This window comes from Euleptes europaea, chromosome 15 (assembly GCF_029931775.1).
Source record: "Euleptes europaea isolate rEulEur1 chromosome 15, rEulEur1.hap1, whole genome shotgun sequence".
NCBI lineage: Eukaryota > Metazoa > Chordata > Lepidosauria > Squamata > Sphaerodactylidae > Euleptes > Euleptes europaea.
The window spans coordinates 8,777,730-8,849,818 of NC_079326.1; the positions used below are offsets into that span (position 1 = coordinate 8,777,730).

Below are 72,089 nucleotides of genomic sequence, written 5' to 3' on the forward strand. Positions count from 1 at the left end.
GGGCTGGTATAAAACACTTATGTACTCATATGCACACACATAGAAGCTTTGGGGAAGTTGGCATCCAAAGGCTTTGAGCCAACAAATCATACTCTCTGCCTGGTACTGCCTTTCACCATAATGAGAGAGAGCTGTGTTTGAATTAGCTCACAGTTCCTCTTACCTCTATCCTTAGGAATTTTGTTTCTGTTTCCTAGCTCACAAGAGCTAGCACTTGCTTAGTTATGCCCTCGGGCAATATCTATAGGCTATGCTAATTAACATAAAGTAGAAACCTAACATTTATTGGTGCTTTTATGTATCAATCTGCTTGTATGCAGCTATGGGGCCTGCCCCCATTCTAATGCATAAATGATGCTTACCTTCCTTTGATCTCTGGTGGGTAACCCTGTGCCTTATCTGTGGTTAACTCACCCCAGCTCTGTGTTTAGCTAAATAAAGAACTGTAGCATTTGAACATAATCTCCTCCTTGTTGTCTGTTCATTGGACTGGCTTAAGACAACCAGACACTTCAGCAGGGCATTCCACCGTCGAACTGTCTTCCAAGGAAAGTTTGTATCTCAACTTTTATATGGTTCCCAGCTTTGTATCTATAAAGACTGAAATTCATTGGAAGCAATTCAGACCAAGTTCCTGGGAAAGATACTTGGTTCTGCGTTGTATTCCAAACTGCCTCCTCAGATTAGAAATCGGCCTGATTCCCTTAGAAACCCATATGTGGATCTGCACATCCAGCTACTGGCTTAAAATCATATTTGACCCCACGGGCCTAGCTCCTTTAGTCCTATCTTCAGCTCTTCTGGATGGCAGATTCCACTGCATTCCTCTTTCCCAACGACTTTGCCCATGCAAAACAAAGAAAGTGGTAACTACAGACCATGTCTTGTTGCACTGCCCTTTCTATAATGACATTAGATCCCAGTATATTGTCCCCATCTTGTCAGTCTTTTCAGAAAGATCTGAGGAATTCTATGCCTCCTTTCTTCTTGGAGCCTCTTTCCGGGAGATAACCATCCAGGTAGCCAAAATTTGTCTCCTGGGGAGAGGGATATGCAAATGGCAAACTGAGACTAGCAATCCTACTCCATAGATGGCATCACCCCTTTTTTATAGCCTACTCCTTTGATTTAAATTTATAATCTGTTAATCTTATTTTAATTCCTTTGTCTTTCGTATCGAAATAAAAACTGACTAAATAAAACTATAACTTGCTTAAAAACATGCAATAAGTCTAAAATAATAGTGCCTGAATCATCAACTCCTCAAAAGTAAAACAACACCTAAATTAAACATTCTAAACAGCGTGGTGAGATAAGAACACACATATACAACCTGGCTGAAGTCAGAAAGAGGGGGCTGGAGAAAGTTAGAGGTAAGAGATCAGGAGGGAAATTCAGGATCCAGTCCTGTAAATATGAGGGTCCCAGACAGCTTCGAGCTTTAAAAGTAAGGAACGATACCTTGAACCTGATCCGGAATTCGATGAAAATACACAGGATTTACCCTTCCCTGGGTTCTCTCACACGGGTCCAGCTGGAGTTGTCGTCAGGATTGCTTCCAACAAGGCAAAAGAGTACATCTCTTTCTAGGAAGGTCGAAGCAGCATAATAAGATTCTGTCTTATCGTCTCGCAACCTCTCTCTGTTGTTTCCGACCTTTCCCTATCATCTCTGTCTGGCAACCCCCTTTGGGTAGTCTTATGTCTCTTGCAAACTAGGGAGGAGTGGGCCCTTCCCCCAATCCCCTGCTCCGCATGGATCATTGCCAGGAGATCTTGATCATAAGGTAAGATCTACCTCTGCCTTTCTAAAGTGGATGATGATGGGCGCCGTCCGTTCGCCCATTACCCCCTTTCAATCAGGTGATGTTAATGAAACACCCGTATGGGGTATTCTCCTAGCACCGCGGCCTTGAGGCCTGAAGGGAGCAATAACATTGTTTCCTGCTGTTCTCTTTCAGGGAGGAGTAGATACTCCTTGCATACCAGAGTTTACAACCCTGTTTCAGGCCTGGTAACAAGGCCAAACCTGAAGCAAAATGATTCCCACAAGAAATTGCAAGATGACATTGCAGTTTCCTGACACGTGTCCCGTGATGGAGGAGGACTCACTGGGGACAGGCCAAAGATTCACTGCCCACAACTTGGCCTGGCCACTGCACAACTCAAACTGGCCCAGCCCACTGGCAGACAACTAGGCCTGGTCACTGGCAGCTGTGCAGACCAGCCAGACTTTTCCTGAGAAGAGACTATCGGGTAGGGAAGAAGGGAAGTCTGAAAACATGGATGCAGATAAAGAGATGGCTGGGGGGCAGGAAGGAGAAAAGGAAGCAGGAAAAGGAGAGAGGCTATGGGTGCTGAGGGAAGAGAAAGATGAAATAGTGGGAGAAGAAGAAGAGTTGCTTCTCTCTCTCTCTCTCTCTCTCTCCCCCCCTCTCCCCATAAGGAGTCACAAAGCAGCTTACATTAACCTTCCTTTCCCCCCCCCCACAACAGACACCTTATAAGGAGGGACTGAGAAAGTTCTCCGAGAACTGTGACTATCCAAGGTCACCCAAAAGGCTTCACGTGGAGAAGTGGGAATCAAACCTGGTTCTTCAGATTAGAATCCACCACTCTTAACCTCTACACCACAATAGCTCTCATGGAGGGGGGGGATACAAGGGAAAATGAGATGCCTGCTCAAGTCTTTGTGAGTCTTCCACTTGTAGATCATTGGTTCCCATACAGTTCAGGTTAAAAAAAAAAAGGCAGGTGACAAATTTAAATGCATTAAGGTTACTATGTTGTGAAAATAACAATTTGTTCATTGCAAACCCATGTTTCAGGCAGCCAAACAGATGAGTGTATACATGGACGTCTTTATTTATACTTCATTACAGTCAAAGACCAGCATAACAGTAATAACATCACAGAAGCAAATATAATAAATAAAATCAAAATACAGTATATGATATACAATGAAGTTACTTTAAAGTTAAATTAAATTATCATCTTAAAATCTAAGATTAATCTAAAATCAAAATTAATAGTCATCCTTTGCTTGTTGCTTTCGCCATAGCATGTCTTATCCTTGTTGCCATGAAACAGAATTTTTCAGCAAGTTTGGTGACTTTCAGGTCTTTATCTGAGAGAATACACTTAACATAAAATTCCTCTGTGTGACCAGGTAACTTTCTTAATAGTGGTTGGATCAGCTCTCTTCGGATATCACAATAAAACATGCAGTATAAGAGAACGTGACCAATTGTTTCCATCTCATCTGTACTACATGGACATATTCCCTGATCAACTGGTATCTTATGATATCTGCTGTCTAATAAGGCTGAAGGGAGGGCATTAAAGTGGGCTCTAGAGAATGCCCAGCAATGTTTGGGATAATCTAATAGATTTAAGTAAATTGCTAGATAAAGTCTTTGAGGATCTTGTAACATCTGATAATTTTTGGCTGTTTAGTTAATATCATTGTGGAATTCTATATCCCAGATCCGCACTACTATAATACTTCTGGCCCTCCCAAGTTCTAAGGTTAAGAGATAGTCCAGGATAAAACCATATAAAAGCAGTTTACCTGTGTTTCACTTCCACCATTTTGTTTGATAGTTATCAATCAGCATCAGCGAGAGCAAACCAGTTGGAAATTTGTTAAGTTTTAGCCACAAGTTTAGTGTAGCTAGCCACACTTTGGCTTCAATCTTAAGCAGACCCAACTCCAATCGCAGGGTTGCATTTGAAACACCTTTAGGAGTCAAAAATATGTTGAGTTGATCTCAACAACTCATTTTGAATTTTTTCATAAGAATCAAAACTAGAAAAGGGCACTAGTGGTGCATCATATAATAGCTGTGCTATTGGTTTTGCTGCAAAAAGTTTAATGGCAGCTGGGATGAAATTCCCTCCCGTTGTTAGATAAAAATTTTAAATTGCCACTGTACCTTTTTGGGCCATAGAAGATATGTCTTTAATACAAGCATTGTACTTTCTGGAGGCTTGAAATACAACTCCTAGATATCTAAAACAAGTGACTTGGAACATTAACAATTCAAGATATGCAAATGACAGAATATTACTAGCAAAAAATAGCGCAGATGTGAAACAACTACTGATTAAACCAAAAAGTGCCAAAACAGGATTACAGCTGAACATGAAGAAGACAAAAATAATGACTACTGGGGAATTACTCAGCTTTAAGGTTGACAATGAGGAAATTGAAATTGTTCAAGACTTTCTATTCCTTGGCTCCATCATCAACCAAAAGGGAGACTGCAATCAAGAAATCAGGAGATTGAGACTGGGATGAGCAGCCATGAAGGAGCTAGAAAAGATTCTTAAGTGTAACAGTGTGTCTGTAGCGACCAAGATCGAGTTAATTCATGCCATAGTATTCCCCATTACTATGTATGGGTGTGAAATTGGACAGTGAAGAAAGCTGACAAGAAGAAAGTAGATTCCTTTGAAATGTGGTGTTGGAGGAAATTTTTTATGCAAAAAGACAACTCAGTGGGTTCTAGATCAAATCAAACCTGAACTCTCTGTAGAAGCTAAGGTGACTAAACTGAGGCTGTCTTACTTTGGTCACATTATGAGAAGACAAGAGTCACTGGAAAAGACAATCATGCTAGGGAAAGTTGAAGGCAGCAGGAAAAGGGGAAGACCCAAAATGAGATGAATTGACTCTATAAAGGAAGCCATGTCCCTCAGTCTGCAAGACTTGAGCAACGCTAACAATAGGACTTATTAGAGGTCATTTATTCATAGGATTTCCATAGATCGGAAGCAACTTGACGGCACTTATCTCACCCAAAGTTACTATGGGTAACTGGCATCTGTTTGGGTTACTGCTATTTTATGGCTGCATATAGCGCAGCCACACCACAAGGTTTTTTGGATCCCCACAGCTACCATAATTCCAAACTTTGACGTTACTCTTTATAGTAAGCCACATCCAGTAAGACTAGAAGTTATAGCAGATGTGTGGTGCCACCAAAACAGCATTTCTGTTTTTTCTCTCCAGTAATATCTAATAACATAAAACACATGACATGTCATCATCATGTTGTGATTTTCCTCAAACCCACCTCACTTCATTTGTTGCTGTTTTCAGGAGTGAGAAGACATGGAGCAATGAGAACATTTAATCACATGCTTTGTATTACTAGACATTGAGAGCATTTTCAGCAGCAGCATTCCCGTACTGCCTAAAGTTTGAGTCTGGCCCAATACACACAAATCTTTAGGCACACTCTTGACATTATGTTTTTCCAAGGATTTCTAGAAGGGGCGGGGGCAGGGTGTCGCATGAATATTCAGGTAGAACACAGATTTAGAAAAGGACTAAAGACCTTTGCCCCAAGGCTGGACAAGCTAATTACAAGTATGTGTTGCATGATCAGAGGAGCACCTGTGGGTCCGGACTGTTGGGTCTGATGTTGAGAAGGGAAACTGTGTGACTGCCAAGCATGCAACAATTCACACAATTGCTGTGCTTGTGATGATTACCTTCCATCTGGCTTGTGGGCTATGAGTGAAAAGCTGTGGTGGATTGAACTATAACTTTCTGTTGCTGATAAATCAAATGAAGTGCAGGTTCATTCAGCGTGAACCACCAGAGGTTGAAAAACAAATCGGTAGCTATGATAAATATGGCAACCACTTGAAAGACCATCAAGAATCCTGGGCTAGTGTTGGGGAGGATTGCTGTTATTAAATCAAATGTCTTACCAAGAATGATCTTCCTTTTTCAGATGTTACCAATTTATATAGACGACAAAACGTTAGTGGTTTGGCAAAGGCAAATTGATAAATTTGTGTGGGGAAATAAAAAACCAAGGATCAGTTTTAAAGTAATGCAAGATGAGGAAAAAAGAGGCAGACTAGCTTTACCAAACTTGAAATTATATCATCAGGCAGTAGGATTACTCTGGATTACTGGTTGGATTAAAGATCCAGAGCAGAAATCACTAAAAATAGAGCGAGGAGAATAGAAATATGGCTTACATTATTATCTGTGGAAAGCAAAAGAGAGAGAGAGATTTGAACATTGACATGTGATTACAGAAGGACTGATGAAGACTTGGATGAAAATCAAAGACAGACTGAGTCCACCAACCAAAGCGTATCTTAGTACTGCAGAAAAGAAGTTAGTAGATTTTATAAAACATCAGAACATATTAACGAAACAAGCTAAAATAAAATCATGGGAAGAAATTAAGAAAGAAGATAGGATGGTTAACGTATAACCAAATGGTCGCGAGATTTAAGCAACATTGCTTTCAACAAGGTAAACTTAAAGAAATTACAGAATTTGAGACATTGGTCAACAAAGAATCGGGTCATATTTTGGGCAAAATATATAGGCTTTTGCTTAAATATGAGACTGAGCAGGAACAAATTAAAGTCTGTATGGTCAAATGGATGCAGAATTTTAGGAAAGAGATTGCCATGTCACAATGGGAAAAACTTTGGACTATATCATTAAAATTTATGGCTAGCAATAACTTGAGAGAAAATTGGTACAAACAATTTTTAGGTGGTACATAACTCCAATGCACATAAAAAAGATGGCCAAAGCCGTTGATAAAAATGTAGAGAAACTAGGGGACTTATTTTCATGCGTGGTGGACATGCAAAAAAGTAAAGAAATTTTGGATACAAATCCACCAAGAAATGCAGAAGATACTAAAAACCAACTTCCCATTAGAACCAGAAAGCATGTTATTGGGGGTGGTACCTGACAAGTTAGATAAAAATTATAGAGACATGTTTAGTTATATGACTACAGCAGCAAGAGTGGTCTTGGTATCAATGTGGAAAAAAGAAGATATCCCAGATTTGGAAGGATGGCAAGAAAAAACGGCTGAATACGCAGTGATGGCAAAATTATCAAATCTGTTGAAAAGGAATTCGATGGACGAATTTCAGAAGAAATGGAAACCCTATTATTATGTTAAATTGAAACTGTAATTTAGTAAGGCAGGAAAAATGAAGATACTTCTAAGATTAGAAAAATAGCATATATGCAATAGATTAAATGAGTAAAACAAATAGATTAGATTGGAAATGTTAGAGGAGATATACTATAAAGTATAGATAGTTTGGAAGATTATAGATAATAAATATAGTGATTATTTTTTCTCATTCAAGGATAGGATAAATATAATTTTGGTTCTGTCAGTGCATTGTGGAATATTAGCATGGGACCTTGAATAGATTTTAATTAAACTACGTTTGTGTAATACATAAATAGATTGTATTAGAAGGCAATATATATACTGATACCCTTGGATCCTTGAATACGCTGTATGTATGAGTTAGTATGTGTGTAATTTGATATAAATTTTTAATAAAACAGTATTTTTTTTTTAAAAAAGTCCTGGACTAGTTAGTTGGTGTATTGTGGGGATTAAGAATACAAACAGAAAAATAATTTGCAGAAATTTCAACTTGGCCAAGAGTTTAGTGAGTGTCCTCAGGCAAGATACTCTTGTTCAGTCTCGGGTCCTTTACCCCACTTCCATGGAGGTAAAGATAGTTACTTGCATTACACAGTTACTGTACTGCCATACTTTATTTGAGAAAAATGACTGTATGTTGAAAGTGGTCTTGTTTATTATGGCTTGTATCCAGAGATGCTCTTGCATGAGCAGAAGATTGCTACTTGTGTAAGAACAGATCCTTTATATTTGCCAGTTTCCACCTTCTGGCTACCGCCTCCTTCCCCCACCACATCCTAGGCCTTTTTATTTTTAAATGTATCTTGTACTATTCTAGAGTGTACCCTACTTTATGGGGGGGCATAGAGTTGCCAGAGAAAGGGGGAGGTAGGAAATCCCTGCTTCATGAGTGAAACTTTCGGTTTTTAAAAAACAAACTTTATTTTCATCTTAAATTTACTCAGCTCTAAATATGATCCTCATTTTTCTAGCTCTGGAGCAGTTTCAGTAAGGAAGGCAAAATCAGCCCCAAAGTAAATCATTATTAAAAAAAAACTTTTATAGTTGCAACTAGCATTACAAAGATACAACTTGAAGTTGTTGCATTATATGTCCTGTTACAAAGCAAACACTTTGTTGCCACTTCCCTGCCTGCCTCTGTTTCAAATGAATTATTTGCCTAGATGCCTCTCAGTTGTCTATATAATTTTACATAAATTCTCTGCCTTTTCCAGGTCTGACCTGTTGATGTCATGGCTACAAGCGCTGTCCCAAGTGAAAATCTTCCGACATATAAACTGGTGGTAGTTGGGGACGGAGGTGTGGGGAAGAGTGCCCTCACTATACAGTTCTTCCAGAAGATTTTTGTGCCAGACTATGATCCTACCATTGAAGACTCGTACCTGAAACACACCGAAATAGATGGACAGTGGGCCATTTTGGATGGTGAGTTACCAATTCTAGTCTGATTTGGCTTTACTCTTATGGCATCCTTCGCTGGGTGGACCTTGCTGGCTACTTGTAACGTTGTATCTCAGTAAGTGTATCTTTGTACGTGTAAAATGAAATCAACTGGAGCCACTTGTCCGCTAGCTCAAGAGAGAGAGGAAGGGTCCCTTTTGACCCGATAAAAAGCTGTGCTAGAGAAGTTGAGACTTGGGTGGACAAAAGCCACCTAGCATAGACTGCAATGAAGAGTGGAATTGGGCACAATCACTCCTCATCTTTCTTGTACTAACTGTAAAAAAGCAGGTAGGATCCTACCTATTGTGGTTTGTTGCCATTGTTATATCCAGAACATATGGATTTACATCACTGAAAACTCAGTAGACTTGCCTGATTGGAGATTGTGGCCAGTTTACAGTGGTGGGTTTTTTTGTCTGTAAAGTCATATTTTACACTGGTATACTAAACTGTCTCTCTTGGGGGAGGCAAGATGCAACAGAGAAAATATTAAATCCATTGGGGGAAAGTTAGAGGTATCAAAAATAAAAAGAAACAAAAATACTCAGGTTGATATTACTGGAAATGCATGGCTGTCACCAGTAGCAACACTCCTACCTCCTACATTTTCTTCATTTTTTCTGTTCTGCCCAGTAATGTTTTTTTTTGTAAAACAAAGTGCATCAAACTCCAAGTTCTTGCACCAAACTTTTAAAAAACGTAAACATTTCCATCATGTTGGGATAGGAGAACTTAGAGCAAGGTAATATTACATTCTGTGCTATAGTACAAATGACTTGTGGAGAGAAGACAGATGCAGGGCTGCTTATGGCAGCAGCCATGCAGTTCTCATGAATATCTCATTCTGGTCTTAGACTGAAGTCAGTGTAACATCCGCAGCTGGTCTTATGGATTCAGCTGTGCTGGGTGCAAGTAATGTGAAGCCCAGTAATCCCCACTGGTTAGCAATTCTAGAAAGTGCTCCTTGCAACTGCACAACTTTAGAGGTCCAAAATTGGTAATAAAATACTGTGACAAAGGAACAAAAGTAAATGGGTGGTTTGGTGTAGCAACAAAAATCAGCACTTTTCAATTTTAGCCTCTGGGGGCATTTTCTGTTAATAAGTACAGCCACACAAACCTATCAAAACATCACAATCGACTACCAACACTGATCTGCAGACCACAAAAAGCAAGACGTAAACCTGCAAAAGCTATTCAAAATTAAGACTACTTACACTATTCAGTGGATAGATAGCATTTGTCTCCAGCATCCTGTTGATGTTCCAGTTTTCATCTCTTTCTTTTGTACTATGATTCCATCCCCTTTCTAGCCTGACAAGTTACAGGCTCAAAAGCCCAGCCCTAGCTTGGTTTCACTGTATATGTATGGGGGGAGGGGACAGTAGGATAGTAACACTTCATACTGGTCATGTGGCTTAACAGAGGAATGAGGCATCGGGTGACAGTAGGCATTTATTTATTGACACATTCATAGTGTGGTTTAGTGGACAGAATATTGGAATATGACCAGGGAGACCCAGGTTCAAATCCATGCTTGTCATGTAACTTGGTGGCCTTGGGTCAGATCCTTTCTCTCAGCCTAACCTAACCTAGCTCACAGAGTCATTGTGAGTATATAATGAAGGAGGAGGAATGATGCATGTGTCCTGTTCTTTCTTGGAAGAAGGTTAGGATAAAAATGCAATCCTTTGCCACAAAGCTTAACATAACATGTTACCGTATATACTCACGTATAAGCCAACCCGCGTATAAGCCGAGGTGCCTAATTTCACCCCAAAAATGGGGAAAAATTAGGCACCCGTGTATAAGCCGAGGGTCAGCTTATACAACCCCCAGGTCGCCCTCCCGCCCGGCCTCCCAGGCCCTAAAGACCCACCCCGACCCCAGCGCCACCCTAGGGGGGGAGGGGGAAGAGCCCCTGAACCCCCTACTTACCGGGAGAGGTGGCAATCAGCTGGCGGCGGGCCCTCCCCGGCACGCAGGAGCCTTCTGTGGCTGCTCCTGGCCCGGGGGAAGGCCCGCTGAAGGTGGTGGCGGCAGCCGTGGGGGCCCCCCAGCGCGCAGGAGCCTTCTATGGCCGCTCCTGGCCTGGGGAAGTCGCACTGAAAGTGGCGGCGGCGGCGGGCCCTCCCTGGCATGCAGGAGCCTTCTGTGGCCGCTCCTGGCCCAGGGGAAGGCCCGCTGAAGGCGGCGGCCACAGCCACAGCAGCAGTAAGTTCCCCCCTCCCTCCACCTACCGTATTGACCCGCGTATAGGCCGAGTTGGGATTTTTCAGCCCTTTCTTTGGGCTGAAAAACACGGCCTATACGCGAGTATATACGGTAGGTTAATTACAACTTTGTACACTGGAGTCGGGGGGGAGAGACAGACAGACAGACTGACATGCTCCAGGCTACCCAGTAAGCTCATGGTTGAACAGGGGTTGGAATCCAGAATTCCTTGGTCCTCGGCCATCACACCATATTTACTTATTTATCTGGCAAATTTTATATGCTGCCTTTACAGAGACTTATGCAGGGCAGCCCACAATTAAAATGCTAAATGAAAACAGACAAGCCATTAAAAACAAGCCAGAGCATAAAACAAATACTGAAGAGCATACAGTAATACTCATAAAGTAGTCCTCGGGGTGCAAGCAGACCATAACATAGCTTAAAAAAATGGACTCTGTCAGTTAAAAGCCTGGGTAAGGTTTAGATCTGGGGCTAAAAAAAAAGTAGGGTAGGTATCAGAGTGGATTTGATTTAAATCAAATTGAGTTAAATCACGATTTAAATCACTAGTCAGTAAGACTTGATTTAAATCATATTTTTAAAAAAAGACTCATTCTTGCTGGTATAATCTTAATATTTACAACCAGATGAATGTTTCATTTTTTGAATAATAAATTTTCAGAGTAGTTTTTACAGATATCAAAAACTACTGATTCGGTTATGCTATTAGAAATACATAGACAGATAATGATGAAATTATTGCGTGGAAGAGGAACTTCATTAAAATATTCCCAAACGGGGTCTCTTTTACTGCCTGCTGCCATTATAGGTTTTCTCCTCCAGGAAGAGAATATTATGATAAACCTCAGGCTTTACATACAAATGTAATGGAATTTCAAAGGGGCTATATCTCCTAGTAGCCCTGGCTCTGCGGCTGGCCTTCCTTTTTCCAGAGGAAAGGAGGGAGGAGGAGAGATACAGTTGGTGAGCCTAGGCTGGAGCAGGCTAGCAGAAAGAACAGGACGAGGAGGAGAAACAGGCTGGTGGAAAGCTGGAAAAGGGGAGCCAAGGAGTGGAATGGAGAACTTCAGGGATTCCTGCTGCAGGACTGAAGTTCCAGGTAGAGACTTTGATGTTTGGACAGTGTCAGGTGAGCCCTGGGAAGAAGGGCCTGGAACCAGTGAACTCTTATTAGTTGACTGGCCAGCACTTCAAGGCCTCGCCAAGGACTTATTAATAATAATAAAAATAATAACTCGCCCAGTTATTATTTCCACCACCACCACCCCTTTGGATTTGCTTCTACATTAAAGTGCCTATTCTGTACAGTTAAGTGTTAGTGCAATTGTTGGAACCCATTGGGGTTGGGAAGAGGTTGCCAGCCCTGAAGTGCCTTCAGCACTTGCTTCAAGTCTGAGTTGCACAGGCAAGCAACTGACTTGCACAATTATTACACAAAGATCCCAAGACTTGTGGAGTATTCTGCTCACAAGGTTGCACTTTCATTTTTACTGCTTGCCCCTCCCTCTTCATACTTAGCTACTTGTGAAGATCTATTCCACACCAAACAATCTATTCATTGAACCTCTTGGAACTTAGCACTTAAGAGGTAAGAGGTTGATTCTGTGTATGTAGATTTGCAAAGGAACAATGGGATTAAGGTTTTTTCCTCAACTCTGTATGTTTATTTTATAACATTTTTGCTGTGAAGAAGAGGCTTGTTATCTCTGCAGACACAAATTCACACTTTTGACAACTGCAAAAACAAGCATCTGTGATAATATCTTCTTGTTAGAAAAACTGCCCAAAATAATCTTACAGAAACCTATGGAAGAGCATGACATTGTGAATGGATTAATGGAATTCATTTACCAAAACATTTAAATATTGTATAAATATACAGCCTTATGCCACATAATTAAAAACTAATCCTTATTTTCTGATGAATAGCCTTTGGACTATAATGTATCTTAAATAGAAAACTATCTTTAGATAAATTTTTCCTCAAAGCATTTTATTTTAAAAAATCCGATTTAAATTTAAAAAATCCGATTTAAATTTAAAAAATCCGATTTAAATAAAAACAATTGATTTAAATAAAAAAAATCTGATTTTTTTTTATTTTTAAAAAAATATATCATTGATTTTTATCCACCCTGGTAGGTATCAGGTGAGCCTCAGGTGGAAGGACATTCCCCAAGTAAGGTGCTATCAATGAAAAAGCCCTGTCTCTGGTCACTTCCCAAGTCATATCTGCAGGGAGAGAGGGCTTATGAAGGGAATCTTAAATTGATGACTGGACAGAATGGGAGGAGGCCGTTCTTCAAGCAGAGTGTTTACATTTTCACAATGTTTGCCAAAGGCAACTAACTTGAAGTCAAGCCTGAAATCAACTGGCTGTAGGTTCATATTCTGAACATCCTCTGAAGACCAGGGGACTTAGGAAGCACTCTTTGACCCTGAGAAGAACTGGTACAAAAGTTGGTTCTTTACTGGAGAACAAGAAAGAGCAAGTGCCATCCATAAACGGGATTGCTATTCCAAGTCCACAAGACATTTCATGACAGCTGCTACCAGCTTCTTTGCACACAGCTATATTCATGATTTCCTTTCTTGGGTCAGCGTGTCCAGTCACTAATGAACTAACTTCATTTGTAACACATTCAGTATATATGCACACATCACTGGAGTAAAAGAATTAGTCTTGCTAGACTAATTTGCTTTATTTTAATTGTAAGCATTTTTCAGCTAAGGCAATTTAATTTAATCCTATTTCCCACCACATCTACAGCTTCTGTGTGTGGGCTGAATTTGATGCTATTGGAGGGAGGCAGGGCTTTATTTTTTTGCAGATAGAAACTAATCTGTAGGCAATCTATAGTTGCTATTCTGGACAGGAATGTTTTAATGAGACAAGAGTTACAGGAGGCTTTTGAACTATTTACTCATATGAAGGCAAAAGAAAAATCAGTGCTGGAGGAGGAGATGGGGAGGGAAAAGTAATTATCTGTATTTTTCACAGCATGGATGTAGCAGATGGCAGGCTGCAGCTAGTTTCTGTATCACATATTCTAGGATATTCTTATTTTCAGTGATGTTAACTCCTGATGGGAACGACCTTGAGCCAGTCACCAAAAAGAGTCACCGTTAAAAACAGTGCTGGTTTAGATGGACCTTTTTTCACCTGATCTAGCAGGTCTAGTCTTGTGAAAAATATTTTTGGTTGGGTTAAAATAAGATATGGTTGCAGTACAAAATACGAGTGCCACCCCCCTCCAAAAAAAACCCTCTTCAGTTCAGCAAGCTAAGTCAACCCTGGGCCAGAAGCTCTCCTGGAATTACAGACTTCAGAGATCAGTTCCCAATTCAGCTATGATAGGGTTGCCAGCTCCCTGATGGCAATCTCTAGGAGCTTTTTGTGGGTGGACTCTGGGGAGAGGGCATCACAAACACTGTGATGTCACTTCTAATTCAGCAGCCAAAAGTGACATTGCTATGTCTATGGCACTCTAGGAATTCCCCTAATCTCTGTGATAAGTACCATACAGAGTTGAAATGTCTAAAGCAGTGATCCTCAGTTGTTCAGGAGCCACTTGTGGCTTTCACATGCCACCTGTGACTCCAGGTAACTTTTCCCAATGTGGAATCTCTGAAAGTGGGCAAGGCCATTGCCCAGTATGGCTTGTAGTTGCAGGTGGTTCCCAATTTGCAACAGCTGCTGCCATAGGATGGGTAAACTGCAAGTCTCCCTAAAATAACCCTCAGCCCAGGAATTGAAGTAAAGGACCCACCATCTCCAGTAACCCCCACTCTTCCCTGCAACATCCACATTCTCATCCCAACAGCTGCCCAGAAGTGAGAAAGTTGGCCGTAGAGAAGAGAGAGTAAAAAACCACTTCTATGGCAACTACTCAGGAAAAGAGCGAACTTGTCACAGTGGGGTGTGTGTGGCTTTACTCCCCTTTCCCACAGCAACTTCCAGGTGCCTTGGCCATCTCACTGTCTCACCACAGCTGCTTTGCTTCATGCTGAGGAGAGGCCAAGAAGGTGGTGAGTGAAGCCCTTCCCCTCACTCCAGATACACAAGGGCTGGCTTAAGGTTCAGCTGTGGTGGAAAGAGACAACCCTACATGCAGAGAAGTACTCTGGTAATTTAAAAAGTTATATTTATCTATTTCATATTAATAGTTATATTATTGTCTATGTCTTTTTTAGAATGGTGTACAGTAGTCACGGGCATCACCCATACCCAACATCATGGGGGGGGGGGGAAATCTCACAACTTGCCCAGTTTCACAAAGTGCCCCCAGGGTAACTTGAACCCCCAGAATTTTCTCTCTAATGTCCCCTACTTTCCAGGCCTGGAGGAGAAAGCCATTTTCAGTTGTGAAGAAGCAGGATAAAAATTCTTAAATAAATAAACACTATATATACCATCCTGAGCTCCTTAGACAGAGGTCAGGATTAAAATATAATAGCTAAATAAAAGCAATTCAGTAATGGTATACTTGACAATGGATGTTGTAGGCCCTTACGTTTTAGCCCCCCTTTTAGTTTCTTGGAGGAGACTGATTATGTGGATTCATATCAGCCCAACCTCTGGCCCAGTGGTGGAGTTGAAACTCTCTTGGTCGCCCTGATGACCTGTACTGGGAGAGAGACAGAGGCAGTGGTTCTCTGGAGCTCTTTCAGTACAGTCCTTCGGGAGTGGTGCGTGTGTGTAAAGTGCCTTCAAGTCGCAGCCGACTTATGGCGGCCCCTTTTTTGGGGTGATAACAGAGGTGATTTGCCAGTGCCTTCCTCTGCACAGCAACTTTGGTATTCCTTGGTGGTCTCCCATCCAAATACTAACCAGGGCTGACCCTGCTTAGCTTCTGAGATCTGAAGAAATCAGGCTAGCCTGGGCCATCCAGGTCAGGGCTTCGGGAGTGGTAGGCTATGAGTATCAAGGACACCACTTTCTATTGGTTATGTTCCTGTTGGGCTGACTGATACCAAAAGGTAGCGCTTGAGAACAGCTGCTCAGTTCATCTCTGTGGCATTTAAACTATGGTGTCTCTCAGGGATAAACTGTGTTTCCTAAAGATTTTTTTCAGATAAGTCAAAGACAGAAATGATCAAACAAACAAAAATTGAATAATACAGTTTCTCACAATATAATTTATATATATAAACCAATAAACAAGCATATTAAAAAACTGCTATGCTGCAGTGTGGTCCTAAGCAGAATTACTGCTTCTATAGCCATTTACTTCAGTGGGCTTAAAAGGACGTAACTGTTTAGGATTGCACTATAAACATACAGAATACAGCACTAAGCCTATACCCTTGATCTAAAACAAAACACAATTAACTAATAACAGTATCAGCCCTGTGCTCTTAAACATCTATATGAAACTGCTGGAAGAGTTCATGTAGGGATTTGGAATGAGTTGTCATCAGTATGCAGATAACACTCAACTTCACTTATCCTTTTCATCAATGTCAGGTGAGACACTGGGTGTTCTGAATAAGTGCCTGCAGACAGTAATGTACTGGATGAGGTCCAGTAAATAGAAGGTGAATCCAGATAAGACTGAGGTGGTCGACAATATAGCCAAACAGAGATTGAAGACACCACTATTTCTGTATGGGGTTATGTTCTGAAAGAGCAGGTTTTTGTAGTATGATATGCTATTAGATCCTGGTCTTCAGATGGAGCTGCAGATAGCCTTTGTGCCTTTCGTCAGCTTCATCTGATCCGCCAGCTCTGGCTCTTCCTTGAGAAGCACAATTTAGCCATGCGCTGCTTACCTCCCGCCTGTTGCTATAATGGACTTTACAACATAAGGCTGCCTCTGATTGGCAGTTCAGAAGCTTCAGTTAGTACAAAACACAGCATTATGACTTGCTGGCTTGGGTTACAGGGAGTGCATTTTGCCAGCTTCAAGAGAACTGCATGAGGTGCTCATCAGGACCCAGTTCCGAGTGTTTTGGTTCTTACCTTTAAAAGTGTAAATGGCCTGGGATCCGGATATTTCAAGGCCAGCCTTCTCCCATATGTACCTGCCAGCCAGCTATGCATCTTCACAGCCCTTGCTCAGCCCTTGCTTCACAGCTCTTAAGAACTATGGTGGGTGGTTAAAGGAATGGCTGAAGTGCCTTGACTTTGGACTATCTTCCCCATGGTGTTGAATCTGATATACTTCTAGCACTGGGTTAAAGCTTGCTTTTTTTAACCTAGTGTCAGGAGCAGGCCATGAGGATGGTATGCGGTAGTGCTGGTGTGCTGCTTCCAGGTGCTGTTGTGCTATTCTGTCCAAGGCCAGTCTATGCCCCGTGTTTCATAGATTCCCATAGTGTGGTAATCGCCAAGTGCTCCTTCCTGCCTCTTGGAGGGGGGGGGGTTGCCTGGGTAACCGGTTATCTCCTTTTGCTCTCCCATATATGTGCCTTGCCTTGCCTTTGACCCTTACTAGTATCCTTTTGAATATGGCTTCTGAAACCTGTCGATTCTTCCCAATAAAACTGCTTTCGTGGATTTGCTGTCTGCTGAAGTCTGTTTATGGGTTTCCCACAGGACTAGAGCTTACACCTAGACATTTTCCTGACTGTTTTGGTTGGCACTTGCTTCCATTCGTTTTGTTTTAAGATCTTTTATCATTTATTCTATTTTATTTGTTCTACTGACCCTCGTGAGATTATTATGCTGCCTGTTTCAGTTATACGTGCCGTTCCCTTTTGTTTGTCATTTTCTATGCTGGCTGCTTTTTAAGATAATTCTGCCCATTTATTCCTGCGGCAAATATTGCATTGATGCTATGATAATGTTTATATTGAATTATCTTGACCTAAACTAAACATGAATGTATAGTTTCAGCCCTAAGATTGACAATCACTTTAAACAGGGCCTCTTCCTTGATTGCTGTATTATGAAATACCACCCCTCACCTCCCACCCCCACATTAAAGGAGCCTGTCTATCTCATCACTTTCCACCCCCATTAATGGGTTGATTTTATCTGCTATGTATCTGGTTTTATGTATTTTATTGTAGTTTGATATGTTACAATCTCATGAACTGCTGTGTAACGTTTGCTTATAACCAGCATATAAATGGTATAAATATGTAGAGCAGAGATTCATTTCCAAAAGGAGAGATGGGAATACATTTGCTTATAACCAGCATATAAATGGTATAAATATGTAGAGCAGCGATTCATTTCCAAAAGGAGAGATGGGAATACAGAATCACTGTTCTCTGGTGCTTTCTATGTAGAAATAAGCTGTGGCAAGCTAGTGGTAAGAAAATGGCACTTTGCTCATGCTTTTCTTACCTTCATTAATTCACTCTGAAAGCAAGTTCCAAAAGTAAGCCTAGATGAACCCTTATGTAAATCAGAACCAGTCTGAACATTCAGGAGACATGTAGTAAGTTCCTTCATACCTGTGCACCATCTGAGAATACAGATGTTAGATCTGTTGTCTTTGTTCTTTCCAGACCTGGGGCTCACTGTTAATCCCCAAGTTGCAGTATGGGGCCACTGGACCATAATTACAGCCATACTGCTGCCAAGATCAGACCTATGGGCAGCAGACCAAGAAAGCCAGGAGTAGGGAACAGAAGCTGAGTACCTGGAGGCATACCATAATAAGGAACAAGGCAAAGGTCAGAGCCATCGAGGAGTCCTCTGTACTGCTTAGTGATCTTGTCTTGCCATCCTAGGCTTCTCTCGTGTGTGTAACGGAAGCAGGAGATATGGCAGCTCTGTTGAGGCTCATGATCCAGCAGGTGGAACTCCACATGCCATAGGTTGAAGACCACTGTGGTAGATCATTCATTTGAAAATGCTGCCGTATTATACTCTCCCTGGATGTACAAAGCTTACATGTCAGCAACAAGGCTAAGCTTGATGCCTTCTCCCTCGGGCGTTTGATTTCCATATACATCAGTTCCCACAGAGATGGCATCACCCCATAAGAATACTGTACCCCATGTCTTCCCAGGAAGTTTAAATTCACTTCCATATGCCTTGCTGGTATAGTATGGTATAAAGGCTTGGTATAAAGAAAAGTAATTAGAAGAACTTTTGCTCTCTGACCTTTTGTTTTCTCTCATGGCTGTCGGATAACATATTTGGAAGAGGTAATGCTTTCTAAGTTTGCCAGTGAAAAACCATGGAAGATAATTTCTTTATATGACAAGAGCAGTGCCTTGCACATCGTCTTCAAACACTTGCCTAGAATCAGACTCTTAAGTCTCCCAGTTTTCTATGGCTGCTGTTTCTTATCCCCTGCTGCCAGCCCCATCTCTCTCTCTAATGTTCATGTGCATTCTAGAGTTCTGCCAGGCAGTGCTTAGGGGAACACTTAAATGATGGGTTGAAGATCTTGGTTGAATGTACATCATTAAAGTAAAAGGAAATAAGATGGTATCATGCCGTAATAAAAATTATTTCATTTCATTTCATAAGACGGTATCATGTTTGAGTAAAGTCCTAAGGCTCAAGCCAATTTTAGTCTGGTTCAATTAATTACCCTAACCTGTTCGTCATAATATTAACCACTCTTTATACAGCTGATGATATGTTAGATTAAATGAGTACTTTCAAGTAAATGGGTGAAGGAGCTGGTATGGCATAAAGATGATGTGCCAGGTGGAATGACTCAGTATTTTTGTTTTACTTTCTCCTTGCCATTGCTAGTCCTGGACACTGCAGGCCAGGAAGAATTCAGCGCAATGAGGGAGCAGTACATGAGGACAGGAGATGGGTTTCTTATAGTCTATTCCGTCACAGATAAAGCCAGCTTTGAGCATGTGGACAGGTTTCATCAACTTATCCTCAGAGTCAAAGACAGGTAGGTGCCCTAGAGGCAGGAGTGCTTTCAACTCAAGTGAATATTGGTGGCGAGGTCTTGCCTTGGGGTTCCATCATGAGATACTTTGCTTGTATCTTTGCTTGGGGGAGATATCATTAATGTGCATCTTTTTGTGACATGCAGTCATTTTCATATATTTTCAATAAAGATTTTTTTTGTTTAATTGCTGTTAATTACCATTTGGCTTTTAATCTACTCATTTGTTAAACTGTAATACATTTGTATAGGAGCAAAACCTCAGTATAGTTGACCTTTTGAAAATACTGAAGAAACACCCTTAAGTTTCATAGGTATGAGATGCTATACAATTTGATAAACGTTGTTGCAGAGAGAGTGGTTCCTACCGGCTTTCCTGTTGAATGAACAAGGAAGAAAAAGTTACTTTTGACCCCCAAAAAGTATGCCAGGAATTATCATATTCTTGTGGGTCAAAGCCATGTGCAGAGATGACTACAGTGAGAAAGAGAATCAAGCAAGATTAAGCAGAAAAACTGGTAGTATCCAACTCATTTACAAGGGAAATCACTTATAATAGTTTGTTACAAGCAGACACCCAAAAGGACTTGTGGGAGATAACACATTTCCACCTCCCCCACTATTTCCTTTTCTCTTTCCTGAAAGCCCCCATAGTCTCTCCCCTTATCCAGCTTCCTTCTCTCCTTAGGGTTGCCAGCTCTAGGTTGGGAAATTCCTGGAGATTTGGGGGTGGAGTTTTGAGAGGGAAGATTTGGGCAGGGAAGTGACCTCAGCAGGGCATAGTGCCATAGAGTCCACCTTCCAAACTACCTTTATCTGCCCCTCTGTCTTAAGCTTTCCCTCCTCCCCCCCCCCAGCAGCCTCTACCTAGGAAAACTGTGGCCCAGTTGTGGCCCAGTTGCATGGTAGGGAACCCTCAAGGACTTGTGGGAGGCACCTCACTTTTCCCTCTATCCCCTTGCCCACACTATTTCCTCTTTCCCTTCCCCTGGCACCACCCATATTCTCTCCCTTTTCCCTACTTCCTTCTCACCATTATGCTATTCATGAACCTACCTTTTTTTCTACCTCCCATCTTCAGCTACATTTATTATTTATTTGCTTCATTTCTACTCCACCTTTCTTCACAGTGGGGTCCAAAGCAGTTTACATTATTCTCCTCTCCTTTTTATTCGCACAATAGTCCTGTGAGGTAGGAGAGGCTGAAAGTATGTGACTGGTCCAAAATCGCCCAGTGAGCTTCCACAGCAAGATAGGAATTCTGACCTGGGTCTCCCAGACCCTACTCTGAATCTCTAACCGCTACTCCACACTGGCTTTTATACGGTGGCTGCTGTTGAACAGTAGCAAGCAGCCAGGCCTAGCTGAGTCATGCAAGTCTGGTGGTACCAAGTCACCCAGAGGTAAAGGTAAAGGTCCCCTGTGCAAGCACCGGGTCATTCCTGACCCATGGGGTGACGTCACATCCCGACGTTTACTAGGCAGACTTTGTTTTACGGGGTGGTTTGCCAGTGCGTTCCCCAGTCATCTTCCCTTTACCCCCAGCAAGCCGGGTACTCATTTGACCGACCTCGGAAGGATGGAAGGCTGAGTCAACCTTGAGCCGGCGACCTGAAACCGACTTCCGTTGGGATCGAACTCAGGTCGTGAGCAGAGCTTTTGATTGCAGTACTTCAGCTTAAAATTGGTACCTATAGATCTCCCAGAATTACAGCTGAACAACAGACAACAGAGATCTGTCCCTCTGGGGAAAATGGCTGCTTTGGAGGGTGGACGCTATGGCATTATATCCAGCTGAGGCCTCTCCCCTCCCTAAACCCCGTATCCACCACAATATCTCCAGGAATTTCCCAACCTGGAGCTGGCAACCCTAGACAGGCCTGATCCCAACGAGTCCTCCGTCAAAGGCCAAAATAGGTCTGGAAAGGGCCCTGCCCCTCCCCCTGCCTTTTACTGACAGAACCAAGCCTGGAATCTGGTTGCCTAGCAACAGCCACTGAGGGAACCGTTGCTTAAAGCTACAAGTGCTCCTTTTATCATTTTGTGGGGCTTATTTTTTAGATTTCACATTTTTCTACAAACCTGGGTCCCTTTTCTGCAAACCTGGGGCCCTTTTTAGGTTTGTAGAAAGATCTGCCTTGCTTGTTCACTGCTCCAGTCACTGGATTTAAGTATCCTCACATTTGGCCGACTTCACTATTGGTACATAGATTGATATACTGACCAAAATGTAAATTATTCACAACTATGGTTCTGTTATAAAATGAACCAGTTGAAATCCTGTTAGTGTTTTAGAAGTTCTATATTTAAATCCATTGATTTGAACTGTGTGTGGTCAGCTTCAGTCCTGATTTGGAAAGAAAGAAACTTCACCCTGAAATGGTAGATATGTTCTAAGTTTGCGAACAAACTGGAAGGAAATGCTGTTTATATGTTATATGATTGACAATGTTAATGTTGTTTTTTATTACTAACAATGTTCATGCCTAAACATAATAAATGCCCAACTGGATCGTGATCCATCTACTCCAACATCTGCTCTCTAATAGCAGCCAGCTCGATGCTTCCAGAAATTCGACATGGGGGCATGAATGTAGCATCCTTTTTTAACAGCACATTCCTGAGGCCGCTGCTGGGAGGCCTCCTAAGGGGCTTCGTGGCAGCCTGCATGGCCAAGGAAAATAGAAAAACAAAAAGAGAAGGGAGAGGGTGAGGAGCGGGACGGCGACGGCGCAGGACCGCCACTGCGCAGCCCACGCCCAGCCAGGGCTGTCAAGATTCAGCAGAGCTACTTCCGGGGGAGGAACATTGTTTCGGGGGGGGGCATGGATTAGGGATGGGAGGGACAGGTCCCTCAGTGGGAGGAGTGCAAGGGGAAGGGCAGGGGCTGTGAGGGAGGGCAGGGCAGGAGAAGAAAGGGCAGGAGATCTCCCAAAGGGGCCAGGAGAGTGTCAAGAATAAGGGTCCATGGGCTCAGAAAAGTGTTGCAAAGGGGCAACTCCACGGGTCCCCGCCACCCCCCAAGTTGCATCCAACCATCACCCTCTCCCTTGACACAACCTCCAGGGTGGGGTGGGGGCCAGCAGCAACAGCCCTCCGGCTGCAAGAAGGGGGGGTTCTATTGTCACCCTCACCGTAGCGAGGGACGGCCACGGCTGCGGGTGGTCACGGCCCAGGGGGACCAGGGGTGTCGAGGAGGCGGGGGGGGGGCATGGCTCAGGCTAGGTTTTCTAAGGCCCCTAGTAATCCCATCTGCCGCTTCACGATGGTGCAGGTCAGCTCCAGCATCATCAACAGGTGGCCCCTGGAGAAGTTTACATCACCAGCCAAGGTCTCCATCCACCGATCAGCCCAGTCTCTTGTCGCTCATCTCTCGCCACTCCCACCTGGCCTCCAGATGATCCCTCTCAATGGCTGTCCACATTGAGGAGAAGGTAGGGGGATGGGTTGGGCCGGCCGGGCCCTATGCCACCTCCTTGGCCCCGGGGTTGGCGGCTGCCCTGGGCGGGTCATCTAGAGGCTCATGGAGGTCCGCCAGCCAGGGGTGACGGCTGCCAACCTGCTCCCCTCCTGACAAGGTTCCTGAGGTCTCGGGCAGCTGGTCGTCAGGTGGGCCGCTACACCTCGGAATCTCCATGGACTCCTGAATCGCATTACCAGAGTCATCTTGGCACTCCTGAGGGGGCTGCTGGTGCCGTCGCAGGATGACCAGCAGTGGTCACGGGCAAGGGAGGTGGACCTGCAGCCCATCACTTCCAGGACGTTCCACCGGCTGTCTCCCGTCTTCCCCTGCCGGCTCTCGGCCCACACCTGCGCTCTCCATCCCACCCCAGCTTGTCTCGCACAGACGGCTGATGTCCAAGGTCGTCACCTCCTGGACATCAGGAGGCCTGGATCTGGAGAGGGCCGCACTCAGGGGTCCCAATCATCGGGGGGGGGTCATGTGAGCATCCAGCACTGGGATCCTGGCCACTAGGCGGCCCGTCTTGAGTGCTCGGACCCGGGGTGGCCCAGCTGCCCTGCGAGTTGGTGCTGGGCAGGCTTCCAGGCAAAGGTGGCGTGTCGGGGGTTTCTTGATGGAAGTTGCAAGCTGCAAGGCAGAGGGCAGGCATTCAGAGGGAGGGGGGGCTCCGGAGCTTCCCCTACCCCAGATAGTCACCATGCAGAACTTCATCCCCTCTCTCTTCCTCTGCTGCGGCTAGAGGGTGCAAGATGGTCTCGAGGCCTTTCAGTCCTTTGGCCAGGGCCTCCTAGAAGGGCAACCCCTGCGTTTCTTGGCCCAGCCATAGGAGTTGTTCCAGCATTTCAAACACGAGGCTCCCACCCTGGTCACGTGGCCCAGGGCAGACACCCTTTGGGCTGCATCCTCCCAGAACTCATGGTGGTGCACCTATCTGTGGGGATGGCGACCAACACACTATCCGCCACTATTCCAAACAGAAGCACCTTCTCATGTCTGTCCAGTTGGACTGGCGGGAGGGAGACCAGCTAGCCTCCCTACTCCCCGCCGTGCGCCTGGGAGCGTGGAAGATAAAGGCTGTTCAGCAGGCGGGGTGACCTTGGCACCTCACAGTTGTGGAGTGCGGGGGAGATGGCGGAGGCCCAACTCCATTGTCTGGGAAAGCATTCCAGGGCACCTTGTCGACACACAAGCAAGGCCAGGCCCCAGGGAGCCTCACAATGGTGACCAGGCAGGATGCTGCTGCCGGCCAGTGCCACTCCCACCTGTGTCTCATCTACCCAGCCCCAATTCTAGCCCACGTGAGAGTCATCCACTTGCTGCCGGCTCTGTATGTCTGGGTCGCTCTTTGGCGCCAGCGCCATTGACGAGCCCGCAGGTTCAGAGAGCATATCAGAACCCTCTTCCTCTCTGACACAAACTACCTCGACCGTTTCCACCTGGACAGGGCCACTATCCAGATGCTTCGCGAAGAGGTGGGCCCCGCTCTCCAAGGGATGCTGCCTGGACCACGGCCCATCCCTGTCCTGCAGAAAGTGCTGCTGTCCCTGTGATTTCTGGCCAGCGGCAGCTTCCAGGGGGTCATTACCAACGTCCTTGAGGTCTCTCCCTTCTCGGCATGCTGCTGCCGCCACGCCTTCCTGGACGCCATGGTGGCCAACATTCTCCGCCACGTCGTTGCCCACTGAGGAGGTGCAACTCACCCCCATCCGAGCGGGCTTCCAGGACGTTGCCAGCTTCCCCAACATCATTGGCGCAGTTGACTGCACCCACATTGGCCTTTTGCCCCCCCCCATGAGGACCCACACCTCTACTGGAACCACCACATACACAGAGCTTCCCCCGTCCCCCCCCAAGAGATGCTGCCTGAGTCCAGAGGGGAAGCAGGTCGCCCCCAAGAGGGTTGGCGTTGAGCCCTTTTTCGGGCAGGCCGGCTGTAGCGGCTCCACAAGACCCTCCTGTCGCCTTCCCTAAGCAAGAAGCAGGTGCCCTGTGTTACAAGAACAGCTTTATTAGAAAAATCCATGGTGGGGGGGAGGTGAAAGGGTATGGGTGGGCTGGGAGGGCTGAGCGTGGAGGTTGCTGCCCGTGTTGGTTGTGTGTTTGGGGAGGGCAGCGAGTCGCCATGGAGGATGGAGGCAGCGGGAGCAGTCCCTCACCGAAAGGCTTCTTTCGATTTGACAGTGTGTGTGTGGGGGGGGGGGGTGAACGCAGCCCATGGAGAAACCTGAAACAAGAAAAAGGGGGATGGGTGACAGACCCCTAGGTGGCATGTGGGCCAGCGAGGGGTCTGCAGGGTGCAGCATGGTGGTGGTCCCGGGCCATGGCTGGTTGGCAAAAAGCAGCTGGGTTGTCCTCAGGTTGCCTGTGGAGGCTACAGAGGGCTGACGGCGGCCGCAGCGTGAGTTGCCCCAAGGGTGGCTGCTGTGAGGGACGGGCAGAGAGGCGGCAGCAAGCCCCTGTTTTGGCCAGGGTGGCCTCGGCATCTGGAAAAAAGCGAGGGATCAGAGGCGGTCTCGCTGGGGGGGTTGGCAGAGGTACTCGCTAGAGCGAAGGCAGGTGTGTGCTTCTGCAGCTCCAGTGGAGAGGGTGGAGGGGGGCAGGCTCCCGGTAGGTAGGAGAGCTCGGCCGCCCACAGCCGGAGTCCGCCAGGGAGACTCCCACCCGAGAGGCAGCTGACCCTCGGTTTTCAGGGGTGGCCCAGGCAGAGTCCCCCAAGAGGTTGCAAGTTGGAGGAGCCAATCCCCCCCCCCCGCCCGCCCGGTGCAGACTGGCAGCATGCCAGCCCATGCAAGGCTTACCTGTCAAGAGAGCGCCAGCCTCGAAGTGCCGCTTATGAGGCAGTTTCCTGCCTGAGAGGACCCTCCCCCAGGGGGGGGGGGTGCTGCCACTTCCTGGGCTGGCCCCATTGGTCAGGTTCCTGGTCAGATTCCAGAGGCGCCAGGCGAAGATGGGCAGCACTTTCCTCCAGATCATTTATGAATAAATCTTATGAAATTTATGAATAAACTTAATGCCAGATCTAGTACAGATCCTAAGTAGCATCTCAGCTAAGCGCATGAAAAAAATATCATTTACAAATCATATAAACAACTGGAGGAACCTCCAGTAGTTACGGTGGGGGGGGCATCCCCCCCGTTCTTTGCTGGGCCACCTACTCTCTAGGCCCACCCACCTGCAGTGCCTCTGCCTGCCCGGCTTATAGGGGGAGGGCAACAACTTCAGTTCCACCCCTCCTATTCCCACTTGCAGTGCCAATGCCTGCCTGACTCACGTGGCTGGGGTGGGGGGGCAGTGGCAGTTCCTGCTATCCCTTCTCCTCATATCCCCTCCCACCCTCCAGCCGCTGACATGCCAAAAGCAGCCATTTAAAGGACCAGCCTTGGGCGCACTTTCCTCCCTCGCCACTCCTGCTGCCTCTGCTGTGTGCAAGGGAGGGCAGGAGACGCCACCCAGGCTGGCTGCCACCCTGGCGCTCCAGCTGGCTCCCCTCCCTTCACCACCATCAAGCAATAAGTCTTTTATAATTTGCTTTTAGAGGTGTTACAGTCCTGTATCTATGGATCATATAGAAGCTTATGGGAACATATGGAGCAGAAGAGTTTGTAGAATTTTCCTATTTAAAGTTCATAGTGCAGCCATTTAGAGGCTTGTCTTTCATTTAAAAGTATACAAGCCTAGGCATTCTTTTGCCAAGGACTTATGTGCCAGAATTATTACTGCACTCTCATTTATCTTTGTCCTTGGAGGATTACACTTTCAGGAATATATTTTCCTTTGGCCTTTCTCATTGTACTCTGGGGATTTTTTATCTGGTAGCATTTTGACCCGGTGGTATTTTTGCTAACTGATGTAATGTGATGTCATATTGAGTTTTAAGGTTTTAATATGAAAGAGTGGTCTTAGAAAGTCAAGAATATATTCATTTTGACCGTGTTCTTCAGGAGATGAGAATGCTTGTAAAATCAATCATTATAGAAACATTATAGACACAAACTGACTGTTTAGTATATATGGTCATGATCAGCAGGTGACCTACTGGAAAAAGGAACTCCTTATATGGTAACATCCAGAAAAACTGCTGCCACAGGACACATACAGCAGTTGTGCGCAGACTCAGAGTATATTTCTCAAGATCAGATAAGATAATGCCGTAAAATTAAATCCTGCCAAGGGCAGAGAGATCTTGAAATGATATAAAAGAGGGGGCACAACAGCAATAGAGTTAGAGTTCCTAACAGGCCTAAATTGATCTCTCCATCCCTTAGTGGGATGTAAGATCTCAGACTTTGATCCTTGCATGGATTGAGGCTCTTAGAGCTTTCCAGTCCTCATGGACTGGAGGAGCTTAGATCTTTCCAAGTCTTTGTGTAGACATGGAAGTTCTAAGAGCTCCCTATCTCCCTTCTTATAGATCTCTCCATCCTTTGTATGGAGGCACTGAGATCTCCTTAAGCCTAGTAAGGATTAAGGAGTTTTCACTAAGACCTATCTAGCCCTTACATGGACATTTCAGTCCTTATAGACATGGAAGTTCTTAGACTTCCCTTAGACTAAGGCGTCACACAGAACTCTTTAATCTTTGCATGGATTAAAGGTTCATGGAGCTTTCTAGTTCTTGCATGAACTAGGGGTTCACATACAGATCTCTCTGATCTTTGGATAGATCAGAGGCCTCTCAATCAAATGAAGGAACTCATAGACTCAGTCCTCACATGGGCTTAGAGTATTCACTATAGGCTCATTAATTCAATCCTAACATGCACTGAGAATGCTCAGAGATTTCTCTAGCCATTTCATATACTAGAGATTCTCAGAGACTCCAATAACAAATAGAGGACCTTAGAGGTCCACCCATCCTAAGTATGGACTGGAGAATTTTACAGATGATATGATTGGGTAAAGTATGCCTACTTATTCTTATGATATTCTAGATATTTTGAATTAAGATGCTTTTAACTAAATCAGATCTTATTGAACTAACCATTTTGACAAGATTTCTGTAACTGTCATTTTCTGATTGAAATATTATTACTTAGTTAAGGTTTGAAACTCTCATATAAAGGTATAGAGATTGTTTAAGATTGCTTGCAACAGGAACATGTTTAAGACTCATAATGTCTAAACTTTGTAACATTTTTAAGACTTTGTAACCATCTACATGCATACAAATTAAGACTGTACATACATATACATATTTTACATATTTTTGAAGCAATTCAATAAAAAGCTTACTCCGGTAAGGAAGCAGTTGAGTCCTGCTTATTAGGTGTCTAACTGAATAAGATAATATACCGTATATACTCGCGTATAAGCCGAGTTTTTCAACCCCAAAAAAGGGCTGAAAAATGCCCCCTCGGCTTATACGCGAGTCACCCCGGGGAAGAGGCACCACTAAGGGGTGGATTTCAGCTGGAAACTTACCTCCTCCTCCCCTTCTCTCCTCTCCTCGCCCGGCATGTCCTGCGGCGGCAGCAGCGACCCGCCGCCCGACTTCTTGCTGCTCGAGAGCAGCAACCACCAACAACAACGCAGGCAGGCCTCACCACCCCCGCCTGGGCAGGCCGCGCCTCTCACGGGGCCGCCTCCACTCCGCCCACCGTCCTCAGCGCTGGCCACCTGGGCAGGCCGCGCCTCTCGCAGGGCCGCCTCCACGCCGCTCGCCGGAGCCTCGGCCTCCTCCTCCGCGCTGGCCGCCGCCACCGCCTTTCCTTCCCCGGCTGCGGCTCCTTCGGCCTCCTTCACCTGGGCAGGCCGCGCCGCTCACGGGGCCGCCCACCGGAGCCTCGGCCTCCTCCGTTCTAGCTGCCGCTGCTGCTCCTTCCCCAGCCGCGGCTCCTTCAGCCTCCTCCTCCGCGCTGGCCACCGCCCACCCCACCCCACTTCTTCCCCACACCACCCGATCGCGCCTTCTGTGCGGTGGCGGCTTCTTCCCCCCCACCTCACCCGGGCCGGTCCTCCCACTTGCCAGCTGATCCGCAGGCCTTGTCCTCCCGCTCTAAAATGGCAGCCGCCATTTTAGAGCGCAGCATCGCCGCCTCTCCCGGTGAGTAGGGGGTTCAGGGGCTCTTCCCCCTCCCCCCCTTGGATGGCGCTGGGGTCGGGGTGGGTCTGGAGGGCCCGGGGGGCCAGGCGGGAGGGCGACCTGGGGCAGGGGCGAGATCGTCCTGGCGCTCTAAAATGGCGGCCTCCATTTTAGAGCACAGCATTTCCGACCCTCGGCTTATACTCGGGTCAATTAAAAATTCCCTTTTGTGGCCTCAAATTTGGTGCCTCGGCTTATACCCGGGTTGGCTTATACTCGAGTATATACGGTACTTCTTCTCAGGAAGGGGTCGATTCTAAGAGCATAGTCACTGAAAGGCACTGACCCGCTTCAGGTTGCTAGACAGCCCTCCAAATGGTGTTTGTTGTCTGTTCTGTTTGAGCTCTGGTGTCTACGCAAGCACAGACCTCCCTTCTCTGATTCAGAGAACCTTCAAATGAACCCTCTCCCTTCGATTTTTCTTTTAAAGTTTTTGTAATTTTCTGCAACCCTGGGAGTTCCCCTGAGTTTGTAGAAAGCTGTTCATTGCACATGTCCCAAATCTCTGGATTTAAGGATCTGGAGCTGGGACCATTATGAGAGATCTAATAATGCCTCTTGATATATTATTTTTGTTACCCTGTATGAGATTCTTTGCTCTTTTTAGTCATGGCAGCACTAGAATTGACATCATAACCAACAAAAAAAATTTTTTTTTTTAATTTCTTCTAGAGAATCCTTTCCAATGATTTTGGTGGCTAACAAAGTTGATCTAATGCATTTACGAAAAATCACTCGGGAGCAAGGAAAAGAAATGGCAGCAAAGCACAATGTATGTCCTTGGGGTTTTTTTCCCAATTTCATTTTGTTTATTTCCATATCAGTTTGACCATTGTATGATTAATAGAAATGCCTGTAGTTTAACAGCAGAACGCTTTTTGTGTGTCTGTGTATGGCTAAACTCTCTTGTTAAGTCCATGGTATTTCTATATAATTGTCAGAGACTATCATTTACTGTATTTGTGATGTATGTGTTGACCATGGGGTACATTCTGTGAATGTCACAGGCATCTTGACAATCTACTTTAGAATGCTGGGAAAGAATCATTAACCTGGAATAACATAGTTGAGATGTTTAGGTAACAGATTCTAGCCCAGTTCCACTAAGATAGCATTATCATAAATGCTGTCTATACAGTGATGGCGAACCTTTTAGAGACCGAGTGCCCAAACTGCAACCCAAAACCCACTTATTTATCGCAAAGTGCCAATAGGGCAATTTAACCTGAATACTGAGGTTTTAGTTTAGAAAAAACAACTCATACATTAACATCTCTTGCCTTAAAAGAAAAACACAATAACAGAGCTTTCAATGATACAAACAACTTTTTATTGAAAGGTAAAAGTTTGCATTTGGCATGCTTTTGAACAATTAATGTTCGTTCAAAGCCCCTAAGCTGGGCGGCAGGGAGTCCAGGGAAGGCAGACGCGATGGCTGCTCAACTTATCCGTGCGTGCCCACAGAGAGGGCTCAGCGTGCCAAGTCCGGCACTCGTGCCATAGGTTCGCCAACACCGACATAGACCATCAGACATCTTGACAGAGCTGCATGGTTTCAGTGCATGGATAAGATGAAGGGATTAGATTTGATAGGCACTGGCAAACCTTTGAAGACAAGGGAAGCATCTATCAAAGAGAAGGGCTATATTTTAAGGTACTTAAAAGATAGTGAAAAGATAGTGAATGAGTTCTAATACCAATATTAAAACAGCATGTGTCTTCTTAAACAGTGCATGTCTTCTTTAAGAATGCTATGTGTTATTCTAGTTACCCATCTCAAAAACAGTATATAGTAGATCCATTGAAGGTTGCCTACAATGGCAACTTAAATGATCAAGGAACACAATCACCTTCTCAGAAAAAAAGGCTTAAGAAGTTTGGGCTTTTTGCTTAAATATAACATAACTGGGGAGGGACTGTAAAAGAATATATAACTATGAACTGTGTAGATTCCTAGAGTATCTTTTGTCTTTTTCTGCCATATATGATCTCATAAGATACCAGAAGCTAAGCAGAGACAGCTCTGATTAGTATTTGGATGGGAGGCCCAGGAAGTCCAGGGTTGTGACACAGAGGCAGGCAAAGGCAAACCACCTCTGAATTTCTTTTGCCTTGAGAGCTGTTATCTGGCCTGCGAGCCAGCCAAGTCAGCCACCCCTCCCCCGGACTCATTGGGAAGAGGCTGGCCAAAGCACTTGACCTGGGCATGGGGAGGCGAGGAGCGCAAAAGCGAGGCTGGCTGCAGGGCAACTCTCTGCGCCTCTGAGCTCCCAAGATCGGCGTTGGGGTGCGGGGCTCGCGCTCCAGCCCCACCGCCACCTGCAACTGCTGCCACGTGGCTCGCTCTCTCCCCTTCTTCAGCTTGGTGCAGAGTTGCGCTGCCAGCGGAGCTCCTGGGCTTGGTCCTGTCTCGCCTGAGCCCATCAAGGAACCGCCCCCCCCATGCCCGGTAAGGAACCCACCCGCCTTGATTGCATGGCCATTTACTTAGGCATCTGCATAAATCCAGGCATCTGTATTCATTCTATTTGATAAATCTCTTCTTTCTCTTTTTTTCACCCTCCCATGTATTCTGGTCAGTGCAGACAAGAACCTTTCTCAAACATGTTCCTCAATGGGGCGGAAAGAGAAAGGGGGAGGGGAGAGAGAAAACACTGGGAATTCTTATATTTGATCACTTCGGAAGTTCGGAGGAAAGGGAGCCTGGCTGGGGAGAGCACCGCTGAAAACATCCACGGGATGTACTAAAACGACTGACAGGATTCTTTAACAATTCATAGAGGTCAACACAATTTATTCAATTGTTTAAAAGAGTTGATTATATACATATATACGTTGATTATATCCGTATAAATAAAGAAAAATATTTGCATAATATAACGGGGCGCCATTTGATACTTTTGCCCCCTTCAAAAAAATGTAGAACTTGCCCTGACCCCCCACCCCCCGGCTCCTGATCTAGGCTGGTGAGGTATGGCCCGGCCTGACCAAGTGACACTTATGTCATATCCAGCCCTAAGGAGTTACCGTAAGTCAACTGTGACTTGATGGCACTTTCCACCACCAAGAAGATAGTAGACAAAACCCCTGAGCATGTTACCCATCTCCTTAGCTGTCTAATATTACATACTCTGTATTTTGGCTCTTTTATGGTTCACCTCTTGCCTGTTTTTTATATTTTATAGGCTGCTCAGTGTTTGTTTTTATGCGATAGCTTGTTTTTAATGGGTGTGTCTTATTTTAATGGTTTGGCTTTATTGTTTTCAGTTGGAGGCTGCCTCAAGCAGGTCTTTGGAGAGGCATAATTTGTTTTTTAAAAATTAAATAAAGAAGCTTAAGTGAACAGCAATGTCATTTCAGTTATCTGAGGTTTCTCTTCTGTCTGTCTCCAGACCTGCTGAAGTACACTTAGCACAACCCACACGGGATCTCTTCAACACATGCAAATGTTTCCTTCAACTTGAATCTCTGCAAAAGGTGGTTTTGTATTAAAAGTTACTGGTCTTTGTTTTCCAGATTCCATACATAGAAACCAGCGCTAAGGACCCTCCACTGAATGTTGACAAAGCCTTTCATGATCTTGTTAGAGTAATCAGGTGAGCCATTCTATGATTGAGTTGGCCATGATTTGCAAGAAGTTCATGAATTGATCTAGCGGCTATGGTTGAAACTATCACATTCTACTATGGATAGGAGGTTACTATGGCTTATTCAGCAATTTCATACTGATTAGGTTCGCTGTGGCAACCAAGGAGAACTAACCGAGCCCTTTGAGCTGGTCAAGGGAGTTAGACAAGGTTGCCTCCTTGCTCCTCTCTTGTTTAACCTATACCTGAATGATATGGCAACCAATTTCTCAGAGTTGTGCCACCCCCCAAAGCTTGCAAGTCATCCCACCCCGATTCTACTCTATGCTGACGATGCAGTTCTCCTGTCCCGCACAAGAATTGGTTTGAAAAAATCTTTGCAAACTTTTTCTGAGTACTGCTCTAGGGAAGGTCTTAAAATAAACCATCATAAATCTAAGATTATGATCTTCACCAAGAGGAGAAAATTGCCTCTTTTTCGCTGGGTATTAGATGGCTTTGAGGTTGACCAAGTCAAGGAATTTGTTTACCTTGGCATTCTTTTTCCCCGTAACCTAAATTGGAATGCCCATCAAAAAGCAGTGTCCAAAAAAATTAAAACTGGGGTTGGTGCTATTGTCAATTTTTTTCACACCAAAGGTGGCAAATATATTCCAGGGGCTATTCAGGTTTTCAACCTGAAAATTACCCCAATTATCCCCTTTGGTGTTGCCATCTGGATTACAGTCATCAATGAATCTATAGATCGTCCACTGCTTCAGTTCTTACGAAAACTTCTAAATGCCCCTCGATGTGTTGCTGGCGTTACTCTTCGTTCCGAGTTTGGCCAAATGTCACTTGAAGCTAGGGCGTGGTTGGCCACCTTTAAACTACACCTTAAACTGTGCTTTAGCACTGAGGGGTTCCTAGCTTCTCTGAAGCATGACCCTTTTAAATCCTCATGGCAAAAAATGTTAGATGAGAAACTGTCGTTGTTGGGCTTCTCGCAGGATATGTTATCAGATCTTGGGAAAACTGAAGCTTTTGCCAAAATTAAAAAGCGCATTAAAGAGCTCGATTATAACAGCACTACTTTTCGTGCTCGTCGCGTCTGTTCATCCCAGTTCTTCGGAATACCCCCTCCACGTGGTCTTCCTGCCTATACATATTATCTGACAACTCCTCGTCTCTGTAGAGCTTTTTGCTTGGCTAGACTGAATGCTAACCCTTCTATGGTAATGCAGGGCAGAATTCTGAATATACCATACTCAGACAGGATCTGCCCTTGCTCTTCTGGCTCTATTGACTCATTAGCCCATGCCCTTTTGGAATGCCGCTTTTACGAGGAACTTCGATCGCACTATATTTCCCCCCTTTTAATATACAAATCCAATGCCTCTGTGACTGACATAATGCCTTTTTTACTAAGCGATAGGGACCCCAAGGCTACATTGTCAGTGGCAAGATTTGTTTCAGTCCTTATATCCCTCCAACACTAGATATATGCTGCTCAAGATCAATTGATCAAGGAGCTTCGAAGGGATAAAAGGAAAGGAAAGGAAAAAGGAATTGATCTAGCACTTTCAAAAGCAAGAGCTTGCTCCTGTTTCACCAGTTTTGATGTAACATTATTTCATCTTCATTTTACATAACGATTTTTACACTTAGCTGTATGTATTTGTACCTTTGTGTAAGCCAGGGATGCAGACTTATCTTTAGATCAGTTCTGGGGCGCATCAGTTTGATCTTTAAGCCACAAACATTTCACATGATCAGTACATTAGTCCAGCTTCATATGAGCTTGGTCAGTTGAATTCTGGTTTTGACTTCATGGAATACAAGCTTTGTAATGTCAGCAACTCATTTTAGCACACTTCCTCTGGCTCAGGGCATTCTGAAAGATTATCTGTTGATCCAGGGCTGATGCTTGCTGAGATGGTCAAGAAAATAGCGAATTTCCAATTTCCTACCCTCAGAGTACCTCTTCCACCCCATTCTGTGCTCTATGGCATCCTTGTGCATCTGCTGACAATTCTAGAACTTGGGCAATGCTTTCCTGTGGCTGAAGATTACAAGGAAATGCTGGGAATGGTGAGAAAGTTACTTTCAGGAATACTTAGCTGCAATTACTTGTATACTCAGAATCACAGGTGTTCACAGCTTTAAAACCACTAAATGAGATGTGCTAGGTATCCATCTGATCTGGAAGCTCTACTATCTGCCTCTAGATGTGTGCACTGGCAGCGGGTGTTTAGTTGGGGAAGGAGACAGGAAAGGCAGTGGGGCAAGTGACTGAAGGGTACAGTCTCTTGCTTTTGGTAGACACTTGTAGAAGAGTTCCTCTTTGACTGCAAATACTCTTTTAAAGCACTTTTAAGTGTTTTAAATAATTTAAAAATTTGCCAGTGAGGAACTTCGTAAAAACATGACTTGCAAATGCAACTTGAATGTGCCAATGGCCCAATATATGTTTTTCTTTCTACCAGATGGCATGGACAGATATCATTACCTTAAGCAAATTCAATGAAAGATTTAGACTTGGTTCAGATATCGCAGGAAGCCATGGTTTAATTAAATGAATTATGGCTAGTGGATTGTTCAAACACTGGCTACCCCACTAACTGGTCAGGAAGGGTACTGAAATCCAGTAGTTGAAATAATGATTTGAATTAGGTTTATTTTGTTAACTTTTTTATTTTTGAATTTGAAATCACAACCCATTCACAATAAGTGAGGGGCCTGAAATAATGGAAAAGACCTACAGTAAATTAGTTTATTTATTTTATTTTATTAAATTAAGCTTATATCCTGCCCTCCCCAGCAAAGCCAGGCTCAGGGCGGTTCACATAATCACATATGTTCTACAATAAAACATAGTAAAATCTAGCTAAATCAACGATTAAAACCTGCCTCATAAAATCAATAAATAAAGATCAGCATATATCAGAAGGCACACATTAATTGTGACATATAGTTTTATTAACTACAGTTGTCCAGTGTGGTGTAGTGGTTAAAAGCAGCAGATTCTAATCTGGAGAACCAGGTTTGATTCCCCACTCCTCCACATGAGTGGCGGACTCTAATCTGGTAAACTGGGTTGGCTTCCCTACTCCTAGGCATGAAGCCAGCTGGGTGACCTTGGGCTAGTCACAGTTCTCTTTGAACTCTCTCAGCCTCACCTACCTCACAAGGTGTCTGTTGTGGGGAGAGGAAGGGAAGGAGATTGTAAGCTGGTTTGATTCTCCTTAAAAGGTAGAGAAAGTCAGCATATAAAAACCAACTCTTCTTTTTCGTAACTATGGCTACGAGATATAAATGCAGATATCCACGCTCTCTTGTTCTCCACGCTCCAGCTACTAGGGTCTCCCTGACCATGCCCTTGGTTCCTAGTCTACTCAACAACAGCTAAATATTGAATCATACTCTGCCTGGCTACCTCCTCATCTCTCCATACACTCTCTTGAAGGTCCAGGAACACTGCCATGCTCATCTACATGCACAGGGAGAAAACAAAGGCATTGCCAGTGGATCCCTGGCTTGCTTAGTCACAACAAAGTTATTTATGAAAGCATTTTGTTTACACTTCTTCATAGATACAATGGCTCTGGAATTTTGTGGGAGAGGCTGGAGGGAAAACAAACAGGACAAATAGTCTACATATCTTCCCATTCAAAGCCCCAGGCTGCTCTGTCTTTGGATGTATATCAGGCTGCCAGTTGTAGAATCATACCTTTGGGATGGGGGCTGACTGTTAGAATCTGGACTGTTAGGGTGAGTTTGCTTAAGGGGGTGCACTGAAATTGGCAGTGGGAGATTGGTTTCCTTGAGCTTGGTATGAAAAGCCAGGCAGCTTTGTTTACAAGTACTTGAGGCAGGGGGAGTGGATCTGTGGCTGTTAGCCATGCTGAAAGCAGCCCAAGATTCCCAAGAATGTGAGTGTTCCTAATGCTGCCAGCCAATGGTGAGGGAGCTCATGATATGGTAAATCTTTGCCCTCAGTTGGGTGTTGCAATACAGTACTAGATAACTGCTGGATATTTATGTGAAGTGGGAGAAAAAGTGAAGGCACCGAAGCTAGGATTTGTTGAGACAAATAAGAAAGGAATTATTATCTTCAAGCCAAATCCCAGTTTCACAAACTAACCAACTGCTGTTAAACCATGGTGTCACATAATATCTGAACAGAGCCTTTGGAATTTGTGTTAAGAAAAGTCCGAAAGTTGTGGTTAACCTGCCTTCCTTCCAATTCCATTTTAACTTGCTTGGACGTGTGTGTGTGTTGGTGCACCTCAAGTTTCCATTACTTCTTATTTGTATCTCTGCATCTGGTTTTCCACTGTTGGCAAAAGTTTAAAGCTACTAGCAGCCTTTTTCCATTTGAAAGTAGTCTTTTACTTATTCTCTTCCCACTAAGCTTAGAAATCGTTGCCAATTCACTTGAGAAACCACAGTGGTGAACTGAATGAACCATGAATCTGACCCTTCCATGTTAGTTTTCTAACTTCATTGCTATGGAGTTTCTTCAAGAGTCTTCCTTCCTTCCTTCCCTTTTTCTTTTCTGAATTATGGAGTAACACACCCTGGAAAATTAGTTCACTGTTACTTTGGTGTGTGTTTCTGTCATTTTTTTTTACTGGATTTCACACTGGTCACCTGTGGCGAGTTAAATATCCTTAGGATTTAGCTTTTCAGCATCAGTGGCCCCTTTACAGTTTGCAAAGTAGCTTTTTGGATCGCTAATGCTCTGAGCCCCGTGGCGCAGCGTGGTAAGCTGCAGTACTGCAGTCAAAAGCTCTGCTCACGACCTGAGTTCATTCCCGGCGGGAGTCAGTTTCAGGTAGCCGGCTCAAGGTTAACTCAGCCTTCCATCCTTCCGAGGTCGGTAAAATGAGTACCCAGCTTGCTGGGGGTAAAGTATAATGGCAAACCACCCCGTAAACATAGTCTGCCTAGTAAACGTCGGGATGTGATGTCACCCCATGGGTCAGGAATGACCCGGTGCTTGCACAGGGGACTACCTTTACTTTTTTTTTAACCGAATGCTTTGAGACTTATAGGTCTTGTTTGTATAGAACCCTTGGGACAAAGGCAGGCTATTGAAAAGGAAACATGTATATATTTTGGGACTAGGGGCATTTTAGCATAGGTTATGTTCCCCAAGTTCAATGCTTTTAGAAGTTCATTCCCCCCCCCTCTTCCCCACAGCATCATGGGGGGGGTGTCCTTGGTTTTTCTCTGATCTTTTTCAAACCTGCTTTGCTCCAAAGTTTTGGGAAAGGTCAAAGTAAGGCCTGGATGAGTGCTGTGTGGGTGAGAAAAATTGGATTTTCTGGCCCATATGGCAGCCATTTTCCATCCCCCAAAGGACTTTTTTTTTAATTGGCACTAAAAACAAGCTAAGTTAATTATATCCCAAAGGATCAAAGATATCGAGAGACAAACAGATCTAGCAAGGGCGCCTCTATTCACTGTACCCCTCCATACTAAATACATCCTAGCACCAGCAGCCTATCTCCACTATTTAGAGATAAACAATTATAGAAGGGCCTTTACCCTGGCCAGATGTGCAGCCTTACCATCTGCTTTGCTTGAGGGGAAATATAAGAAGACACCCTGGGAAGAGAGACTCTGCCCCTGCAAATCAGGGGACTTAGAAACTGTTGAGCATGCCCTCCTAAACTGCAATTTCTATACATTACCCCGTTCGAAGTTTATTGAGCCCCTCTTATCGAGACCTGACGGGGCAGGTGAAAGGTTTGAGATGTTCCTACAAGGGGGTAATCCTTCAACCACTCTTCAGGTTGCGAAATTTTGTTTAGCAGCAATGAAAATCTGTCGCCTTAGAACAGCGCAATTGACAGATGTGTCCCAGCTGTAATTCCTTTTTAAATGTTTTAAAAATGTTTTAAGACTCGGACTGTAATTCTATGATTGTAAGAATCTATTAGTCCATGCTTTCCGTTTTATCATGTTCTGACTGGCTAAGTGCCGCAAATAAATTATCTATCTATCTTGGCACTAAAATATCCTTATATCTCATGGAAACAACAGGTATAGCAGGTTCTCTGAACTCACAGCTTTCATTTTAACAAAAGTAGCTCTCTAGCTCCTTCTGTTGCAGAGATATAAGGGAAAGAGTGTATGTGGCACCAGGATGCTGCAGGGGGGCCCAGAAGGGCTGATGACACCTAAGAAAACAGGCTCACTGGTAAGGGGGACTGTTCTGCCAAGGCAGAGGTTCTTTTGGATTTGGAGGCAATAAATTCACAGGAAGGTGAAGGACAAGCAATGCTTTACTTATAACACACAGCATTCAGCTTATAACACAAAGTAACACAAAGCATTCAGCTGGCACACAATATAGCATTTATACTTTACAAGAGCTTATCTCCACTTCGGCTGCTGGGAGCTCCGTGTACAGCAGCGAGAGAGACCCCGGGTCGTCAATCAGGTTACACAGCATCCAGATCCTGATCTGTGTTGAAGCTCTCTGCTGGTCTTCACTCTTGGGTTTTTATCACTCAGGCCAGATACCTTAGGTTAATTCAGTGCACCTGGCTCACAACCCTTCATTCCTGATCGTGCATACCAGCTGATGCATGAGTCAGCATAGAATGCCTAATCAACCTGAGATTACACCTGGTACACAATAACACACATCTTGTAAGGAAAGAAAGAAAACAAACTATGCTTAATAGGCCAGCATTCTTTACAGAGGGAATATGGGGGAAATGAGACATGTCAACCTAAACTCCTCGCCGTACAATATTCTTCCGCATATTTCCAATACAGGGACAAAGAGGGCAGTGATTGGAAAGACTTGTGGGCCAAGTTTGGCCAGGCTTCTCAATGGCTGGGCAAGGGTTGCTGGTGCATATAGCGGCAGTGCTTGGTGATGGGATATCCTTAGGGCTCAGGCAGGATTTGGGCCAAAGGGCAGGGAGGTGGGTTCATACCCTACCAGAAATTTTGTTAGTCTTTAAGGTGCTACTGGACTCTTGCTCTTTTCTACTGCAATGGGGAATGGACATCCTTGTAGTGGACTGGTATTGGGGTGGATGGACATTAAAGTGTGGATTTTCAGCTAACACCTGTGAATCTTATCTTTGAGGGGGGATGCCTAGCTTTTATATGCATCGTTCATGCAACCATGCCCAGCCACCCCTCCCAAGGCCCTATCACAGCACATCTTCACATGAGAAGGGGCTAGAGACTTGCTTTTATAAATGAAAGCTAGAGAATCAGAAAACCTGCTATACCTATATTTACAATAAAATATTGATATAACAATATTCTAGTGCCAATTGTTTTTTTTAAATTGCAAACGTAGGGTGGCCACTTCCAGGGGATTGTGGCAGGGCAGCTGTGGGGAATCCTGCCATGTGGAAGCCCCGTTGCTCCTGCGCTTTATCTGCAGCCACACCAGCATCGGGGAAAACACAAAAGTCCTGTCCCCATGTGGAAGCCGCCCAGGTTACTACAACTGAAAATTGAACTGATGATGTAGCTTTTTGTACAAGAAATGAGTAGCCAAACTATAGTTTCTGAACAATATGAAGCTGTTATTTTGTTTTGTTATTTTGTAAAAAACACTTCTGAAAAGAAAAAATATTGGGTTGGATCCATTTCTTCACTCATGCCAGTGCGGATCCAGTTACTCCCTTCCACTAAGCTGTCCTCTGGGGAAGGCTTGGCAGAAGGGAGTTGATGGATCCATCCCCACCCCCCAAGCTCATTCAGATGTCTCTTCTGATGCATTCTGCTTTTTTCACCCACACCATAAGCCAGTTGTGATTTGATTGGGGGGGGGGAGTCTTCTGCACTGGAAGTGCAAAGAAGTAGCAAAGTGACTTCAAGCAGTTCTTGGCACTTGGTGGACCCCAGCCAGCTGTTCTACTGATGAAAAGAGAAGAAGGGAGTCCCTTTTGAGTACCAAAAAGGTTGGGTTGGAGATCATAGGACCTGCATGGACAAAAGCTGTGTGGGCTTGTAACTGGGAGGGCTGAGTGAAAAAGCTGGTGGGATCCTAATTGCTGTCTTTCCAGTGTGTATAGATTGTTCTACTTTCATTGACTTGAGTAAGCAGAGAATCATCCTGATCCATTTAGGGAATATACAGATACAGAAACGTTATGCATAATTGTAGCCATTTCCCCAAGAAGCACTGGGAATAGTAGAAGTACATGGTGCTGCTTTCCTAGCAATTACTGCTTTGCTGATCTGAATGTCTACTTTTCAGAAAAGCAGGTGGCACTACCCACTCTTCTCAGATCATCTCATCTGGCAGCAGAAACACAAGAGGGGGGGTAGCTTGGGGAGTACAGATGAACGCTGGAGTCATTCCATGTTGTTTTCTAATCATTTTCCCCATCAGTAAACTTTGCGCCAAGGATCCATCATCATTAAACATGCACAGCCCAGTCCTTTAAAACCTACATCAGCCACAGAAGCATTTGCAGTGTTGTTGTGAACGTGTCAGAGCTGTTTTATTCTGCCCAAGGAAATCTTCTGCTAGGATCCTGCTCCTATTTATGCTAAGGAAGTTGATTATTCAGCCTGTCCATCTCTAAGGGCGCTTTCACACAGCCCAAATAATGCACTTTCAATCCACTTTCAATGCACTTTAAAGGTGGCTTTTACTGTGTGAACTGGCAAAATCCACTTGCAAACTATCGTTAAGGTGCACTGAAAGTGGATTGAAAGTGCATTATTTGGGCTGGGTGAAAGTGCAGAGACTATTGGTGTGAGGACTGGATTTGGGCTTGAGTTCTTGAGTTCTAGTACGCTCTCCTCTGCTATGTAGCTCACTAGGTACATTGGATATGTCAGCACCTTTCAGCCTCACATGTCTCATGGGGCTGTTGCGAGGGAAATGTGGAATATCCTTGTGTGACTGAACCAGAGCTTCCTAGGAAGAGGAGTATAAAATGTAACTACACTATTGAGGGGAGAGCATGGCCGTGGGGACCACCACTATGCTTGCCAGCCTCCAAGTGGTGGCAGGAGGTCTCCCGCTATTACAGCTAATCTCCACGCAACAGAGATCAGTTCCCCTGGAGAAAATGGCTGCTTTGGCAATTGGACTCTATGGCATTGAAGTCCCTCCCCTCTCCAAACCCTGTCCTCCTCAGTCTCCACCCCCATAACCTCCAGGTATTTCCCAACCCGGAGTTGGCAACCTTAACCACCACAGACTGGTGACTTTGGCAGGTCAGCAAGAATTCAGCCATGTGCTGTATCCCTGTAAGTTACACTGCCTCAGAATGCATGTATACTTAAGGAGGTGGGCGGCGGGGAGTGGGGGAGAAATAGCCTTCTGTTTAAAGTTCTGGCAATTGACTAGGATGCAAAACAAAAAAAACCCCACCCTAGCCCATATTTTTAAAAATTGCAAGTATTTTCACCAGGCTTACTGTCACCATGAGCGATAAGTGAGGAAAATGCAGTATATGTGCTTGCCTCAAATTATCACTGAAGTTGGCAGGCTCATTAGCTGGGTATCACAGTCAGTTCTCTGGTGAGGTTGTGACTAACTGAGGTCACACACCCCTCTAGTTGGAGAAGCGATAAGAATGGCAACCTGCCTCTGTTCTGCAGTGCACTCAGCTCCATGCAGCAGAGCCGGGGCGGTATGTCCTAGCACCCTCCCTGTGGTGTGACCTGTCTGTTACGTTTGAATGCAGCATCTGCTATACATTGGAGCCCTTTCCCCTCTCTGATCATCCATCCTAAATGAGTCTATGTGCTACATTCCAAATTTCATTATCAACAACACTTCTGCTACAAGAGGACATCTGGCAGAAGTGACTGGATCAGCATACTTATTCATTAGTTATTTTAATGCTGAACTGAGTGTTCACCCAGGAAAGACACCACCTCCGCCTTACAGTTATGATTTCAAGCCTAGCTACATTAACAGTCTCATATGTTTACCCCCACTGGTCCAACAAAATAGGCAGTGTATGTAGATAAAGGCCCTTTGGACTTTTTCTGGCTGGCAGACAAAGAAAAAAAAAGAGCAGGGGGATGTAGCAGGCATGAAAGCGAAAATGAAAGATTGATAAATGCTGTTTCTTGTGGTCTAAGAAAATGCTGTTTCTTGTGCCCTGACCTGGATGGCCCAGGCTAGCCTCATCTCGTTAGATCTCAGAAGCTAAGCAGGGTTGCCCAGGTTAGTATTTGGATGAGAGACCACCGAGGAAGTCCAGGGTTGCTGTGCAGAGGAAGGCACTGGCAAACCACCTCTGATAGTCTCTTGCCATGAAAACCCCAAAGAAGGGGTCGCCATAGCTCGCCTGCAACTTGAAGGCACTTCACACACACACAAGAAAAACAACCTGTGATGGACAAGGGGTTTAATTTGCCGGGAAAAGCTGAGAGGGCAGAGCCAAAAAGCTGACACGCTCTGAGAGACAGAGAGGGATTCTCAGCTGGGTCACCAGCCTGAGAGGAGGCTGTGAGAAGAGGAAGCTTGTCTGCACTCTTGAGAACCTGAGGGGTTCTGCATTGGCCTAGGCTGGTGGAGAACAAATCCTGTGTGGCGACAGGAGGAGACAGGGAGGGAAAGGGCCCTTTCTCAAGTCACTAGGCGGGAATAAGCTTGAAAGGAGCTATTCCAAATACAGTGGGGTATTCTTCACGGAGATTTGCTGCTGTTTCGATGCTGATTTGCGTCGGAGGCAAATTTTGGTTATTCACTGCAGATCCGTGTTTACCCCCACTGAGCAAAATAAGCCGGGTTAAAAGAGAGGCAATCCAAACCACTTCTGAGCCGTACTTTCCAGTAGAAGAGCGTTTTGTTTTGCTCGGATGCCCATGAAAAAATGTTTGCTTCGCTCCCCGGGACGTCTCCTTTCTCCTCCCCCAAGAACGGTGATGGGCTGGGGGAGTTGCCACTCTAACAGCATCGCACCGGCAGGGGGGAGACCCAGAGCAGACTGGCTGCCCCTCTTCAGAAGGGTGATGGGGGTTTTGGCTTGGATTTGCCGCTCTCAGGATGCCCCCCCCCAACACACACACACACACACAGGATCATGGGAAGAGTGGGTGGGATGAGGCGGATTTGGAGCGGTGAGTCATGAGCGGCAGCAGACGTAAGCAGCGCAGAGACGTGCGCTGTTTCTCCCGTGAAAAATTGAAAATGCCTCGGGATGGGGGGGAGAATCTGCGCTGTCATGAAAAAGCTATTTAAATCGGTTTATTGTTTGCTCCGATTCGAAACCGAAGCAAAATCCACCGTGAAAAATACCCCAGTGTGTTGTTTGAGATGTGGGGCTTATCTTCGTGAGAACGGGAAGAGTGATTCAAAGGGGGAATCACCATACTTCTGCGTTTCTCTGGGGGACAGAGGCTGAGAGGTCTCTCCCTTCCCCGATAGCTGGGCGGCAGAGGGACAGCGCCTAAAGGGGGTTCTGGGGATCAGAACTGAGAGTCTGTGAAACTGAGTCTGTGAGAGTTCAGAGGAACAGAACTAAGCTTGCAACCTAAGTGCTGAAGGAACCTAATTTGAGAAGACACCTAAGCTATCTTTGGTTCTTGTAGGTTATCCGGGCTGTGTAACCGTGGTCTTGGTATTTTCTTTCCTGACGTTTCGCCAGCAGCTGTGGCAGGCATCTTCAGAGTAGTAACACCAAAGGACAGTGTCTCTCAGTGTCAAGGGTGTAGGAAGAGTAATATATAGTCAGAAAGGGGTTGGGTTTGAGCTGAGTATTGTCCTGCAAAAGTAATGTGCTAATCATTGTCCTGTAAGCTATCTCTCTGAAGGAATCTCGTGTATATATGCGTGTGTGTTTTGGTCTTTCCCTCCAATTCTGCCTTTTCCTCAAAAATCCATCGTGTGAATACTGTTCAATAAATTTCCCTGTTTTGTTTGTTAAAGTTAAGAAGCCTCTTGTGTCAAATTTCTCTCTGAGGTAAACACTGGTGTGGGACTGGAGAAGGAGAAAAATAATCTCCTCACAATACTCTCAGGCTAACGCTTTCCCCCCAGCACACACAGACAGGCTAAGAGAGTGGGTACTAAAGAGGGGGAAAGGGGGTGCATCATACAACAGTGCCATTTTGTTTTGCCCTTTCTGCAAAATTCTGTACAGTGAATACTTACGCACTGCATAGACAGGACATTGGGCCTTTTCTTTTCCTATAGTCACTGATTTGGGCCAAGTCTCTCGGGAGAAGTGGCAAAGAGCCAGCCTGAGCAGCAGACACTGAGCTTGGAATACAGATAGTCTATAGATCAAGGGTAGGGTACATGGTTTGAATGTGTAAGGTCCCAGATTCAGCTCCAGCTACGCAGGAACAGGACTGTGGAAAACCTCCCACCGAAAACCATGGTGTGCTAAACTTATTCATGTTAGATGGTATTGGATGATAGCCTCTGGATGAACCAGCAGCACACTCAGAATAGGGTGGCTCCTCGTACGTTCCTAAGCTTTCTCAACTGCCAGTGTTCAAAATTTGGTACACATAGGGCGAAAACGCATGGACTCTTTATCCTCCTTTAATCCCTGTTTTAGCCAGGATCGCACATTAGGCGAAACGCATGCATTCGATCCAGGCTGAATCCTGGCTGAAACAGGGATTAAAGGAAGATAAAGCGACCCTGCGTTTTCGCCCATAGAGAGGCAAAAGTGGTTTTGAAATGATGGAGAGTAGAATGAGAAAGGTTTTGTTCTCCTTATCACTTCTTTCATTCTACAGTCACTTCTGATGGAACAGGTTTTGAAGTAATACAGAATCTCGATCTTGACTGGACCGTGTGCCCTTCCTTTGCCAGCTGTTTCCAAACAGCAGCAGCCTCCCAGAATTAAATGGAGGAACACCGTGGGGTGGGAAACAAAAACACTGTGGGGTGGGAAACAGTTGCCTAACCCTTCTGACTGTTTCGTTTTTTTCTCAACATTTATTTCCCAGCTACCTTTTCCCTTCCAGGGAAAAAGATGTGGGTACCTACATCTTTCTGCCTTGGAAAGTAAAGCAGCCATAGGAGGCCATTTTGAATAGAAAAGGGTTAAGCAGATGCCATGAAAAAAATTCAGGAAGAACTCAGCTTAGGTATACTTTTCTCACTGAGCTAATTAAACCACAATGAGGGCCCTAGTGAAGTTCTGTTCACCAGAGTATTTAACATGATAGTTCACTGGCTCTTCCTGCAGGGCACAGCTGTGCCCCAATCTTCTGTCAGGAGACCTGTTTCTCCTCAAAACTCTCTTAATGGTAGAGCAGAGGTCTCATGGCCTAACAAACCATTGCACAGAAAAATATGTCACTAAAAAATGCCCAACTGGGTTTTGTTGCACAATTGTTCTCTGCATTGATTAGTTAGAATCTGAGCCCTCTGAGAGAGAAAAACTGCTTCCAGGGTGGGATGTTTGAATCTTTTCTTCACCAATTCGTTCTCTGGTACAAATCCCCTTCCACAACTCCTTCCTCCTCACAGAGTTTTTAAACATTATTTTAACAAGACACCACAAACAAACATAAGGACATTAAATCATATACACAATATAACTCATGAAGCCTGCCATTCAATATTATAATTCAATTGCCAACTTTGAATTACATTATCCTTTGTTCTCCACATATTCTTCCATATCTATTAACACATTTATTACTTGCTTATTAAACATATTTAACCTTTCTCCTTCTGTCTCAGCTTACTTCAGTTATATTCCAGTTTTTTAGCTATATAATTTTTAAAAAACACTCATTTTTTCGTGGAATTCTGAAATTGACATATTAGGTATAAAATATGTTAATCTTGCTGTAGTTGCATACTCTGCTAGTTTGTTAATCCATTCATCTAAATCTGAGTATTACTCTGCTTTCCATCTTGTCACATATATCACTCTTGTCGCCGTCATCATATACTTAAATAGTTCGTTATATGTTCTTGATACGTTGCTTGGCAAAATATTTAATAACATGTTTTTCAGATCCAATGGAAACTTGTTTTTTAATATCTTTTGCATTTCATCATGTATCATTGTCTGATATTTTCTTGCTTTCTCACATGTCCACCACACATGATAAAATGTTGCATCTGTATTATGAAATTTTTAACATTTCCCGTAAAAATCTTTGTTGGCTTTTGCTATATCTTTAGGTGTAATGTGCCATCTAAAAACATTTTATACCAGTTCTCTCTAGGTACTTGACATTCAATAAACTTGATATCTTTAGTCCAAAGATTCTCCCACTGACTCATTTGTATACATCCCTCTCCACAGGCTTCTAAATGCATGTTGTTCAAACCATCTCCCCTTGACCTAAGAGCAGTACTGAAGTTTCCTTTATGTCCTTTAACAGGCAACAGGTTCCAGAGAAGAACCAGAAGAAGAAGAAAAAGACCAAGTGGCGAGATGACAGAGCCACGACTTCCCACAAACTGCAGTGTGTAATTTTGTGATTGTTCTTCCATGGTTTTTTTCCATCCCAACTTGAGCCTAACCCTGAAGCACTGTGTCACTTACCTGCAGTGTTAATGTTTGAAGAACAGTAATTATCTCATGAAATAACTCAATAGGGAGCAAAGCTTGAGGCATTTTTGAAGCTGGGCCAAATGACCACTTGGCAAGTGGTGCAGGATGGTTTTTACAGTCTCCTAAAAAGAAGGGGACAAGCAAAGGCCAGAGGTTTATGAATGTCAGCCATCACCACAATCTTTATTTTATAAAGAAAAAAATGTTCTGGTTTAGGCCAATTTCTAACCAGTCATGAGTGACTCCATTTTGTACAGTCCTGTATGTGTCAGGGTCAGCAGTTTTTTGCTCAGCAAGAAAGAAATACGGTGGATTTGTTTTCTCTTGCACTGAACACTCCCGGCTATACACACCAGTGCCAAACTGCAACTTCATAGGAAACTGCATAGATTTGAAGAAAGAAAATGAATTCCAGCTGCTCTGAGGACTCCAGACATTGTGTCAGAAACTGGAATGTAGCCAGTTCTCAGTCTGCAAACCTCTAGCAAAGACCATGAAGGAATGGGCTTGGTTTGTTAGTTGTTGTTTTTGTTGCTGTTGTTATCCTTTTTGTTAATCCCAATTGAGGGGATGTACTTTGGGGAGCATGTCAGGGGTGGGGGGGGCAACCATTTTACTAATCTTGAAAATATTTAAATTAAAAGTAATTTACAATTTTCAAAAAGAATTTTTTTATTTAAAAAAGACAAATTTTAAACAATTGAGAGCCTAGACTCTCTTACTGCTAGCTAGCAATGACGTAAAGGCATGGGTTTTTTTCTTACTTGCCAGTTACTGACAGGAAATTCAGGTTTAATTAACATACGTTGCATGAATATATATTTTATAAGGCTAAATATGACTAGTTCCACTACACAACCATACAGTGAACACAGTGGATACCTGGCTCCAAAATATAAAGTGTGCTGATTCTTGATGGATTTGCTTTCCTTTATATCCTAATGCTAAATAATCTTGCAATGTTGGAATTGTGCACTGCTCTTGTTGCTTTTCCATATGCTTTTCCTTCCAATAATACACACTGGGTGTTCCCATCATAAAACTCCATTTAATATGTCATTTGACCTCAAGATTACTTGCAGTGCACATGTGACAAGGTGTTCCACATTTCAAATTGGTTTATCTTGCTGCTCAGTTAAAATAACTGCTCCTCCAGACAAAAGAGTAATTAACATGCAGCAGCAGTATCGGAACAGTCTCTTTGGCCTTCAGCAATTAGGATAAGGAATTCTAATGCAGAGTGCGGATATTTGGTGCACTATTCAGGTCTAAAACTCTCAGCAACCCCGATTCTTGAACTGTGAGAACCAGCCAAAAGGTCTGGCATGCTCTTTTGACTGCAACATGCTCCTTTTTGTACATTTCAGAGCTAAGTTTTGCAAACAAAAAAAAGTGTGAGTGCAGAGCAACAAAAAAAAAGGCAGGAAATTCAGAATGAGGGTTGATGTTGAAACCTCAACTCAGACCATTGAGAAAGAGAACAAAACTCAATGGTTTGAATTGGACACCAGCAAGGGTCTTTCCTTTTCCTTTGAACTTACTTTCTTTGGTCACTTTGACTTCATGACCTAATTTCTGAACTGAATTCCCATCACTGCTAATTCTAAGCTTTATGCTTAATTATTTTGACCTACAATTCCTGGTGTTATAGGAAGTCAGGCAAAGGGGAAGTCCTCCTCTGCTTCCTATTTGCTCACTTCTGGGCTCTTTTAAAGCACTCACAAAAAAACTCTGCAAACTACATTGGGTAAGTAGAGGTAAAAGGTCAAGAAATACTGAATATTAGCAAAGAGAAGGATGAGTAAGGAAGTAAAGGGAGAGATTTATAAGTTAAGTGGCAGTAGTTAGAGAATGTAATTGAAAGAGATATTATTTGTTTCAGCAACTGTTGCAACTTATAGCCTGAGAAAAGATCCTAGAAAGTTGCTCCAAGTTTATATGAGCATTGAAATCAATAACTGGAAAGTACAGCTGAATAGCCCAGAGATGGCAAAGAACTGAAAAGGACCATCTTCAATACACTTTTGGAATGCATGTGCGATGGACAACTAACTGCAGATTCCTTATACTGGTCTGAGAACCATAAGCATGCAGTCTCCATTTAAGTTGGGGGAATTAGCTTGAGACAGAGCGAGAGGGGGTAACTGGGATAACCTATGTATACCAGAACTGTCCCTGGTAAGAATTTTTAAATGAGCAGGTAGTAGTTACAATTGAAGTGGGTTTTATTAAAGAATAGAAATAATAAAAACAGTAAATATATTTTCAGCAATGTACATACACACACAAAGCATAAAACAGTTGACTAAGAGAAAAGGGAGGAAGTTGAATAGGGTTTCAGGGAAGGGTGATAGTTACCCAGTCTTGAAGGGCCATCCAGGGAAACAGTGCTGAGGAAGAAAATGACCAGCATTTCCAGGAGCCAAGAAGAAGGGGGCCCACAGGCAAGTAGGGATAGGTGTATGGATTCAGGATACACGCACACACACACTTATGGGTTAAAGGACCACTATTTATACCAGATGTTGTGGGTGTGCCACAGCATCTGATCATTTTAATGTGCAACGTGTATTCTGGACAAGAGGCCACAGTTAAGGGACTTCCGGTGGTGCCGTTGGAGAGAGCACTCCATTTCCCCAGGTTGTCCTGGGAGAAATCCAAGTTTGCGTTATTTTTGGGGTACATAGATACCCCAATCCGACCCTTGCAAGTGGGTTGGAAAGCAGGAACTCCCTGCAGCCCGCAAACGCGGTTTGACCTCCTAGGTACTCTGAGGGGGCTTTTTTAAGCCCCTCGGAGTCCTAGACGCCGGTCCTGCGAGGGCACTAGGGAAGGACATCGCCAAAACGCAACTTTGGCAGCAAGCTCTACCCTCCACCGCCTTAATACCAACATAAGGACTACATAAAGAAAAGAACCTCACCTCTTGACACCCAAGTGAGTACAAAAGAACTCTTCGTCTACTTACTAGAAAATTTGAACAGACGGGAGGCTGATAAGAATATTTCTGGGACCCCCACCCCTCCATAATCCGAACTGAAAAAGTTTGATCTGAGTTAGTCATCGGGATTAGCGACAGGAGCCTTATCGGATCGATCAGCCTAAACCATAACAAAGAGTCGGAAGGATACCTTTTAGACTGACAAGAATTATCACCAATGAGAGGTCCGAAGGAAGGGGAGGGTGATTTCTCTTCCTGATTTTCCGGTGAATTCCTGCCACGTTTGCAGTAAGGGAGTGCCTGGAACGGAAGACTCTCTATAACACCCTCTCTATCATTGGAACTAAAACAACAGGAAGTAGCCGCGGGACTGAATATCCGTCGCACTCGAGTTACTTTCAAATCATTCCTGAAGGAATAACCATCGAGAAGAGGCGATAGAAGGTCTGCAGCACTAGTAACTTCCTGTTTACTTCCTGATTAATCCGATCTAGAGCGACCGAAAAAACTCACTGGTATTTTAAAACTTTAAAATGCAATTTTAAAGCCAATTTCGACTCTTTTCAACCCGAAAAAATTATTAGGCTGATCTTTGAATTATCATCTTTTAACCAGCACCTTAAAGGCCCTGTCGGTGGACATGTATTTTACCAGCTTCTTTTGAATGTAAATGTCTCGACCCCGCTCTGGCTCACTACATAGCCCTGCCTATACTAAACTAAGGGACTCTTTACAAACCTCGACCATGGAAAAAAAGTTACAGGATATGCTAACTAAACAAACTGAGGCAACAAATAAACAGTTTGAACAGATGTCTGCACAGATGGCACAGTTGACTTCTATGATGACAAATCTTGGTCAAGCATCCCAAGCTATTAATCAGAAGTTGGATGTGGTCACTGGAGACTTGAAAGAAGTAAAAACTCAAATGATTGTTATGAAGACAGATATGCAAGCGATGGATGTATCAATTAAGAAAGTGATGGATGAGCACAAGGACACAAAGAAAAAATTAACAAGCCAAGAAAAACAGATTGAAACAATACAAGCGGATCAGATGGCGGCAAAAAATCAAATGGCAATGATGGAGATGAGAGTGAAAGAGACCAACCTTCGTATACGCAATTTTCCAGATATGATGGGAGATAATAAAGAATCTGCAATACCAAATTTGGCCTACTTATTTCAGATAGATGAACAAGAATTAAAACAAGCCATTAATAGAATATACAGGATACCACTACCTGCTAGAATGAGAAGATCTAAGCCAAGAGATTTGATGATAGTGTTCTATGACACCAGAGTTAAAGACAAGATTATGAAGATTCATTATGAAAATCCAGTGTCAGCAGGAGACTCCTCTCTTATACTACTGAAGGATATTCCAAGGCATCTACTTTCACAGAGGAATAACTACAAAGACTTTGTGTCTATACTGAAAGCTAATGGCATCAAATATCGTTGGATTATGCCACAAGGTTTGGCTTTCACCTATAAGGAAGTGAAAACGACAATTCTATCCCAAGCAGATGTGGGGAAATTTTTGAGAAAATATAAAATGGACCTTAAAGAATTACCTGGAGAGAAGGAGGAAGAAGAAGAGGAAGAAGAAGAGGTACAGGGTGCAGAAGGTGGTACTAAACTATAGACTTTTTATTTTGCTAAAAAATACTACATTATGGCAAAAGCAATTTCTTGGAATGTAAATGGACTGAATGAGAAAACTAAAAGGGCCAGAATCTTCAAATATCTACAGAAATATAAATACTCCCTAATTTGCCTACAAGAAACCCATATAGCTTCAAAGCATAAAAAATACTTGGAGAAACAGGTGCTTGGACAAGCATTTATTGCTTCTGCTAAAACTAAAACAAAGGGAGTGGTAATCTATGCCCACCCCAGTCTCTGTCCAGAACTAGTATATAAAGACAATGAAGGAAGAATTGTAATTATCAGAACTAAAATATTGGGACAAAGGACAATAGTGGTTGGAATCTATGCACCCAATGAAGGGAAAAAATCCTTCTATGAAAAATTACATGACCTGATAACCCAGTACGCACAAGACCAAATTTTATTGATGGGCGACTTCAATGGAATTATTCTCCCATCTCTAGACAAAAAATCAAAAGCAAAAGATATCAATGATGGATGCTTGCCTAAAACTTTCTTTGCCATGGCTTCAGAATTAGAATTACAAGACATTTGGAGAACAATGAATACAACAGCTAAAGAATATACCTTTTATTCAGCAAGACACGATTCACACTCCAGAATCGATATGATATGGGCCAGTAAATCAATTTTCACGCAACTACGTAAAATTCATATTTTACCTAGAACTTTTTCTGATCACAATCCTGTTACCTTTGATTGGAACAATAAACAAGCATTTAGATGGCGAATGAACGATAAACTTTTAAAAGACAACAAGATACAAAAGGAATTACAGGTTTTAATGAAAGACTTTTTTGAAATTAACCTTAATGGGGAAACTTCTTTAAATACAGTTTGGGACGCATTCAAAGCTGTTCTGAGAGGTTTTATGATACAGAAACACTTGGCCTGGAAGAAGACTCAATTGCAATTTACAAACAACATACTTTGGAATTTACAAAATTTGGAGCAGAAATTGGTAATGGTAACACAGGAAGAAGAGAGAAGAGAAATTCAAATACAGATTTCTGCATCTAAACACCAATTAAATTTGGTAATAATGGAGGAAATGAATAAAAATCTGAAACTTGCTAAACAAAAGTATTTTGAATATGCAAATAAACCAGGAAAATTTTTAGCAACACAACTGAAGGACTCATTTCAAAAGAAGATTATAACAAAAATCCAAACTGCTAAAGGACCAGTTTATTCAACTTCAGAAATTCAGAAAGAATTTGTTTCATTTTACTCTAAGTTATATCAGAAAGAAAATACTCCAAAACAGAAAATAGATAAATTTCTAAACTCAATACAGATGAAAGCTTTGTCAATGACCCAGAGAGAATGTATTGAAGCTCCAGTAACAAGGGAAGAAATACAAGAAGCAATACTGAGACAAAAAACGGATAAAACACCTGGACCAGATGGAATTACTGCACTATTTTATAGAACATTTAGTGACAATTTAGTTGGATTTTTTGGTTCACTCTATAATGCAATTTTGGACGAGGGAACATCCCCGGAGACTTGGTCACACGCATTTATATCACTGATACCCAAAGAAGGAAGAGATCCAGAAAAAACATCTAATTACAGACCTATATCGCTCTTAAATGTGGATTACAAAATTTTTGCTTCGGTCTTGGCATGTAGGATAAAGCAATTTATTAAGGATCTTATACATGAGGACCAAGCAGGTTTTATACCAGGAAGGCAAATAAAAGACAATGTAAGAATTTTACTAGATTCACTGGAATATTATGACCATAATATTCAACAAACTGCGGCTTTTGTATTTTTGGATGCAGAAAAAGCCTTTGATATGGTCTCTTGGAACTTTTTGAAACGGATTTTGGATAAATTGAATTTTGGAGATCGTTTTCAGAAAGGTATATCGGCTATTTATACCTCCCAACAAGCTAAAATTTTGGTTAATGAATCAATGTCAGATAACTGCCAAATCACGAAAGGGACTAGACAGGGATGTCCCTTGTCTCCACTTTTATTTTTGTTGGTGTTGGAACCGCTATGTGTGAAACTAAGAAGTATGGAGGACATCCGCGGGCTAAGAATTAAAAAACATGAATTTAAGTTGAGAGCATTCGCGGATGACCTACTGCTAATTTTGGAAAACCCAACACAGTCAATGAATATACTTCAGGAGACTTTGGATGATTTTGGAAAAGTATCAGGCTTTAAAGTGAATCAAGAAAAAACAAAGATAATATTTAAAAATTTATCGGAAATACAACAACAGGAATTTATATCATATACTGGCTGGGAGAAAGCTAACAAAGTTAAATACCTGGGAATTTGGATCACTGCAAAGAATAAAGATCTGTTAACCAACAATTACCTCAAGTTATGGGGTAAGATTAAAACTGATATGATTATATGGTCAAACAAAAAATTGTCATTAATGGGACGTATCTCAACGATCCAAATGAATGTCTTACCGAGGATGCTCTTCTTATTCCAAAATTTACCAATAATATCACAAACAAAATATTTTGAAACTTGGAGGAAAGACATCTCAAACTTCATCTGGCAAGGAAAAAAACCAAGGACTGCTTATAAATACTTGGTGGATCTAAAAACTAGAGGAGGTTTAGCACTGCCTAACTTTCAACTCTATGCTGAAGCGGTAGCTTTAGTATGGCTAAAAGACTGGATGAATTTGTCAAATGTACGTTTGCTAGACTTGGAAGGTTATAATAACTTAAGTGGATGGCATGGTTATTTGTGGTATGATAAAATTAAATTACAAGCAACATTCCGTAATCATATAATCAAGTCCTCTCTACTTCGTATTTGGATGAGATATAAACACATTTTGGAACCAGAAACACCGATGTGGATATCGCCCCAAGAAATGCTAACTTTGCGCCCACTTAGACCAGACAAATTTATTACTTATCAAGATCTAATTAATTGGGAAGGAAAGAAATGCTCACTAAAAGACTTTCAACTGCTTAAGGATGATTTACAATGGCTTCAATATTACCAAATCAAATCAGTTTTTGTACAAGATGCAAAAAAAGGTTTCTCTAAAGAAAAATCTCCTTTTCAAAGGATTCTACTAGACAATAATACAAAGCTGATTTCTAAAATGTATAATCTCCTTTTAACAATATACTGTGAGCAGGACACGATTAAACCAACTATGATCGATTGGGCTCAAAATGTGGGACATGATATTGTTTTAAATAAATGGGAAAGATTATGGTCTAAAGATTTAAAAGGAATAAAAGCACAGTCAGTGCGAGAAAACATCTATAAAATGATGTATAGATGGTATCTAACACCCAAGAAAATTGTAAAGATTTATAAAACGATGTCCCCTACTTGTTGGAAATGTAACAAAGAAATTGGTTCCTTTTATCACATGTGGTGGACCTGTGACAAAGCCAAAGACTTCTGGGACATGATTTATAACGAACTGAGATTAATACTACAAAAGAACATATCCAAAACACCAGAAATGATGTTATTGAGTATGATTCCTGACGACTTAGCAACACAAAGAACCTTTTTGATATATGCCACAACAGCTGCGAGACTGCTTTATGCAGCGAAATGGAAAGGGCTAGAAACTCCAGAGAAAAAAGACTGGATTGTTAAAATGTTTGAAGTGGCAGAAATGGCAAAACTCACAGCTATTCTAAATGAAGAAAATGACGTTCGGTTTTTGGGGGAATGGGGGGTGTGGATGCATTATTGTGAATATGAGTTAAAATTGGGAAGAATGGAAGAATATTTTCTAATCTGATCCAGAGGATTATTTTTGATTTTTTTTTTTTATATTGAATAAGCATAATTATATTTACTAACAGATTATGGTTTTTTATATATGGTATCGATATTTTATCAAGATTAGATTACCTATGACGGGAGGAACTTTTTATTAAGAGGCAGATAGAGGTGATGGGGAAGTCAAAAAATTTTCCATTTCTTTTTTTCTTTTTTCTTTTCTCTTTTTTATTATATGATATGGAATTATAACAACTTTAGGTTAGAATTGAAATTTGATATTGTTATAGATGTTGTTTAATGCAATGGAAAATTTCTATCATAAAACCCAATAAAATTTATATAAAAAAAAAAAAGAGGCCACAGTTAAGACAGAATATGGAGAAACAGAATGGTTTCCAATTGGCAAAGGTGTTAGACAAGGATGCATTTTATCTCCCTACCTCTCACCAACAGGGAAGAACTGGTCAATGAGGTTAAAGTAGTAGGCACCCTGGGTAGTAGTGACCTCGTACTCCTGGAATTTACAATCTTGGGGAAAGGAAAACCTGTACGTAGTCAGACATATAGGTTGGACTTTAAAAGAGCAAATTTTAACAAACTTAACCTTATGCTAGGTAGAATCCCATGGTCGGAAATACTTAAGGAGAAGGGAGTTCAAGAAGGGTGGGCGTTTCTTAAAAATGAAATACTGAAGGTGCAATCCCAAACCATTCCTATGAGAAAGAAAAATGGGAGGAGCCTAAAGAGTCCAGGATGGCTCCATAAACAGCTTTTTAAAGAGTTGAGAAATAAGAGAGACTCATTTAGGAAGTGGAAGGAGGGCCTTATAACCAAAGAGGAATATAAACAAATATCTAATGCTTGTAGGGAGAGTGTTAGGAAAGCTAAAGCTCAGTATGAACTTAGGCTAGTGAGAGATGCTAAATGCAACAAAAGAACAAGGACAAGATAAGCCCATTGCGTGGACCGGCAAGTGAAATTGTAACAGGAGATGAAGAGAGGGCAGAACCCTTCAATTCCTACTTTTCCTCAGTCTTTTCTCGTGAGGGAAGTGGTGCTCAACATGGCATAAACAGAACATGTGATGAGGGGAGGGATTTGCAGCCTAGAATTGGCATTGGGGTAGTACACAAACACCTGGTTTCTTTAAATGAAACAATCCTCTGGGCCAGATGAATTGCACCCAAGGGTACTCAAAGAACTTGCAGATGTAATTTCTGAACCTCTGTCCATTATTTTTGAAAAGTCTTGGCAAACAGGTGAGGTACCAAAAGATTGGAGGCAGGCAAATGTTGTCCCCATCTTCAAGAAGGGGAAAAAGGAGGATCCGGGTAACTACTGACCCATCAGCTTGACTTCTATACCAGGAAAAGTGTTCGAACAAATCATCAAACAGTCAGTCCTTGAGCATTTAGAAAGGATGGATCTGATCACTAAGAGCCAGCACGGGTTTCTCAAGAATAAGTCATGTCAGCCTAATCTTATCTCCTTTTTTGAGAAAGTTACTACCTTACTGGATCAGGGCAATGCTGTAGACATAGTTTATCTAGATTTCAGTAAGGCTTTTGATAAGGTTCCACATAGTATTCTAGTTGACAAATTGGGAAAATGTGGTTTCGATCCTATTATTGTTAGGTGGATCTGTAACTGGTTGATAGACCTCACCCAAAGAGTGCTAGTTAATGGTTCCTCATCCACTTGGAGAGAAGTGACTACTGGAGTGCCTCAGGGATCTATGCTGGGCCCTGCGTTGTTCCACATCTTTATAAATGATTTGGATGAAGGAATAGAGGGGATGCTTATTAAATTTGCAGATGATACTAAATTGGGAGGGGTAGCAAATATGGTAGAAGACAGCCAAGAAGCAGGATGATCTTGAAAGTCTGGAGAAGTGGGCTAGAACTAATAAAATGCACTTCAACAAAGACAAATGTAAAGTTCTGCATTTAGGTAGGAAAAATCAAATGCATAATTATAGGATGGGGGAGAGTTGTCTGTGCAGTAGTGTGTGTGAAAAGGATCTTGGGGTCTTAGTAGACCAAATACTGAACATGAGTCAGCAGTGTGATGCGGTAGCTAAAAAGGCAAATGCAGTCTTGGGCTGCAGCAACAGAAGTATAGTGTCCAGATCACACAAAGTGATGGTATCGCTTTACTCTGCTCTGGTTAGACCTCAACTAGAGTACTGTGTTCAGTTTTGGGCACCACAATTTAAGCAAGATGTAGACAAGCTGGAACGTGTCCAGAGGAGGGCAACAAAGATGGTGAGGGGTCTGGAGACCAAGTCCTATGAGGAAAGGTTGAAGGAGCTGGGTATGTTTAGCCTGAAGAAGAGAAGACTGAGAGGGGATATGATAACCATGTTCAAGTACTTTAGGGGCTATCATATTGAGGATGGTGCAACAGTTGTTTTCTGTTGCCCAAGAAGGTCGGACTAGAACCAACGGGTTGAAATTAAATCAAAAGAGTTTCGGTCTAGACATCAGAATTTTCTAACAGAGCAGTTCCTCAGTGGAACAGGCTTCCTCAGGAGGTGGTAAACTCTCCTTCCCTGGAGGTTTTTAAGAAGAGGTTAGATGGCCATCTGTCAGCAATGCTGATTCTGTGACCTTAGGCAGATGATGAGAGGGAGGGCATCTTGAGCATCTTCTGGTTACTAGGTGTAGGGGGGAGGTAGTTGTGAATTTCCTGCATTGTGCAGGGGGTTGGACTTGATGACCCTGGTGGTCCCTTCCAACTCTATGATTCTATGATTCAATGTATGCAGAACATATCATTAGGAAAGCTGGATAAGATTTAGAGGAAGATGGAGTGAAAATTGGGGGGAGGAATATTAACAATTTGAGATATGCCGATGATACTACATTACTGGCAGAAAATAGCGAAGACTTGAAATGACTACTGCTGAAAGTTAAAAGAGAAAGGGCCAAAGCAGGACTGCAGCTGAACATCAAGAAGACAAAAGTAATGACTACAGGAGAATTACACAACTTTAAGGTTGACAATGAGGAAATCGAAATTGTTGAAGACTTTCTATTCCTTGGTTCCATCATCAACCAAAAGGGAGACTGCAGTCAAGAAATCAGAAGGAGATTGAGACAGGGAAGGGCCGCCATGAAGGAGCTAGAAAAGATTCTTAAGTGTAAGAATGTGTCACTGGCAACCAAGATCAGGTTAATTCATGCCATCATATTCCCTATTACTATGTATGGATGTGAGAGCTGGACAATGAAGAAAGCTGATAGGAAAAAAGTAGATTCCTTTGAAATGTGGTGTCGGAGGAGAGTGTTACGGATACCCTGGACTGCCAAAAAAACAAATCAGTGGGTTTTAAATCAAATTAAGTCTGAACTGACCCTAGAGGCTAAAATGACTAAACCGAGGCTGTCGTACATATTACGAGAAGACAAGAGTCACTGGAAAAGACAATCATGCTAGGAAAAGTTGAAGGCAGCAGGAAAAGAGGAAGACCCAACAAGAGATGGATTGACTCTATAAAGGAAGCCACTGCCCTCATTTGCAAGATCTGAGCAAGGCTGTTAAGGATAGGGCACTTTGGAGGACACTGATTCATAGGGTCGCCATGAGTCGGAAACGACTTGGTGGCACTTAACACACACACATTTATACCCAGAAATGGGTCCTGATGCAGTGTGTGGTAAGCTGGTAGGAAAGCCAGAGACAAAGAATTGATTGTTTTTCGGGGGCTCCAAGAAAAGGGCAGGAGAGGCTTGATGGGTCATTAGGACCCAAGAGAATGCCTGGGCTATTTCCTTGAATACTGATTGATTGGTGGGATGGGTGCAGATAGGGATGAGTAATGGCCTGTTCAGAGCGCTGATTAAATCACATTGGAGTGACACAATGGAGAATAGCTAGCCCCATAGTTCAGCCAGGCACACCTTAAGGGCCAGGGGGAAAGTTCATCTACCAACCTCTTTCCTGCCCAGGCTTAACACACAAGATAGTTCCTACAACTCTCTGAGGGGCATCCATTTTGGGGACAGCAGTGCCTTGCTCTGATGCCAGTCTTTGGCACCCTTAAGGGGAGGAGTTGTCCAACTACTTACAGATTGACAGGTTTTTTTTAAAAAAATTCTGCTGTTGACCTGGGAGAGAGGCAGTTAGAGGTTGGCTGCTAGGGAGTGGTGAAGATGAGGGTAAGATCAAGGAGGATCCTCAAATAGGGAAATGAAACCAGTAGTCCTTCCCTGAGGGAACTATCTCCAATTAAAAGTGGGTGGGTGATTCTTATTAAGTGTTAAATAAATTGGAACCAAGTGTATTTTCCTGCCTCCACAGACTTTAGAAATTTTGTGTTAAATAAGCCGATGCTTGTTTATCTAAGAAGTAACAGCCAAGTGATCGCTCTCAACAATTACAAACACTTGTTGGTAGAACAAAACAGCTACATTCTTATGACTTTCTATTGTATATAGCTATATAAAGTTTCCCTCACTCCTGTTGCCTTGTCACCTGCCAGGTTTGAACCTGAAACCTCCCTGGCAGTCTAACTTGACCATTTCCCCCTAAGAGTTAAATAAAACAGTTAAAGTGTTGAGAATTCATATCAGTCTCTCATGTGCCATATTCAGACATACTAACAAAGGATTTTTCAGATCCTCAGTTTCCTAGGCTGGGTCAGAATACATCTATATACGTTTTAAACATGGGGGGTGGAACCATCATAGCATGTATAATGTTGAGCAGCCCAGTTGTCACTCAGTTCCAGAATAAACCAGATTTGGGGGCATAACCTCTGATGATCCATTCTGGATTCTACAGAGTGGCCAAACCCATGTGAAGAAATGTGGGCACCAAAGAACTCTGGAAACAAGTAGCAGAAAAAATGATATATAACATTACCAGGTTTGTTTTCCTTTCTCACATTCCACTTAATTGGCTGCTATTTGAAGGGTTGGGGAGAACACTAACACAATGATGTCATGTGCTTTTATTCTATCTACATATTCCAGGGAACAGTGTGGGGAGATGCCTCCCCATCACATGGTGCTTGGAGCTAAGTTCAGAATGAAATGGATCAGGACAGGACTCTGAACAGTCTGTGTATGCCTCATCCAGGGCAGTTAAATATCATGTAGTATATCCATGCTGCATATAAAGGAAAAGAAATGTAAAGCAGTACAGCATTTGGGAAACTCCATGGTGCGCTTTGTTGCATGAATGGACATGGTCTGACTGTTCCTTTACCAGCATTCTAACAGTGTAATCCAATACTCTGCTAGGAGCAGCATGAATGGGATGCAGCTATCCATAAGTGCTCTTGTGTGGTGCTGAATAGGACTTTGGGGCCCATAAAAGCCACAGAAACTACCACAAATCAGTATTGGCCATAAATAAAGGACACCAAGCAGTGGATGCAAAGCAATTTCATCATCTGTTTCAGAGTCTCAGTATATACAAAGACCATGTAAAAAGATTACTTGTCTACTGTTTAAATTGAGTTTAAATAATTATTAGGAACCAGACGTCAAAGCAGAACAGAGAAACTGCATATCTGTTTTGGAGGTCTCAGTCAATCCATTTCAAGCAAGTGGATTTATGTTCCTTTAGCCCATACTTAACAGGATTAGGGGCAGGCATGAAATAAATAAACTATCATGCACTAGATACATAAAATGTTAGGCATGTACTGGCCTGACTTCAGCAGCAGATTAGCTAAAAAAATACTTACAGATGAATATAGCAGTTAGGCTTTGTAAACTCATGAACAGGGTCTCACACTGCAATTCTCCAAGGGCTCACATCCATTAGCATACGATTGAGAGTGATTTGGATGCTCAAAAGGCCACCAAGGTTAAGTGCACCCTGGCACAGATAATGTTTTGCTCCTGCACAGCTCCCATGACAGCATGTGACAGCATAATTGTCTTTTTGCACTGGAAACAATGATTGCAATGGCACCGACAAGGGCAAATAAGATAGCCGTGTGTCATTAAAAGCCCTGTGCACAATGTGGGACGGGGGCGGGGAATGGAGAATCCATATTTCCCCATTCTTTAATTAAGATTTGCTCCATTCTTTATTGAAGGTTTGATCACAAGAACCAGAGAGCTTCACCTCCAAAGTACACAATAAATTTCCTGGGTCATGCTGTAAGCCGACAACTTTGCCCAAGCATTCTTGATGTGGGAGTCCCCGGCTTCTCTAAAACTGGGATCACAATATTGAGACATGGATGTGTCCAGTGTACATGACCACAAAGAGAAGCAGGAGCTGCCATACCCAAACTACACAAGGCCACCTTAATGTCACCTGTCAGAGTTGCAACCCAAGCTAGGTCACAGAGCTAGTCCTGTGGCAATAACATCTATGACATGACTACCAGTAAGTGCATTTATCCTGCCATTCCTCCAACGGCTCAGAGTGCTTCCTCCTCCTTTCATTTTATCCACACAAAGCTCCATGTTTCAGTTGGATGGACAGATGTAATTTGAAATGCTAAATGAGTTTTGTGTTTAATATTTAGTTAAATATATATTTTACCATTATATGTTGTTGCTTCATAAGGTGGACGATATGATGGAAGTATACTTTTACATATTGAAGAACAGTGAGAGTTCTAAATAAGAATAGCAAATCTGTTGTCAGCTGAGGTAAAGCAGTTAAAACACCAGAGAGTATTCACAGTAATCTGTATATGGAAATAGAAAAGAGCAAGAGTCCAGTAGCACCTTAAAGACTTAAAAAAACTTTCCAGCAGGGTGTGTGCTTTCATGAGACAGAGCTCACTTCTTCAGTCTTTAAGGTGCTACTGGACTCTTGCTCTTTTCTACTGCTATGGACAGACTAACATGGCTACCCATCGTGATCTATCTGTATATAGAAAGAGACTGTAATACTTTGTGTAGAGAGAAAAAAATTGTTTATGAAGTACCTGTCTTCATAATGTAAAAGTATGAAACCCAGCTCAACACTAAGGTTCGGTTTGTTTATTTAATGTTCATAGATCTACCAGTCATGAGCATAGGGGAAAGGTACATTAATAAAAACATAATGATTACATATACAAGCTTGAATACAGGAATTACATTTACAGCTTTCATAAAATGTCGTTAAAATTTTTGATATACAAAAGTTTACAGTTTAAAATTTAAGAATATCATTTAATGCCATAGACATAAATTTTGCAACCACCAGAGTCACGTTTGGGTCAGTGTCTACTTATAGCTTAAGTACAAGTTACTGTTTTTCAATAAGCCTCCATTTCTGAATATATTTATTAATCCATTTTTCTTGGGCCACATTATACTTTTTACAGTTGATGAAGAAATGCCAGATGGTATCTAGCTCCCCTGATTTTCAGTCGCAAAGCCACTCGGAAAAGGGGATCCCTTTAAATTTGCCTGTTAGTTTCCCTAGAGGCAAGGCGTTCATTTTGGCTTTTGAAAATAAAATTCTATATTTGGGTACTGCTAGAGACTTACAGTATGCTAGTAGGGTCTTCGAGATTGGAAGACCCAAATAATAAAAGAGGATACTCTTTGCTCTCTACCGCATGTGCTCCATTTATCGAATTTAAGGACACTAAGTTTAATTTGCTTGCGTGCAGAGTGTAAATCCATTTGGATAAAAGTTTCAAGGAAGAGACCCAATTTTTGTAAACTGTCACCCGCCAATTTCAACCATGAACTTTGAAAACCATCCTTGTTCAGATAGTACAGGTAACAGCCATCTGGAGAATAGTGGATTTTTAATCCAAGGAAAAAGGTTGTTATTCAGGCCTTAGCCTCCAAGGATGGTTCGGCAAATTCTAGGCGAATAGCTGAGCCAAGGACACATTTAGGGATATTTGACAATGAACACAGAAAAGAATTTAAACATGAGTCAAGCTTTTCGTTTATCTTGGCTATGGCCGGAGGAGCACCACATAATAAAATGGGCACTACCTTCATGTGGAAAGCATGAATAGCAGCAGGTAAATAATTACCAACCAACATTTAAAAAATCTCAAAAGAGCTGAAGAATGTATTGATGGTAACTTTTTAGTAGCAGTAATATGTCCTGTAGGAGCCCCGTGGCGCAGAGTGTTAAAACTGCAGTACTGCAGTCAAAAGCTCTGCTCACGACCTGAGTTCGATCCCGATGGAAGTCGGTTTCAGGTAGCCGGCTCAAGGTTGACTCAGCCTTCCATCCTTCCGAGGTCGGTGAAATGAGTACCCAGCTTGCTGGGGGTAAAGGGAAGATGACTGGGGAAGGTACTGGCAAGCCACCCCGCAAACAAAGTCTGCCTTGGAAACGCCGGGATGTGACGTCACCCCATGGGTCAGGAATGACCCGGTGCTTGCACAGGGGACCTTTACCTTTACCTTTTAATATGTCCTGTGCCATTTAAATTATAATTTAAGGTAACACCAAGGTAATGAAAAGTATTCACTTGCTCAATTTGTTGATCATTTAAAGACCAGAATAAATGGTGTGAAGGAGCACCTTTACAGAAAACCATAACTTTGGTCTTTTGATAATTAATTTCCAGCGATTCATTCATGCAATAATGTGCAAAAGCATTCGTCAATCATCTCAGCCCAATATTGGATTGGGATAACAACACAGTATCATCTGCATAAAGTAGATGTGAAGTGGGTCTGCCAGATAGGTGCGCAGGATGGAAAAATTCACTGGAAAGAGAGCCATCAATATCATTTAGGTAGAGGTTAAACAGGTAGGGAGCCTCTTCAATAAATATTTCACCCTATGCACTTTCAAAGATCTAAGAATGCTAAAACAATGACTTTGCATTTTACCTCATCTGATATCTGCCTTCTAAAAATAATTTTGTACATAAGAATTTTTGCCACTGTGTGTGATAGCACCCTTCTATTTTCTTGCATGGTCTTGTGGTGAAGTAGACATGCATATGGTTTTACTCCTATTACATGCTAATATTTATTATTATTTTTCCACCAACAGAAGTAGGACTGGCCAGATTTAGTCCATGATTGTGTCCAAGTGTAGGGAGCTCAGCTGAGATGGAATAAATAGCTGGTCTCTGTTGGCTATAAAACTGGCACTGGCATTAGACTCTGCATTTTCCTAGAGACTTATTGGAAAAGGCCAGGCTATGACTTAATGGTAGATCATCTGCTTGGCATGTAGAAGGTCCGAGGTTCAAATTGTGGCATCTCCATTTAGAATGATGAGGCACGGGGTGGTGAAAGACCTTTGCTTCTGGAGAGTCACTGTTAGGGTTGCCAACCTCCAGGGGGTTGCTGGAAATCTCCCACTATTATAACTGATTTCCAGGTGACAGAGATCAGTTCCCCTGGAGAAAATGGCCACTTTGGCAATTAGACTCTATGGCATTGAAGTCCCTCCCCTCTCCAAACCCCACCCTCCTCTGGCTCTACCCCCAAATATCCAGGTGTTTCCCAACCCGGAGCTGGCAACCCTAGCCACTGCTCATCCGAGTAGACAATACTGATTTTGATGGACCAATGGTCTGATTCATAATAAGGCTTCTTCATGTGATCATGTGATGTGGATGGAGCAAGAGCAGGACTTGCACAAAGAATGACTGGCTGGTCAAAGGGGCAACACCTCATTATATAAATTAAGCATGGAATCTTAGATATTTACCAATAGCACATTATGCATAAATGTGTACAAGTGGAGCGAGGAAAGCCTGATTTACATTCCAACAGAGCCAGACAACAGATAACGAGGATAATAAAATCATACTGCAAAGATTTCTGCCTAATGTAGAATACAACTGGATCTCTTGCAAAATGTGTCTTGGCAGCCTCATGCCTCAATCACGTATTTTCAAACTGCAGACACATTAATTTCTAACAGCAGTTGCAGCAGAAACTTACTAACAGAAGAACGGTGGAGCAGAGAAAATCCTGGCAGGAAGGAGCATAAATGATTTATAATTCTAGAATGAGCAACAGTTCTCTGCAGCCAATGTATTTTGTGATAGACTTGCACAATCTATGGCCTGCCAAGCTGACTCCAGCCTCCCCCACAAGTATGTGATGGGTTACAAGAGGTGCAATAAACCTGCTGGGGTTTTTTCTGACTGACTGTGGGACTGCAAAAACCAAGAACTTGTCAAGCATTTAGTAGGCCATAACATGTGGTTAGTGGGTGCCATGGATGTATGTAGTGTAGATAAGGTTGCCAGCTCCGTGTTGGGAAATACCTGGAGATTTTTGGGGTGGAGCCTGAAAAGGGTGGAGTTTGGGGAGGGGAGGGACTTCAATGCCATAGAGTCCAATTGCCAAAGCGACCATTTTCTCCAGGTGAACTGATCTATATTGGCTGGAGATCAGTTGTAATACCATATTTCCAGCTAGTACCTGGAGGTTGGCAACCCTAAGTATAGATGACCACACAGAGGAGGAAAGGAGAAGTTTTATATGGCTGCAATAGACTAGTAGTCTCTGAGGAAAAGACTACTCCTTGCAAAATGTCACTAATATTCTTTTATGCAAAGCAGGGTTTCTATCTAGGTCTGTAATGTCAAATCTGACATTACAAGGACTCAAGTAGAAGTCCTTTCTAATCCTGTTACCAAAGATTATGTAATTGGAGATGCCAAGGACTGAATCTGAGGCCTGAGGTGAAGTAAGAGCTCTGCAGCGAATTATAACTCAAACAGGGGAAAGCCAGAAGTATTTATGTGTAGAAACTCCACACACCCCTGAGTCATTTTGATGAGAGAACTCTTTTTTCACAAAGCCCTATTACAGCAAACTGTAATCTGGAAATGGAAATCTGAGTATATCCATCCAACAAGAATCTATATGTTGCCTAGGTATATGAAAATCACCAAAATGAAGCTTTAAAAATCTCCCCATGATTCTGAGTTTAACTAAATCATTAACCGAATAGACTTTTGTCCTATATTCACCTGCAAGTCATCAGCTCATCAGTTTTTGTTACCTAGAGCCACAATGTGGTGTGTGTGCATTATATGTTGTCAAATCACTTCCAATTTGTGTTGACTCTATGAATTAATGACCTTCAAAACGTCTATCATTAACAGTCTTGCTCTGATCTTGTAAGCTGAAGGTCATGGCTTCCTTGATTGAGACAATCCATCTAGTGTTGGGTCTTCCTCTTTTCCTGCTGCCTTCAATTTTCCCTAGCATTATTGTCTTTTCCAGTTACACTGTCTTCTCATAATGTGACCAAAGTATGATAACCTCAGTTTAGTCATTTTAGCTTTTCAGGAGAGTTCAGGCTAGATTTGATCTAGAAGCCATTTATTTGTCTTTTTGGTGGTCCATGATATCCATGGTGCAGAGTGGTAAGCTGCAGTACTGCAGTCAAAAGCTGTGCTCACGACCTGAGTTCAATCCCAATGGAAGTTGGTTTCAGGTAGCCAGCTCTAGGTTGACTCAGCCTTCCATCCTTCCGAGGTCGGTAAAATGAGTACCCAGCTTGCTGGGGGTAAAGGGAAGATGACTGGGGAAGGCACTGGCAAACCACCCCGCAAACAAAGTCTGCCTCGTAAACGTTGGGATGTGACGTCACCCCATGGGTCAGGAATGACCTGGTGCTTGCACAGGGGACCTTTACCTTTTATGATATCCGTAACTCTCCTCCAACACCACATTTCAAATGAATTAACTTCTTTCCTGACAGCTTCCTTCACTGTCCAACTTTCACAACCATACATAGTAATGGGGAATACTATAGTATGAATTATCTTAATCTTGGCCACCAGCAACACATCCTTCACTTAAGAATCTTTTGTAGTTCCTTAATGCCTGCCTTTCCCAGTCTCAATCTCCTTCTGGTTCTTGGTTGCATTTAGCCCTGTTTGGTTGATAATTGAACCAAGGAACAGAAAATCTTTAACAATTTTGATTTCTTCATCATCAACCTTAAAGTTGTGTAATTCCTCAGTAGTCCTCACTTGTGGTAGCCAAGACAAATTCAGTGACCTATATTTGGGAAATCACTGGCTACTTCATTGTTGCCATCAGTCTTCTAGATCAATCATTGTCAACTGTTGCATGACTCACCTATATAGCAAGTCAAGAGTAATTCATATATTGATAGAGCTAATTCAGCACAAAGTCTCCCTATTTCACAGGTATTTTCTGCTGCTGCAAGCTAATAATGCTGAAGGGTTCACAACAGAGAACAGGGACGGAGACGTAAATCAAAGAGGGCATTACAGGCAACGTGTATCTTGTTATGATAAAGTGGTCCCCAATTTCCAGAGGAAGATAAGGGCCAGAGAAGAGGGGGTCCCTGGAGAGTAGCAGGTAATTCTTATGGATGTTCCCCAGCAATGAAAACATTACTCAAGATAAACCTGATCTGCAGGTTTTAAGAGCAAAGCCATAAATCCGCCTTTGTAAATGAGGTCATGCAATGACATATATTTCCAGTGGTTATGAATGATGAGTTGCAGAAATGCAATAACTGAGTTTCATGGTGAAGCAAGACTCCTTATGGGGGCAAGGATAATTGTGCTCAAAGTAAGCATAGTACTGAGAGATGGATGATCTGCAGATCCTTAATGAATTAAAATTCATGCACTGCAAATACAGTTGGGGGTATGTTTGGTGCCTTGATGATGGCTAACTTAATGATTTTCCATTAATAGTATTCCTTTAGGTTGCATACATTTAGCTGAGGCATCTGTTCTGAGAGTCAGAGCAGGAGGCAGAGCTGCTAGAGAGGTGAGTGCTAGTTTTTGTTTTTCCTAAGCTGCTGGGGAGCAGTAGCTGAGGTTGCTGTATGAGGGTAAGTGGATGCTTGGAACCTGCTGGAGAGGGGTTTCTCATTGGTGCTGTTTGTTCTTTTGTCTAGTTGTTGCTGAGTGGGGTTGATTGCTGGGCCTCACCCTCTGCTGTTGGCTGCTGAGAGGTGGGGCTGTGAGCCTTTGAGTTACATGGTTGCTCTTGCCAGAGGCACGAGCCGAAGGGCGAGAGCTAAAGGGTACTTGCCCTGGGGCTCTTAGCCTGGGGATTGGGCCTGGAGACCGTATAAGTAGTTAAGAAGCTTCTATATTGGTGTTCTTGTTACCCCTTTTGCCTTCAGTAGACAGTGTTTAGGTCTGATATTTCAGGCTAGATCGATGCACCAAGGTATTTCTAGCGTGAAATAATTCACTACAAGGGTGATGATGGATGCTCATGAACCATTTCCAGTCACCTACAGGGAGTGTGCCATGTTTGTTTTCCTCCCTGAGGACAAGATGGACTTCACCTGCCACTAGTGTAAGTTGATAGGTCTCTTAGAAGACAATGTTAGGAGTGTGCAAGAGAGGATTGCTACTTTCCATGACATCAAAGAAGGGGAGGATTTTATTAACAGAAGCCTGGAGGTCCAGCATAGGGAAGGGGAGACAATTCAAAAGGACAACAGTGTGGTTGCCTGCCCTAACCAGATTCCTCAGAGCACTGCAGCACGTCCCCAAAGGTGTCAGGTGAGATGGCACTCAGTGCCACTAGAACTCAGGAATCTATTCCAGGCCCTTGCAGTGGCAGCACAGCCAGAAACACTGCCAGCAGAAGAATCATAAACACAAGGAAGACAGAGAGAGGAGAATAGGGGAACACGAGAAAAACAGCTCTGGAAGGAAAAGGAAAGTGTTGGTTGTCGGTGACTCCCTGCTGAGGGGTATGGAACGTTATGTGTCCAGGCCTGACCCCAAGCCTGAGAGGTGTGTTGCTTGCCAGCCAGGGGCGAAAATTAAAGATATTGTTGCCCAGATACCAAAACTGTCAAACCTAAAGATCATCACCCATTTGTGATCGTTCATGTGAGAACAAATGACACAGCTGGGAACACCATCGAAAACATTAAGTCTCACTATGAAGCTCTCGGGAGGAAGCTGAAGGGAATGGGGGCACAGGTGGTATTCTCCTCCAACCTGGGTTACTTTGATCCTGGCTGAAATGGGGAATAAAGGAGGTTAAAGCCTGAGCAGCTGGGAGAGAGAGAAGGAGCTTAGAGACAGGTCAGTGAAGGTTTTATGGTAAAGTTTGTGTTTGTGTTTCCCTCAGTGGCTGGGGAGCAGTAGTTGAGGTTGCTGTGTGTGTGTGAGTGAGTGAGTGCCTGTAGCCTGCTGGAGGGGGGTTTCTGACTGGTTCTCTTTGTTGTTTTATCTAGCTGTAGCTGGCTGAAGGTAATTGCTGTGCTGTTAATTTCTGAGGGGTGGGGCTGAGAGTATTTAGACAGTCTATGCTTGCCAGAGGCGCGAGCCTTTGGCGCGAGCTGAAGGGCGAGAGCACAAGGGCTCTTGGCCTGTGGCTCTTGCACAAAGGCTCTTGGCCTGTGGCTCTTGCACAAGGGCTCTTGGCCTGTGGCTCTTGCACAAGGGCTCTTGGCCTGTGGCTCTTGCACAAGGGCTCTTGGCCTGTGGCTCTTAGCCTGGGGGTTGTGTCTGGGGGCCTTGAAACAAAGTTTGTATTTGTAGTTTACTCTGAACCCGGGAGTGTCGTGAAGCTTTTAGTAGGCTTACCATTACGGGATTGTGCAAGAAACCATACCATGTCTACAATGAATCAAAGAGGAATGGCTGGTGAGAGAGTGGAGGCAGTGATGTGTAAGGTTTGTGGAATGTTTGTTTTCCTACCCAAGGGTAACTGCAATTACACATGCAGTAAGTGTAAGTTGGTGGCTCTACTGGAGGAGAAAATAAGGGGACTTGAGGCACGCTTGTCTACACTGCAGAGTATAAAAGAGGGGGAGGAGTTCATGGACCAAACTCTTGAAAACCTCTTGGGAGGGCAAGAGGAGGAGGGCCAAATAACTCAGTGTAGAGAGGGGGACCCACCTCAGGAGAAGAACATGTGGAAGAATGTTACCTGCAGAAATAGGAAAGTCAGGAGACATTCCGTTCCTCTGCTGCTTAGCAATCGGTTTCAAAACCTCCCTATAGATGCTGAGCCTGGATCACTGGAACAAAGGTTCAGTGCCCAGTTCTCTCTGGTGTATCAGGTCCCTGTGGATGACAGGACTCAAACTTCTGCTCCCCAATGTAGGAATAGGCGAGTGTTGGTTATTGGGGATTCCCTACTGAGAGGGGTATAGGGTAAAGTGTGTCGACCGGACTTGTTGTCTCGAGAGGTGTATTGTCTGCTGGGAGCGCATATCCAGGATGTGACGGAAAGTCTGGATATAGTTGTTAGACCCACAGATCATTATCCCTTCTTATTCATGTGGGAACAAACGATACTGCCTGGCACAGCCCAGAAAATATTAAAAGGGACTATACAGATTTGGGTAAAAAGGTGAAGGAACTGGGAGCACAGGTTGTGTTTTCATCGGTTCTTCCTGTAGTAGGCCGTGGATTGGGAAGAGAATGAAAAATTCTGGAAATAATTGACTGGCTGTGTTGATGGTGTCACCAGGAAAGGTTTGGTTTTTTTGGACCATGGCTTACCCTACCTGGATAATGCTCTTCTATCGGAAGATGGTTTGCACCTCTCAAAGGTGGGTAAAAATGTGTTTGACCACAGCCTTGCAAGCCTGATAAGGAGGGCTTTAAACTAAATCTTCTGGGGGAGTGAGACATAAATTTAAAGCCTCAAGTGAGGACAATAGCTGCAAATATAGATATGAACGATTTGCAGAGGGTAGCACATACGCAAGGAAAGACAGTTAAAAAATGTAACAATGGGAGGAAGACAATCTTAAATAAGCTGCCAAAAAGAAGGACCTGTGGTCTAAGGTGTCTCTACACTAATGCACAGTGCATGGGAAATAAGCGAGATGAACTAGAACTTTTAATAGCAAAAAGCAAATATGATATAATAGGCATTACGGAAACCTGGTGGGATGAGTCTCATGATTGGAATGTATTGATTGAAGGGTATAACCTATTTCGGAGAAATAGACCAAATCGGAAGGGGGGAGGGGTAGCATTATACATTAGGGATGATTACACCTGCGAGGAGATTCAGGACTTAAATGCTGGAACCCAGCTTGAAACCATCTGGGTAAAAATTAAGGGAGAGAAAAATAGTGATGTCATTGTGGGGGGTCTATTATAGACCCCTAAGCCAAACTGAAGAGTTAGATGATACTTTCCTGGAACAGATGTCCCAGCATTCAATAAAGAAAGATGTAGTAATAATGGGAGATTTCAATTATCCTGACATCTGTTGGAAGGCTAACTCTGCCAAAACAACTAGGTCCGACAAATTCCTCACTTCCCTTGCAGACAACTTCATAGTCCAAAAAGTGGAAGAAGCGACAAGGGGAACAGCCGTTTTGGATCTGATCTTAACCAATTATGATGACTTGGTTTATGGAGTAGAAGGAGTGGGATCTTTAGGTGGGAGTGACCATGTTCTCCTGGAGTTTGTTATACAGCAAAAAGGAGAAGCAAGAAATAGTCAAACATGTACTCTAGACTTTAAGAAAGCTGATTTAAATAAATTTAGGGAACTACTGGGTGTGATCCCTTGGGTGAGAATATTGAATGAGAAGGGAATACATGAAGGATGGGAAATTCTTAAAAGGGAGATATTGAAGGCGCAATTTCAATCAATTCCCACGAGGAGAAAAAAAGGTAGAGGTTTGAAGAAACCAGGGTGGATGACTAAAGAACTTTTGGTTGAGATAGGCTTTAAGAAGGGCATGTACAAGAAATGGAAAAAGGGAGAAATCAAAAAGAGGAATTCAAACAAGTAGCCAGCATATGTAGGGAGAAAGTCAGGAAGGCTAAAGCACAGAATGAGCTCCGGCTAGCCAGGGAAAACAACAAAAAAGG

At 43.2% G+C, this 72,089-nt stretch overlaps 1 protein-coding gene across 1 annotated transcript; it reads left to right on the forward strand.

The window, feature by feature from the left end:
- Positions 1–8,171: 8,171 nt before the first annotated feature.
- MRAS (muscle RAS oncogene homolog) lies at positions 8,172–47,594 on the forward strand. Its single transcript, XM_056861105.1, has 5 exons — positions 8,172–8,377; positions 19,296–19,449; positions 29,664–29,763; positions 32,508–32,587; positions 46,865–47,594. Exons 1-5 carry the CDS (start codon positions 8,185–8,187, stop codon positions 46,962–46,964), a joined length of 627 nt encoding a protein of 208 aa, XP_056717083.1. The 5' UTR covers positions 8,172–8,184; the 3' UTR covers positions 46,965–47,594.
- Positions 47,595–72,089: the final 24,495 nt, after the last annotated feature.

What these genes read in the sequence shown, in the direction of transcription:
- MRAS (XM_056861105.1), top strand. Translation starts at nt 8,185, where the DNA reads ATGGCTACAAGCGCTGTCCCAAGTGAAAATCTTCCGACATATAAACTG. An exon ending in ACAGTGGGCCATTTTGGATG is followed by an intron (nt 8,378 to 19,295) that starts GTGAGTTACCAA and finishes TGCCATTGCTAG; the next exon opens with TCCTGGACACTGCAGGCCAG. An exon ending in ATCCTCAGAGTCAAAGACAG is followed by an intron (nt 19,450 to 29,663) that starts GTAGGTGCCCTA and finishes AATTTCTTCTAG; the next exon opens with AGAATCCTTTCCAATGATTT.